The following is a 72,089-nucleotide window of genomic DNA, read 5'->3' on the forward strand; positions in this document are numbered from 1 at the left end:
ATTCTAGCTGAAGGTAGCCTTGTGAAGCAAAAGTACGAATTTGCATTTGAGATTTTTCTGTGGAAATCACTGATTTATCAGTCTCCCACAGATGTCAAAGCTTTTTTTACAGGTTTTACAAATTTTGTACATTTCCGCATATACTGGGCATTAAAGTCGACAATCAAAGCTGGCATACTGGCTGTGATATTCAATGACTGAAATAACCGGTAGGCAGAACTTTAGGCTGGTCTCGGCAGTGGACTCCTGCAGAGTGAGCCTATGAACGGGGGCCACCAGACAAGGCGATGAAGTCACCCACTGAAGGCGTTCTCCTCCTCCCTACGACCGAATGCAGCAAGTGCCAGTGCACTCACAGGGGCATAGACGTCAAAGGGAGGCTTGAGGAAAGGTGAGTGAGGAGGGAGACACCCTGGCATCGAGACCCAGAAACGCTTCAGAGAGAGAGAGATAAGGATGGAGAGGTTTGCGCGAGATGGAGACAGTGGCATAAGGACTCACTAGAGAGATCTGTGAATAAGGGAGAGAAAGAGCACAAACACACCTCCATTATCTTGCCTCCTAAACTGCCAGGTATCTTTAAATGATTGCAGTTTCTGCAGCTCGATGTGCTTTTCTTTTTCTATTTTGTCTAGGAAACATTATTCAACATTTTCACCTTTGTTTCAGCAGATTTCTTGTAGACATTTTTTTAAACTACATCTACAGATTTTCACATTTTCTGCAGATAGGGACTGGCTCTAGTCTTGTGCTATGAATGCATTTATAGACGTGGCAGGAGACAGTCCTTTGGCTGTGCTCAATGGAGAACATTAAAGCAAGAGGCGCGCTGCCCCCCCCCCCGTGGGGGCCTTTGTTACGCCCCCGAGGTCTTGGTGTACTCGTGCTTGTGGCGCGCAGCTCAAACTGGCCATTGTCATTCTGTTTGTGATAATCAGCCACAGACAGAATGACAATGGGCGGGAGGGGCTGCGTGGAGGAGTGTGAGGTGCCCCATCGAGGAGTTGAGGCCTCTGGCAGGGAACAGCTCTGCTCCCTGCAGGGCCCCTAATTACGGGCAAGAAGGGGCGCTCCAGGGGGAGGGGGGGGGGGTCAAGTGCCCCTCCTTGCCCCCCCCCCCCTGCGGACGCCCATGGCTACAGGCACAGTGCTGCCAGCAGCCACTCGCTCACAGAACTGCTGGGGCAGCTCTGCTGAACTTTAGTGACGGTCATTGGCACCCGCGAGGCACTTAATTCTCAGCATCAAGGCGAGTGGAGTAATATGGTGAGGCCGGCGCGGCTTGCCGCAACGTTACAGCTCGGACTAGAACCACCAGCTGGCCGGTGGCAATGAATAGAAATGCCCGGCCAATCATGATTCTGGGCGGCTGGTCATGGGTCCTCAGCTCTGGGCTCCAACTGCACCATACGCTTCTGTGATTCAGATTGGCCCCGCTGGAAGCCAAAACGTATTATAACTTCAGCTGCCACAGTGCGCACGCTCAGATTACTGAAACTCACACTATCTCTTTAGTGGCCGTTCATTGGCCGGGCACTGACTCCTGATGACATCACATGCCGCGGCGCACAGACGTGTCGGTTAAAAATTGAACAGTATTACATCGTAGCAGCAGCTACTGTGCGAGAAACCGAGCCAGCCCCCCCAAGCCCTCTGGGACCAGCGCGCAGCCTGGGCGACCATGCGCTGCCTGAATTCAGTCACTAAAGGTACACAACCGCTCCTGCTTTGACAACTGAGGAGACGCAAAAATGCGTGACTTTGCATTTCAGTGCGGTGATACAGACAACCACACTGAAATGCGTTAGTCTAACGCATGAGGCGTGATACTTGGCAGGACTGAACTCTACCAAATGCTGTGTTCCCCAGAACCTGGGTTATTTACACAATATCGGTTCTGATGGACAAAACTGATTTAAATTACAACTACTATAGTCTGTGTAACGGAAGTTAAAATACACTTTTTGAGGTTATGAAATCAAGACATATACACAAAACCCCCGAAACAGATGACACTCAGCCAAAAGAAGAGAAAATGAAGCCAGCACGCGCCGACCAATTAGGAGGCAGGAAATAAGAGCAACAATGAAGCCCCCGAACGCTAGGCAGTGGGTGGGCTGCAGACCCCTTGTTGTACTATATACAATATCTCTCACAATGAAGAGTGCACGCAGCACATGCACTGCTTCACGTGAGGTCTTAAAACACAAGACTAATCTGCCCGCCTGGGCCTACTCTCCGCGCCGACAGCAGAGTTATGAATGATGGAGGCGTGCAGCGACCCCAAGCCATCATGGCTTTCAAAGGCTGACGAGCGCTTCCTGCCCCCGACTCAACATGGATGCCGGCTTCCCAGTACCGTACGTCACATCGACTCCGCCTCCTTCATGACGTCAACAGAAAGCGCGCAGGACACGGAGACGCATGCGCAGACGCAGATCGTGGTTTGCTCAAGCCAGGGGACTCTGTTCGGGAGACGTACCCCCACTTTATCGGCCTGCAGGATTAGGGGCGCACCGGAGCAGGGGGGAGCAGACAGCGGCCGAGCGCCAGGAGCGTGCAGACCAGGCCCGGGGAGCCGAGGCAGCGCGGGTCTCCCTCTGAGAGAGAACCGCCGTCTGTAGAACCATGTCTCTGACCTGCTCCAGTGAGTACCACGTGACCTGCGCTAGAGGTGGAAGAAAGACTAAGGGGGGGGGGGCGCAGCCTGTCCACACCACACCTGTGGACTCAGGTTAAGGGCAGCCACTGGGCACATGCGGAGGAGCCCTGGTGGAAGGACTGCACCTATAGACGTGGGGTGGGGGAATAACACTGTGACACCCCCCCCCCCTGGGGTGCAGGGCCCCCGCTTACTGACTGTGACCACCCCCCGGGGGCAGAACCCCACGTGATACTCACTGTGACCCCCCCCCAGGAGGCAGAGCGTCACCTGTTACTCACTGTGATCTCCCCACCTCTTACTCACTGTGAGCCCCCCTCCACTTACTCGCCGTAACCCCCCAGGGGCAGAACACCACTTGTTACTCCCTGTGACCACCCCCCCCCATTGGCCAGAACGCCACCTATTACTCACTGTGACCCCGCCCCCCACTTTTTACACACTGTGATCCCCCAGGGGCAGAGCGCCACCTGTTACTCACTGTGACACGCACAGGGCCCCATCTCTTACCAAGCCCCCACCTCTTACTCCTTGTGACCCCCCCCCCCCACCCCCGTGGGCAGAGCTCCACCTCTTACTCACTATGGCCTCAGGAGAAGAGCCCATTTGTTCTTCACTGTGACCCCTCTCTTTATCTGTAAGACTGCAACCTGCCTCCTCCCTAGTGCACCCGGAGAGTAAAGAAAGCATTACCTCCTCGTCCCGTCTTCCTCGCCACAGTATTCACATATGAGCCTCCGGCTCCACACACAACTCCAAGTAAAATTAAAAGAGCAGCGCTCTAGTCTCCCCTCCCTCCTTCAATATGGCCCCCAGTGGCTTCAGCCAATCCCATAAAGGGATACATACCAACCATCTCGACCTGTTCTTTTTTTCTGCACTTCTCCGAGTGCTGTATGCCTGATGGTCAGGTGAGTGGGGCGGGGGTCCTGCTTGAGTAACCCCGTTTTGCCCCGGGGTATCAAGTTTGGGGGAAGTAGTTGTTTAACCATGGTTGTGTTTTCATTGTTCATTGAGTTATTGCTTGTGTTTTTTTCCCTGTCTTCTACTCTCGCGCCTCTGGTCCTGCTTTAGCGGACTTTAGTGGCGTTTTGTTTCAGTTCGAGACTCGTATTGGGAGTCCTGCTAACCTGTGTTTGAAATCGATTGGGGCTTCATTCCGGGTGTTTATTTCATTCCCGGCCGCGCGTCCTGCTGAGCGGACGTAGCGCGGCCGGGTGCGTTTGATGTGGGGGCCGGAGGCTCTCATTCGCATTCATTACCTGCTGAGATGTGCCGAGTTGTTGTGGTGGGGGCCGGAGGCTCCCGATCGCGTCATTCTGCTTCTATGATATGCGGATGACTGGAACATCACGCGTAGTCAGTCTATACGCAGGCGCTCGATTTCTCTTCCGGCATTTATGTTTTTTGTTGACTGACAGGGGCTGGCTTGTTCGGTTGCACAGCAACCACGGGGCCTTTTTAAACCGGGAGTGTTGTCTTGGTTGCCTGTGCTTAATTCACTCATCCATTTGTGTTTGTCTATGATGGAGTGTGGTTCTAAGGATGTTGATGCTCCTGATCCATTGGTGGTGGCTTCTGGTTCTGGTATACAGATCCCCTCTATGGACGTGTTGCAGCAGATGATCAATTCTGCTGTGGCTGCTGCTATGCAGGGTCAGGTGCCTGTTCCTCCTGCGAAGCGGGCTAAGGTTGATGGCGCTGCGGCTGCTGATTCTGAGAATGAGGAGGAGGTTGATGTCAAGGGTCGTTTTGTGCAGTGTGCCGACCTGAAGGAGGTGCTGGGTCACATTCGAGAGAACTTGGTATTTCCTGCTTCTGTGGTTCCTCTGGAGACCGATCTATTTGCGCAATATCAACGTCCTGAACCCGATTCTTTGCCTCTCCACTCTTCAGTCTTGAGGGTCATGGAGAATGAATGGAGGGATGTGGACAAGGGTTCCTTTCCGCGATTTTTGAATAAAAGGTACCCGCTGCAGGATTTTGATGTGAAATTCCCTTCCTCGGTGAAGGTTGATTCCTTGTTGGCCAGCATGGCGTCTCATGGGACTGTAGTTTCTGAGGATTCTTCTCCTGCTGACCCTGTTGACCGTAAAGTGGATGGTGCGGTGAAGCGCACCTTTGCGGCTGCAAATTTTCTATCAGGGCTGCTGCCTATGCTTCTTACACTATACAATCCTTGCTTAAGGATTTTCAGTCTCTGTCAGAATTGTTGGACCAGGGGGAGGATGTTTCTTCTACCCTGGCTATGATGGAGCAACAGGTTCGGTTGCTTTCGGATGTCTCCTTTGACTCTTTGGGTGCGGCGGCTTCCGCGGCTGGATCTTCGGTGGCTGCCAGACGCCAGTTGTGGCTTCGTTCATGGAAGGCTGATGCTGCGCAGAAAAATCTCCTGATGAAGATTGCTTTTTCTGGGGTTAAACTTTTTGGGTCGCCTCTGGATGACATGGTTAAGAAAACGGCGGAGGACCGTAAACTCCTGGCTCCTGAGAGGGCGAGTCACTTCCGTTCCTTTGGTTCTCAGAGGGCTTTTGGCCCTTCTCGGAGGGGTCGGGCTGGTCAGCCCTTTCGTGGAAGGGGGCGTGGCCGGGGTGCTCCTTCCTTTGGAAAATCCCGGTTCTCCGGTCCTTCTTCCTCCTCCACTTCTGCACCAAAGTCATGACTGGATCGCTCCTGGTATGGGTCCGGTTGGGGGTCGCCTCAGTTTCTTCCTGGAGTCTTGGAGAAAGACTATATCGGACAAATGGGTGCTGCAGGTGGTTTCGGAGGGATTGCGTATTGGATTTATCCAGACTCCCCCAGACTGTTTCAGGGCCACTCCTTGTCCCAGAGACCCTGTGAGGAGATTGGTGCTTTTGGGAGGCATTGAATCCCTGGTGGTCAAGGGTGCGGTGATTCCTGTTCCCGTCGATCAATTGGGGTTGGGTGTGTATTCCATCCTATTCCTGGTGTCAAAGCGCACTGGGGATCTTCGGCCTGTGATGGACCTGAAGTGGTTGAATACTTACATCCCTCACCAGAAGTTCAAGATGGTTTCCCTTCAGTTGATCCTTCCTCTGATATCTCGGGGCGACTTCCTTGCTTCAATAGACTTGCGGGATGCTTATCTACATATACCTGTTCATCCAGACTCTCAGAAATTTCTCCGGTTTTGCGTGATGGCTCGGCATTACCAGTTCCAGGTAATGCCCTTTGAGCTCTGCTCTGCTCCCAGGGTCTTTACTAAGGTTCTGGCTCCTCTTATTGGACATTTGCATGGGGTGGGCATTAGTGTTTTTCCTTATCTGGACGACATTTTGATTTCTGCTTCTTCTCTTCCTAAGGCGGAGTTGCATGTCCAGAGAGTGTGCCATGTCCTGAAGCATCATGGGTTCCTAGTAATTGTACCGAAGTCCTCCCTGGTTCCTGCGCAGGAATTGACTTTCATTGGGGCTCTGTTCAGGACTCGGTTGTGTATGGTGTTCCTGCCACCTCCCAGGATTCTGTCCCTGGTGTCTGCAGTTCGTGCCCTGTTGGTCGGGCATTCTCATCCTGTGAGCCTATGGTTGAGGGTTCAGGGTCTGATGTCGGCGTCATTGTTGACGGTGCCGTGGGCTCGACTCCACATGTACCCGGTGGTGTCCCACGTTTTGTCGCATTGGGACACCTGTTCCCTAGATATGACTGTTTTGGTTCCTATGTCGGAAGACGTTCGGGTGGTCCTGGGTTGGTGGTTGGACGAGGGTCATCTGTCCAGGGGCCGCCCCTTTCTGATTGTTCCCACCCGCGTGGTCACTACCGATGCCAGCCTGCTGGGGTGGGGTGCTACTCTGGAGGATTTGACGACTCGGGGGGGGTTTGGCCTCAGTCGGTGTTGTCATGTTCCTCCAACTACAAGGAGCTGAAGGCCGTACTTCTGGGTTGGTTGGCTTTCTCGGATCTTGTTCAGGGTCACCATGTACAGGTCCGAACGGACAATCAGGTTGTGATGTCGTATGTGAACCATCAAGGGGGGTGCAAGGTTCGCTCCCTCAGTTGCCTCAGCCGTCGGATTTGTTGTTAGGGACTCCAGATGCATCTCCGCCCATCTGCCATTTATCTACCTGGCGCGGAGAACACTGTGGCGGATTGTCTGAGCTGGGTGTTTCCTTCCATGGGTTCTTTGCCCCTGACACATGTGATGTTCAGGAGGTTGCGGCGGATGTTTGGTTACCCTATTGTCGACCTCTTTGCTTCCCAGGACAATTTCAAGATCCGTTGCTTTTGCACGATTATGCCTTGCCGGGATGCATGGAGGGTGGATGCCCTGTCGTTCCCTTGGCCGACGGGTCTCTTGTATGCCTTTCCCCCTGTTCCCCTGATTCCGGCGGTCTTGCAGAAGATCAAGAGGGAGGGGTCGTTTGTGCTACTGATTGCTCCTGGTTGGATGCGTCAACCTTGGTATCCCCTGCTATTGGAATTGGCTGTGTCTCCGGGGTGGGCCTTGCCATTCCTTCCTTATCCTCTGATGGGTCCTCTTCTTCCTCTGCCTGTGTTCCGTTCCTTGGGTCTGCGGGCCTGGCTCTTGAGAAGGGATTCATTGATGCGTACTGGCTGTTCATTGGCTGTGGCTGGGGTCATTCAGCAGTCCAGGAGACCTTCTACTCTTAAATCCTATGCGAAGCACTGGGATAATTTTGTTTCTTGGTGTCTGTGTCGCGATCTGTCGGTGGCTTCTTTGGACCCGGCTCGCATTTTGGATTTTTTGAATGATGGATTTGTGCTGGGCTTGGCCATTTCGACTCTTCGGGCTCAGTGGGCTGCGATTCAGGCGTTCCATGTCCTCCCTTTAATTTCTGTTTCGCCATTGGTTGCTAGACTTTTTAAATCTCTCTCTTTCCAACGCCCCCGTCCTATCATGTGTCCTCCACCTTGGGACCTGCCTTTGGTATTGCGCTCCTTGCAGTTGGCTCCTTTCGAGCCTTTGGAGACGGTGGGGTTGAAGTTTTTAACACTCAAGGTGGTGTTTCTTGTGGCGATTGCTTCTGCCAGACGTATGGGTGAGTTGGGTGCCTTCCTTCGTTCTGCTCCTTTTTTGTTGGTTTTGTCGGACCGGGTGGTGTTGCGCCCTCATCCTACGTTCATTCCGAAAGTGGATTCTTATTTTCACAGGTCTTCTGAGGTGGTGCTTCCATGTCTTTGTCCTGATCCTTCCTCGGATGAGGAATCCCTGTTGCACCTCTTGGATGTTCGTCGTGCTTTATTGATCTATTTATCGCGCACGTCTTCATTTTGCAAAGTGGATAACTTGTTTGTCAATTATGGTTTGTCGCGTCAGGGACTGAAACCCTCCCTCTCGACGATCAGTCGCTGGATTAAGGAGGCCATTTTGTTGGCGTATGCTTCGGTTTCTGAGGTTCCCTCCCTTCCTGTTCAGGGGCGTTCCACCCGCTCTGTTGCTGTGTCTTAGGCCTTCTTCAAAGGGGTGTCCATGGAGGATGTTTGCCGGGCTGCTACTTGGTCTTCGCCTCATACATTCATGTCCCATTACTGCCTCCAGGTTGGGGGTGGGGGTTCTGTTTCATTTGCATCTTCTGTTCTGACTGCGGGATGCCTTAAGAGGTTGTCTTTGATAGCTGTACCTCTGTATATTAAATTTTGTTTTTCACTGCACTTTTGGTGTGGTCTTTTCCTTACATGAAGCTGATTGCTTTGGTATCGGCTCATATGTGAATACTGTGGCGAGGAAGACGGGACGAGGAGGTAATGCCCCGGTTACTTACCGGTAATCTTCATTACTCCGAGTCCTAGTCTTCCTCGCCACAGTATAGTTTCCCTTCCCTCCCGGCCCTGGTGGTGGCTTCATGTCTGCGGCTTTTTTATCAGGTCGAGATGGTTGGTATGTATCCCTTTATGGTATTGGCTGAAGCCACTGGGGGCCATATTGGAGGAGGGAGGGGAGACTAGAGCGCTGCTCTTTTAATTTTACTTGGAGTTCTGTGTGGAGCCGGAGGCTCATATGTGAATACAGTGGCAAGGAAGACTAGGACTCGGAGTAATGAAGATTACCGGTAAGTTACCGGGGCAATATGCCCTACTTGATGCCCCTTCAGGGTGGGCGATGGCTACTGTCTTCATTACCTCAAGAGCACAGTTATCTAGGCCCCATTAAACCTGCCTAGCCAAACTCCTGGTTGTATTGCGTATACTAAACAAATGCACTCGTTTCAAGGGAAGATTTCAGATTTCTAGCACTCCTATAAACAATGGGGAATAAAAACACGTCAATCTCCTGTGGGAAAACCTATCTTTCCCATGCTCATCTCTGTTCTCTGGGAGAATGGAAGATGACAACAGTCAATTTAATAATGCAGGGCTGCTGGTGCACTTTCTTTTTGCGTGATTGTACATTTACATCACTTGCCCCATAATCCATCATCTGCTACAATGCACAGCTTTCAACAAAAATGTTTCTAGCTTAAATGGAGTTGAAAATTAATTTTAAAAAATCCAGCCAATCTTCATTTGTGACAAAATATCGAAATAATACTGCTACAAAACGTGCCGTTACGCCACCCAATTTGCATGATTTCTCATTACTGCCAGATAATTTGGCCACCCAGTTTTCATCATCTCAGTAGCCCTGGTTATGCTCCTATCATATCCTGCTTGTGGGACAATAGGCTGGCCCGGTGTCCTGTTTGCAAACACCTCGGAATGGCAGCGTTATGCTTCCGCTGGTAGAAAGATTTGCTGAATAGTACTGTACTACCTTTGTCAGAAGCTGGTTTGGTGGCACCACACTTGCACCTCCTGAAGTTGAGTGCTGTCCTGCAACCAGTCCCACTGTGGGTGGACTGGTTGCCAGGACAGCACTCAACTTCTTGTGGTTAAGATATCCGTACTCGAATTTTTGAATAAACTGGTAAGGTCGCATATAATTTAAAAATATAGTGTTTCACTTAATTTTCTCCAGCGAGTGGTGGTTTGATTTGAACATTTCTTGCAAGAACTGTTAAATTGATGCACCCTATTGGTGCATGACAATTTCTTCACCCCGTCTCCTGTTGGCATCTCATAATTTTTGACACATGTAGCTAAGAAAGTTTAAGCTTCCTGTCTAGGTTTTTTTTTTTTTCTTCTTGGCAGGGTGCTCGTAATAGAATTGAATTGATTGCTTTTGTATCTTTTCAGGAGAGAGATTTTATTCTCCTCATTGTCTATTTTTGAAGAGGGAATAAATGTGGAGGCTTCAACTCCTGGAACTCAGAAACATTTCTTGGCTGCGTTATCTCTTTAAGGAGAGATAACTGTAGTTGTCAGATTCTCGTATCGGCAGCCACACATCTTCTGGCACAAGGTATTGACTTTACTGCCCACTTTTGAAAGGACACATTTGATCTCTGACGTTTTCTTATATCTTCAGAACAAGAACTGCCTAGGCTGGCCTATCTCTTGTTGAACTGTGCATAATTTCCCCTCGCAGCTTCTGCTGAGGAACCCCTCATTTGTGATTTCCAAAACCCCTTCCCTTATCCGTGTTGTTTGGGGATGCCCCATGTTTAGTGCGACATCACAGTATTCCAATCTGTAAATTGATCCCTTCAAGGGGAGAGGACTGGTGTCAGCTGCAGGGTTTCCATTCATCAGTACTGTACGGCATTTGCAAATTTTGTCCTGGACGGTTGTTGATCAGCTGTACAGCAGCGCTCATTCATTGAGGTATGGGTGAAAGCTGTGTGTAAAATCAATAGTGCTAAAACGGAGTGTTTACCTGTTGCCTAAGCATGTCTTCTCTCCTCACTCAAATATGCTGTTATACCTACCTTTGTTGACCATGCAAAATATTTGGTATTCTTCTTTTAATTCAGATTCATGACGCATACAGCTAGGCAAGTCTTAAGCCTCCCTGTATCCACTACCACATTGAATCATTCCTCTTTTTCGTGCTTCTAGAGTTTTTAATCTGTAGTTTGCGCTCTTGCACTGTCCCTTCTGGATGCTGTGCCTTGGTGGCTAGCCTTCTTAAAAGTACATTGTTGCCTTTGTGGGGTGCCTTTAATTGCGAGTGCTAGAACATTTGATATGTTTAACTGTAATCCCTATCGCTTTGAAACAGTTACCACTTCGTTTCAGTGTTACTTTAAATTACGTTGTGTGGTTTTACTGAACTTAGTCTTTCTAAAAACATTGCATCTGGCAGCCAAATTGGAGAAAAAATATTTACAGTTTGTAATTTTTTTCCCACGAGTTCTCCTTTGTCTCCTCTGTGCTGCTTTTTAGACGGCAGCTGTAATTTGCAAATACTTTGTCTATTATGTACGTGTGTGATATTCCAAAGCATGACTCGGCTGTAGGTCACTGTACAGGGTTGTTACATTTTACGTAAGTTAGGTATTTCTTAAGAGCGCACGTCGAAGTGTCTTAAGTGCTAAACAATGCCTTGGCCGATCAGGGAAATAAAAAGACTTGGCCCTTGGGACAAAGAACCAGGTCTTCAGTGATTTTCTAAAACAGAACCTGTTCGATTGAGACCTGAGGGAGAAAGGCAAGGAATTCCATAGTTTACCCGCCAAGTAGGAGATACTTTTGCCACCCTACTTGGACATCCTCACCGTAGGGATTACCACCAACCGAGCATTATAAGATCTTAGAATACGTTGAGGAACATACCAAGCAAAGATTTTCTGGAAGCCCTGGGTCCGGTCCATGCGGTGTTTTCTGCACAATGCCTTGAATTTAACCCCGTCTTGACCGGGCAACCGATGGAGGTCCCTGATGCTGCTTGATCTGGAGTCAAATTTTGGGAATTTGAATAGACCAGTTGCTGCGTTCTGCAGAGCAGAGACTGAAGCTTTGGTTGAAGTCATTTGTCTATTCCTAAATGGAGAGCATTGCAATAGTCTATCTTGGATAAAATCAAAGCAACTATTACCGTTTTCTGCATATCAAATAGAATGAATGGACAAATCTTTTTTAGTATCATCAAAAGATAAAAGCATGAGGATATAATGTAGTTGATTTGTTCAGAGAAACAGCTGGTTGTCAAACACGACCAGGAGATTTTTCACTTTACAGACTGGGGCTGGGCATGGACCAGAATCAGCAGTTTCAAAAAAGTATCACTTCCATTTTCTCAGTGTCTAACTTTAAATAGTTCTCGTGCATTCAGCTAGCGATGTGCGCTAGACAGTTTTTACATTGTCTGGCCACATTATTTACATCACATGTAATTGACACAACTATGCATATCATCAGCGTAGGATATGGCAGTGAAACAATGAGATTGAATAAGTCTTGCCAAGGGGGTGACATAGATGTTAAAATATGTTGGGGATAATGACTATCCTTGAGGCACCCCATAAGGAAGAGAAAGCGGATTGCAGGTGTGCCCTCCGAACATCAGTTTACTTTCTGTGTGGTAGAAAAGAAGAGAGTAGGGTTAGGTCTGCACCATTTATTCCCACTGTCTTCCGCCAGTTGACTAACACATGACGATTAACCATATCAAAGGCGCCTGAGCGGTCCAGTAGGATTAGAGCAGCCCTCCTTCCCTTGTCCACCTGCATGCAGATCTCCGCAATAACCAAAGCATAATTCTATGCAGTACTGTGGCCTGAAACAGTGTTGAGATTGATCCAGAAGATCATTGGTCTCCGAAAACGCCATCAGGTCTTAATTTATTGCCTTTTCCAAGATCTTTGTGGGTAGCAGCAGACAAGATATGGGCCGATAATTCTTGACCTCAGCAGGGTCTTGGAAAGGCAGTTTTAAAATAGGTTGCACCAATGCTTTTTTCCATGCTGCTGGAAATTGCCCTGAGCGAAGCACATTATTTAAGAGTAAAACAAGATGGGCAGCAAGTGTATCAGGAACCATTTGCAATACAAAAGTCAGGCATGGATCTGTGGGGAACCCGATTTGATGGTTTCCAACAGTCTCATAACTCTTTCCTCCGTTAATGGAGGAAAACTATCCAAAGCAAAAGACACACAATTGATGGACGGAATGCAGAACAAATCAAAACAATCACCCCCAGTCAAGAGATCTGGGTTAAATCCATCATTCTTTTGCACACCATGCCACCCCAGTTTAGACCTGGCCATATGCAAATCAAGTCTTGACCCTGTGCCTCATGGGAACAGTCCAGCCCGAACTGCAAAGCCAGGTCCTCCCTGGACCGGAAACAAGCATCCTAGGACCGGTTTCGGGGTTTCAAATGATCAAACTATCCAATCCATTCAATGTGGTGTTAGGATTATCATCTGGTTTAGCAAAAGGATGAGAGGCCGTGTCAAACGTGTGATTAGCCTTCTGGTTGGCCGAGAATTCCTCATAAACAGTATTTACTTTTGATTGAAAAAACATCGCTATTTTATTGCAAAATACTTGGTCAGGAGTCAGGTGTTTACTACAGTCAAATTTGGAAAGAGCTGTGACCGTTTTGTAAAGTTCCCTAGTGGAGATTTTAACCAGACCAATTTTCACAGAAAAAAAATGTTTTTTTTGAAGCAATAATCGCAGCTTCGTATTCTGCAATCACTAGTTTGTATTTGTTATTCTCTTCTATTCTATAGTTTTTCCTCCATCTTTGTTCTTGCGCCCTGCATTTTATTTTCAGTTCTCTTAGTTTCGTTGAGTACCGTGGGGCTGTCAGACTTTTCCTGTAACATACTCTTGTTTTTACGGGGGCAATCGGAGTAACCGCGGGGTCAACACTCAGCTTGTGATCACATTAGCTAATGACGATGATGAGAGGAATGCAGCAAATTTTAAATCATGTCTCATGGACCTACCAACATGGATGCAGGCTGGCTGCTTGAAGCTAAATGCGGATTAAACAGAGGTTCTGGTGGTGGGGAAACAGCCCTCTCGGCATGGAGGCTTGCGGATCTGGGCCCTACCCCTAAACCTAAAGTGAAAAACCTAGGCATCCTCTTTGACACTCCGCTATCCTTTAAAAGTCAGATCAGGGCCACAGTGGGCACCTATTTCGGAGTGCTGAGACTGTTAAGAGAGTTTTTGAGGCTAATACCGGCCTCAGCTCAAAAACAGTAACACAGGCCCTGCTGGTGTCACAACTGGACTACTGTAATGTGCTTTATTTTGGGGACCTCTAGAGGCAGCCTGGCTTTGCTTCAAAGAGTACAAAACGCAGCAGCCCGGATGCTATTAAGATTTCCAAAATGGACCCCCCATTAGCTCCGGTTTGGATGAACTTCTCTGGCTCCCAGTTAAACACAGAATCTCTTTCAAAGCTCTGTCTTTCATGCATAGGATAATGTATCGGAGGGGTCCCAGGTATCTCTTCCCCCTGATCAAGGCCTACATCCCTTGCAGAGTACTTAGATCGGGAGAAGCAGCGCTGGCAGTGATTCCCAGAGTACGCCGTGCACAACTGGGGGTTGCTCCTTTGACCTTCGTGCAGCCAATCTCTGGAACTCTTTGGCACTCCATGTAAGACTCAACAGTCGAAGGCACGCTTCTGCAGAAATCTGAAGACCTGGCTCTTTAGACAGAGTTAAAAGCCCACCTGCTCTTGGCTTTCCTGACTCTGCTAGGATGCTATTGCTTGGCGCGGAGACCTTCTGTCTGAGTAACCAGGCGCTTTAAAAATCCCAAATTCATTCATTCATGCATTCAAATGCATTCCCTGGTAAGTTTTTAGAATGCCCACTAGAAGATATTAGCACACCAGACAGCTGTGCTGTAGGATAGGCTTCAACCTAAAAAGCAGGTTAGGCACTCCTCTAAATGTGGGTTGGGTATGGATTTTCATGCATCCTATTAAAGAGGTTCGGCTGCTTGATGCCGAGTAGGAATGCCTAACAGGCTAAACACTTTCCTACCCCTGATGATGCTTTGAAAAATGTTGTAAGAGAAACCCATGTTCAAACTGGATCCATTCGAAATTCTTTTAGTGTATTATTCAAAGTCCGGGTCCAACTATTACATTTGTTCTTGTGTGTATTTATTTATTACTATAAAGTAGATTTTATACAGCCCGACTAGCAATTTTATCTCTATATCAATATCAAATTATTTGTGTTTTTCGACCCATTGCTGGTTTAACAAACTAAAATCTAAAGTGGCCTGGGCTGTTGAGTGGGGGAGGCTGAAAAATCGTCTGAAGAGATTGCGTTGTTTGAGATCAAGCCACAGAAACAGCCTACCCAGAATATCCTAATTTCCATGACTGCTGCTGGAAGGAATTTTTTTGCCAATTATTTCCCTACTGGATACCACCGAGGGACCAGTGCGGTCACTAGCCAAAGCCGACAGTATGACTGAAAGCAAAACTGATTTTGATTTAAAGTTTGATCGATAGTGCCAAAGGCCACCTCTTTCATAGAGCCAAATGCTTAAATATTTGCATCCAGTCGTTCTGGTGATAGGTTCCCCATTGAATGTTCACCTACCTTGATGATTCATTTTTTTACCATAAAATGTTCACTTTTAAATCATCGACAGGTAATTCATATCGCATTTTACGGCAGTCTGTCCTGTGAAACCATACAGGAGCCTCTTCATCTTAGAGGATCCGCAAGGTCTGTTCGTCTAATCTTGGAAGGGGCATGATGTCCTTCATGAGGGCAGGACACAGGTCAGCAACATAGGTTAAAAGTAGGGGGCTAGCACGCAGCCCTGCTTTATTTTATCTGAGATGTAACTACTTTCCCCTAGTTTAACAGAAACTCATGATGTAATCCCTGAATAGCACAACGTAGTGCAGCTGGAATTTCCCAATTACCTTACTTGCTACAAAGCCTATTTGTGTTAATTCTAGAAATTCAGTTTGACAATCATCTACGACAGAAGCATGCAATGGAGTGCTGCTAGAAAAATGTAGGTTTCTGTCAGTATTGCTAAGGCTGAGACATTATCAGCCTGACACCCCACTCTCCCGTCATCCTGAAAGTCTGCCTGGTATCGTGGAAGTAGTTGTTTTTCATCATCATTTAACAACATAGAAATACACATTTTGCATATGTTTATTAGGGGTATCCTTCTATAAATTCAGTGGTCTGGCAAGGTCCATTGTTCTATAAGAGACCAATCCTCCGACTGGTCAAGGCCCTCACATACCCAGCGCCTTGAGGCTCCCCTGCATGTTCTCGCAAGTGCCTCCTCTAGGTCACTCTCTTTGTACTCGTGCCATTCTTTGCCTTTTGCCTTTCTTGCTTACCCTTCTTATCACCTTTTTCTTTTTTCTCTCACACTTTATCCTTCTTTGCATTTCTGCTTGTGTACTTTCTCACCCTTCTGTTGCCGTTTTGCTCTTTCCTTTACTCACCCATCTGTTGCCTGTATGCTCTTTTCGCACTCTTTCTCACCTTCTTCTGCATTTTGTGCCTCTGCTCTTTTCCTGCAATTTCTCACCCTTTTGTTGCCTTTGTGTTCCATTTTTCATCCTCTTGGGCCTTTTCTCCAGTCTCTGAATGCGGGGTGGTCATACACACATCTGCCACGCTGCTCCTCGCCACACCAAAGGAGCATTCACCTGCGTCCACTGCCACTTCACCTGCAACAAAACCCCCACACCACCCACTAACAGTTCACCTTCCACGCCTACCTAAAATGTGTCTTAAGACAAACTGTTATGCTTACGTCTCAGCAAACACTCCATGGAAATTTAGGACATCCTACAAAACAAAGCCCCTAAACTTCTTTTCCTTAGGGAAACATGTCGGACATGCAAGTCTGTACCCAACATCACCACAGCGATCCCAGCAGGATACAGACTCGCACATCGAGGCCGCGGCACAGACTATGAGGAAGAATCTGAATTACATTATAGGACTGCTTCAACTGCACTACAACCACAAAAGCCTCAACCCTCTACATGGAGCACCTGCACTTTGGCAACATACGCTCTATGCGGCACCCTGTTATATAGACCATTTGGACCTAAAACCACTTTCGCTGACATTGATGACCTCATAACCTTCTACATCATCGACTCCAGCGACTACATCCCACTAGGAGACTTCAACTTCCACCTAGAAGACAAGAGCATCTCCACCGCTATCAGAGTCCTCTTTAGATAAGTGGCACAAGAACAGAATAACGAAACAGCTGCTGAACGACTATGGAAATCTACACCCTCAGACGCCCACCTACATCACCTTAGAACATTAAGAAACTCATACAACAGAAAGATTCTTAAGACCAAGGCAGACTTTTTCAGATCCCAGCTGAACCAAGCAATCAACCGTCCAAAAAAACTATTCGAAATCGTCAAGCAACAAGCTCGCAACACGGCTAACTCTACAGATCTTAACGAACTAGCTACACCTTCCTGCGATGAACTTGCGATCTTCTTCCGTGAAAAGATACAGGCCATCGAGTTCGACATAAAATCTAAGAAGGTCCTCCCACAACCTGTGGCACAGGACGCTAAAGCATACTCAAAATTCAAGGCCCTTTCCAATACTCCAGGGGAAGTCACTAAAAACAATGCCACTTGGCACACCTTCGAGCCAATACCTGATGTAAAAATCTATAACATTCTTCTAGCAATCAATCCCTCCAATCACTTCTCTGACCCCCTTCCTCCTGCCCTATTCAAAATGATAAAAACATCCATCCTTCCTCTATGGGCAAAAATCGTAAACGCTTCTCTGAGGCAAGGCTCCATACCAGACTGTCTTAAAATTGGGCAGGTTACGCCTATACAAAAGAAATCGGATGCCATCCCATCAGATCTCAACAATTACCGCCCTATATCTAACATCCCCACCCTGGCCAAATTGTTGGAGAAATGTGTACAAATACAATAATGTAACCATATCGAGTGCTACAACCTCCTAGACAATCACCAATCTGGTTTCCGTCAAGGTCACAGTACAGAATCTGCACTCACACACATATTTGATGACATACTACTTATGCTTGACTGCAACGAATCTTGCCTATTGATACTGCTTGACCTATCCTCCGCCTTCGACACGGTTAAACATGACAACCTATTGTCCCTATTGGAAGGAAGGATGGGCCTCTCGGGCACAGTACTTCAATGGGTCTCCTCCTTCCTTAATAACAGGACACAAAGAATAAAGATGAAGAATACACTCTCTCAACCATCAGTGGTCGACATAGGCGTTCCTCAGGGCTCAGCCCTATCCCCTATTCTCTTTAACCTTCTAATGGAACCCCTAGCGAACGCACTGAAATCAGCGAATATCCTTTACCACCTATATGCGGATGACACCCAACTATATTTGAAAATCTCCACACCTGAAGACTTCATCTCCCTCAACTCCATTCTACAGAACACACAAAGCTGGCTCAGGAACAACCACCTCATGCTCAATACTAAAAAAACAGAATTCATTCTCATCTTCCCCACCTAATCACACCCCAAAGATAGAGCAGTGGATGAAACACCTATCCGTCTTTGAATGTGCTCCCCTCATCATCGATTCCGTGAAATCCCTGGGAGTCACCATAGACAAACACCTGGATATGAAGTCGCACATCAGCAAGGCCACCAAGGGAGCCAATCACCAGATGAGTTTGCTAAGGAAACTTAAACCCTTCCTCCCGCAGAGCGACTTAAAAATGGCAGTTCAAGCCTTAGTGTTATCAAGACTAGACTATGGAAACACCACTCTCTGTGGCCTCCCCAGATACAAGCTGGCCCCGTTGAGGGCTTCACTTAACGCTGCTGCAAGATTGGTATCAGGAGCTAAAAGAAATAGCCACATTTCCCCGACCCTGAAAACGCTGAACTGGCTGCCATATGAGGCAAGAATTCATCTAAAAGTTGCCTGCATGACCCATAAAGCACTACACAACAACACACCCAGCTACCTAGCTCAAAAACTAGAACGATCCGGAGGATGCAGACAATTACGAAGCGCGAGTTCTCTACTTCTGAAACCACAAACCTTTCATAAAAAGAGAATTGGTTGCAGAGCCTTCTCAGGGATCGCGCCAAAGATATGGAATTCCCTACCTCCATTGGTTCGGGGAATCTCTTCCCTTACAGCCTTCAAAAAAGAGGTAAAAATCCTCCTAATGAACAAACTTACGTCCTAAGTCCTGACCCTATACTGGCTTCGAGCCACCGATACGATCCGCATATTACTGGATACCCTGTGTGGATGGAAAGAGAACACTATTGGTCTGTTTATATCCCAATGCAGGCCTAAGGCCAAATAACCTTATTGTCTGCAATATGACGTTGCCCTCTGGGATCATGTTCTCGTCCACTGGTCTACTATGTCATCTTATACCTATGTTATCTTATACCTTTTGCCTCTACTGTAAGTAATGACGAATATCTAATGCGTGTATATTACTTTATCTTTTATGTCTCTTTAACTATATACATACTGTAAAGCGCTCTGATACCCTCGTGGGTCACGTTCGCGCTATATAAAACCTTATAAATAAATACTCTGAGCTATATAAAGGATTCAGTATCTCCTGTCGTACATTATAAGGATACTGCAAGGCACCAAGGATTTACATAACCATATTTGTAGAGGAACAAGGCTGAAGGTAGAGTTCCTTTATAATATTATGGAACTCTGAGTTGACTTGCAATATCCATATGTATGCCTTGGGGTACTTTATCCCATATAATACATGGACATACCCTCACCGTTCCCACCATTTAAAGCCTTGGTGTGTAGCTCTTCCAGATACGATAGAGAGCATGCTTGCAAACATGAAGAATAAAACCTCTAGTGCAAAATTTAACACATCAGAAACCTGTCCGATATCTTTTTCAAAAAGATATAAGAACCGGTTCAGTACAACGTCGGGTTTAAAATAAAACGCTACAGTAGCTCCAAATATTAGATATAATTAAGGAGTGTAAAAAATAAACACACTCTTTCTGCTTGCCGCTGTAAGCTCGAATAAAATGGTGCAGAAGAAAGAAAAGCAATGGTCCCCTTTTTGTTGCTTTAAACAGCTGCTCTTTGACCTGACCTGCCTTTAACCTTTGCTGCTGGCCCTGGCAGCAGGCATTGTGACATCAGAACTTGACTATAATAACTTATTACGGTTGAGTTCTGACGTCTTTTCATTATAATTTGCAATTGGTTGCATCATGAGTCGCCGATTATAAAGAAACTAGTGTCTGGCGTCTTTACAGAGGTTGCATTATCCCATGTATTATCGCTGAATTAGTTACTAAATAGGAAGGTTTTTAAATCTTTCGTAAAGGCTGACCAGGTGCTCTTTCACTTGACGTTTGAAGGCTGTGATTTCCGGATCCTCGTGCCTCTGATAGTTTTCATTCCTGTCCCATTACCAAGGTTTCTGACACTTAGCTGGAAGGTTGGTCGGGTCTTCCAGTTTCTTTGACCTCAGTAACCAAGCATTGGCAATGCCAACTAGTCTTGTTTACCATTACACCCAAGTGAGGCCGATTGGAATTGCCAAGATTGGTTTACAGTAATCTACAGTGCCTGGCAAGATTGATGTTGTATCGTCCACATTTTTGTTGCAGTCTTTCCCTGAAGTGCAGTAAATTTGGCTCTGTTTTCTTAGATGCTATACTGCATTGAGCCGGACGAATGATGAATCTACGGATGGTGACTCTAAAGACCCTTGTGGACGGGTCAAACACCCAAATGCAGGAAAGCCACAAATAAGAGCAAGACCACTGATATTGACTCGAAAACCACCCAATTTTGAGCAAGGGTTAGCTACGTGTGGTATACAATACTATCTGTGGACAGACAGTTGAAGCTGTTTGAAGCAAGACCGCAAAAACAGGGCTGCAACAATGTAATGGGAGCGTCTGGAAGCGCCTGTTCACAGCTCCTTGGCACTCCCTCTTGGCCAGGGACCTTGTTGCTCATGTCTTGCAGGGGAAAGTGTTTCGTTTTGAGCAGCCTCTTGTAGAATGAATAATAGTTTAAGTGCTCATCTACTTTAAAAAGGTACATGGAAGTGCTTTCTTCCCTTGTTGGATAATGTTTATCTTGACTGCTCCATTTCCTGTGGGACAACTGGATGAGTTGAAAGCCTCCCATTTCCTGTACAATGCACATTTGTTTTGGATGCCTTCTATCATGAAGGATAAAGATTTGCTGTGGGACCTTGAGCATTCTTCTGGGTTTTCCAGGACAATGTATTCTTCCTGCCCTCCATCTCTTAGAAGAGAGAGGATTTACTTGGTGGCATGTTTTCTTTTCAGTAAAGGTTATCTTGCCCATTTAGTCTCTGATAGAAGAAATGGTTGACTTCAAACGAAGGATCAACTTGAAGTCAGATGCTCTGATAGGCTAAGGACAGAATGCACTGTGTCTTTTAGCTGCAGCATATTTACCCTTCACTCATTTCGATCTATTGTTTCCTTTTCCTGCAGTTTCCAATGAGATCCCAGATCACCCCTGTGTCTCTCCTGTTTCCAATCATGTCTTTGAGCGGCGACTGATTGAGAAATACATTGCAGAGAATGGGACCGACCCGGTGAATAACCAGCCGCTTTCCGAAGAGCAACTCATCGATTTGAAGGGTGAGAATTGGTGGTTGGTTCACAGTTGAAGGAGGGGTGCTGATTGGAGGAGAGGCGAGCAATCGGATCATGCTATCATTAAAATTAAATGATATTTTCCATACCTCTCCTAACTTGTTCTCTCATTTCCTTCATGTTTTTCCATCTTTTTTCTCCCTTCCCTGGCGTCCAGTTGCTCATCCAATCCGCCCGAAGCCTCCATCCTCCACTAGCATTCCGGCAATCTTGAAGGCTTTGCAGGACGAATGGGTAGGTGTGTGCTATGGGTGTGTGTTGTGTGCAGATGTAGACTACTGTTAGTACATTTGACCAATATTCCTTTCTCTAGGATGCTGTGATGCTGCACAGCTTCACCCTTCGGCAGCAGCTGCAGACCACCCGTCAGGAGCTATCTCACGCCTTGTACCAGCATGATGCCGCTTGCAGAGTTATTGCTCGTCTTACAAAGGAAGTGACAGCTGCTAGAGAAGGTATGAGGGTAGAGGTATAGCTGATGGAGACGGTATGAGGTGCAGCTGATGTAGAAGGACAGTGGCTGAAGAGGGTATGAGGGACAGCTGCTGGAGACGGTATGAGGGTAGAGTGTCAGCTGCTAGAGACGGTATGAGGGGGTAGGGTCAGCAATCCAGACCCCTGTGTTTGCTCATGGCCATAGTCTACCTGCGCAGGTCAGGGTTGCCAACTTCAGTGTACTCTGAAGCCCAGTGAAATCTGATGGTTCCAGCATGTGTGTTAGGCACTGAACAAGGACTACCTGTATGACAGATGCTTGGCTTCAGAGAGAGCTGCAGTAGAGGGTACACAAGTTGTTAGAAATACGAGCTGTTTAAGGTCCTCCTAAAATTTTTCATTCTTTCACAAAAAAATTGGCACATCCTTGTGATCATTCAGTTTAAGTGCTAAAGTAAAGTATAAGAATAGTATTTCCATACTATTCTCCTACGCTTGTGGATGTGATGCTCTGCATACAAAGTGAATATTCATCTTGCGGCCATGCCCGGTTTTATTTTAATTACTTGGCATGAATAAAATCAAAACCTATAACAGAACTGAGATGACCCCTTCCCCTCAAAACCATAATGAAGGTTTTTTTTCTCACTAAGGAGTTTCCGGTAGATGTTTGAGTATTACCTTTGAAGGGGATAATACAGGCAGACACGATTAACCCGCCCTGTCATCTACTTGTATGTAGAATTTCATGAGAGGTTTTTATTTCAGCTTGTTGCAGAAAGGGAGATAAGACAATGGGTTATTTTTAGAAAGGAGATGTGGTTCTAAACATATCCTGAATGGTTCTTGTGGTTCCCACTAGTGTTGTTTCCTGGAAGAACCACCGAATTCTAGTTGTTAACTTCAGTACCTAGTGTAAGGTGATAGCCATCTTACCATGTTGTTTCTGGGGTTTATAGACTCTTATCAGACCACCTCATGTCGTCCTTAGTGCATCCCTTTTTATGACATTTAAAGTCCATGTCTGAGTTTCTGCCACACGAATTTAAAGGACCTTCCCTGGTACCTGACGAGCCGAGAGCACACTTAAGAGCCCCCTTTTTTTGTACCCGTGGATGCTTCGTACCAATCCCAGTTTGTATCCTGGGTGCGCAGCACTCCAGCTGGGATGGGACTAGTTGTATTCTCTGTTTCTTGAATAGAAACAGCCCAGTTTGTACGTGGTACCCATCTCTCCAGCATATTTTGCCCTATCTATGCAGTTTGAGCCCCATTACTGAGTTGGAGGCGGTCAGTCTTGCATCTTGGAGTTAAAACATTTCTGTGGGTGCAGTGGAGGGCCTCTAGGGGAGGGCGTGCTCCAGTGAAGACACCAGAATGGAGACTTGTAAAGTGAAGACCTCACAGGACAGCTTCTCCACTACAGTCAAACCTCTGTAGCTTGTGGGCGTTCTCTGATGTGTGTTGTCTGTGCTGCTCATGCCCTTAACCTGTGTATCTTACCTTTCTCATTGCAGCTTTGGCTACTCTGAAGCCCCAGGCCGGCCTCATCATCCCGCAGGCGGCACCCGCTGCACAGCCTGCTGCTGCTGTGAGTATGGAGAGACAAGTACCTTTCGGTGGCTCCTCTCCCTCCGTCTCATATTCCTTATGCTTCACCCCATTACTCCTCACTCTATTGTGGATGTGTCTCCGGCTGTTAGACTGGATGTCAGTCTCTGAGTTATTCTTTTATCTCTCTCTGCAGGGAGCTGGTGAACCCATGGACCTGGGAGAGTTGGTGGGAATGACTCCAGAAATCGTCCAAAAGGTAAAACGCATCTTCAGGTTCATGTAGGGCATTTAGTGCCGGACGGGAGGGCAAGCTACAGTTCACTGCTTTACCCAATACTAGCCGTGGGTTTGGATCCTCCATGAAGTTTTCCAAACTAAGCATTGATGCGCTCTGCAGGCCACTGGTGCTCTCAAGCACTGATCCGGCAGGCAAAATGGCATATGATGGTATTGTTTACTAGAAGTTACTGCCTCTAGATATACGTTTGTAAGTTCTGAGTAATGTGATGAGTTCCTCCCCTAAAATATTTGTGATATTGGACAGATCACATTGACTCCCTGCCTCTTGCAGTTTATTCATCTATCTGCTTATCCCTGTGCTGCTCGTTTTTTCATAGCAGTGTTAGCTCCATTCGACATGTCAGCTGTGCACGTTTAGCATCAGGCTCCCAGTGTCATCAGACTAGAGTGACTGCTGACTCATTCTAAGGCTGCAAACCTGGCAAGAGCAGCACAGTAGTGTGGTGGTTGCAGCTGCGCCGGGCGGGGGTGTTTAGGTAAGAGTCGTCACCGGTCTCTTCGTGCTGCAGATAGATTGAGGCCAGCATTGTGCCATAGCAAGAGGGAGAGCTTGTGGACTGCATCTCGGGGATGCAGGCTATAGGAGTACAACATTAGAGCTTGTGGCAGGTCGCGAGAGTCCTTGGAGACCAGCATTGTGCCATAGCAGGAGGGAGAGCTTGTGGACTGCATCTCTGGGATGCAGGCTATAGGAGTACAACATTAGAGCTTGTGGCAGGTCGCGAGAGTCCTTGGAGGCCAGCATTGTGCCATAGCAGGAGGGAGAGCTTATGGAGTGCATCTCGGGGATGCAGGCTATAGGAGTACAACATTAGAGCTTGTGGCAGGTCGCGAGAGTCCTTGGAGGCCAGCATTGTGCCATAGCAGGAGGGAGCGCTTGTGGACTGCATCTCGGGGATGCAGGCTATAGGAGTACAACATTAGAGCTTGTGGCAGGTCGCGAGAGTCCTTGGAGGCCAGCATTGTGCCATAGCAGGAGGGAGCGCTTGTGGACTGCATTTCGGGGATGCAGGCTATAGGAGTACAACATTAGAGCTTGTGGCAGGTCGCGAGAGTCCTTGGAGGCCAGCATTGTGCCATAGCAGGAGGGAGAGCTTGTGGAGTGCATCTCGGGGATGCAGGCTATAGGAGTACAACATTAGAGCTTGCGGCAGGTCGCAAGAGTCCTTGGAGGCCAGCATTATGCCATAGCAGGAGGGAGAGCTTGTGGACTGCATCTCGGGGATGCAGGCTATAGGAGTACAACATTAGAGCTTGTGGCAGGTCGTGAGAGTCCTTGGAGGCCAGCATTGTGCCATAGCAGGAGGGAGAGCTTGTGGAGTGCATCTCAGGGATGCAGGCTATAGGAGTACAACATTAGAGCTTGTGGCAGGTCGCGAGAGTCCTTGGAGGCCAGCATTGTGCCTAGCAGGAGGGAGAGCTTGTGGAGTGCATCTCAGGGATGCAGGCTATAGGAGTACAACATTAGAGCTTGTGGCAGGTCGCGAGAGTCCTTGGAGGCCAGCATTGTGCCATAGCAGGAGGGAGAGCTTGTGGACTGCATCTCGGGAATGCAGGCTATAGGAGTACAACATTAGAGCTTGTGGCAGGTCGCGAGAGTCTTTGGAGGCCAGCATTGTGTGCCACAGTTAAAGTAAGTATAGTAAAACCGAACGCAGGAGAATGGCAGCAAAAACTGAAGAAGTGATGGGAACTAGTGTTGTGAAACCTAGTTAATATGCAGCTCCTGCGCGCACTCATTGAGTCAATAGCTTGCTGCTGAGATTGCTTTGGAACTTGTAGTAACGGCATTGAACCCAAACAGCCTTTTTGATAGTTGTGCTTACGAGGGCAGTAAGTCCATTCAGACTGCTGTAATCCATTTCCTAATGTGCTGTGAAATGAGAGCTCTGTAATGCCGTGCGTATAGTATAAGTAAATAATTCGCCATACCAGTGAGCACAGTTATAAACTGATTCCTGCTACAACGGAGCAGTGTGCAGGATACAAACATACTTAAACCCCTGCTAACTGTGTGTAACATGGCTGAAAGCGATGTATCAACTGCTGGTCGTTTCTGTGCTTCTGACTGTTGTTTATTGTCACATTTCAGCTTCAAGACAAAGCAACGGTGCTCACTACAGAGAGAAAGAAGGTAGGTGGTTTAAATGGAGCATACTAGGGGTGAGAGTCAAGGTGCAACATCAAATGGGTCATGTGGCAAGAGGAGTGCGCTTACACCTGCTGTTTATTTTGTCTCCACTAGAGGGGAAAGACCGTTCCAGAGGACCTGGTGAAGCCGGAGGAGCTCAGCAAGTATCACCAGGTGTCGTCCCACGTGGTGAGTACTTGCTAGGGGTGTCCGTGTGATTGTGCCCCTTGATCCGGGCGGGTCACAGCTTTGTTTAGTACAGTCACAGAAGGTGGCGCAGTCATCTAATTTCACGGCCAAACTAAGGTTTCTGATGCTTGGATGGTTCTGGTTTCATCTTCTGACATTAACTCGTTTTGTGGTCGTAGTATTCCGAATGGTAGCCACGTCTGCTCACATGCCACGTGATCTCTTACTGAGATTCGTACGGTTGAGTGAGATAGATTATATGAGGCAATCCAGGAGGATGGTGACGCCATCTCCTTTGCGTCTAGATGGAGTGGAGACGTGATGTGGATGAGCTATAGTACAGTCCTCTAATCTATGGCCCTACCGTTGCTGCACACCAGTATCAAGTGTGTGTATATATATATATGTGTGTGTGTGTGTGTGTGCTTTGAGTGCCGAAATGCTGTACTTTATGAATGGATTGCGTCCCCCCACGTTTCTTCCAGTTGTTTATCAAAAGGGGCCATCAAAGTAGTGCCGGGGAGTCCACAGAAACGAGGGGTGTCCTCAAGGTACTTAAAGGACAAGAGACGAAGTGCATATTGGATTTGTAAGCAATGAACTGCTATATCAAATCTTTTCAAGACGGTTATAATACAAGACGTCACCCCACTTCCAGCGGGGGGATTACGTGGCGATAGTTAAACCAAAAGATGCATATTATTACATCCCAAGATATCCGATGCATCAACAGTACCTGCGTTTGTTGTTAATGGAACATTTCAGTTCTAAGTCCTAATGTTTAGAGCAACTGCTACTTGCAACAAAATGTCTAGCAGTAATGGCTGGCAGCGCACTTAAGGGACAAATTCGTGTTTTCCCGTATTGACTGGTAAAAAGGCCTAGTCATGCTCAGCAAGTTCTGCTCCTTCTCCACCTGTTGGGCTTCACAGTCCTTGCAGAAAAATATATCGCCATGTCCAAGCCCGACCGTGTTTACTTACAGGAAAGTCTATCCCAGCAGTGTATAGTGATGGGATTTCAAAGGCCGCTTTCCATTCACCAGATGGTAATGAAACTATTAAGAATGACGACGTCATGTATGGTACTAGTCCTGAACACAGGATCACACACGCGTCTGCTTCAGCAGTGCTTAGCCCGACAGTGGCCAAAAGCAGCTGGGAAGTGGAGGGGGTGAAGGGGGGGGAGTTAGTGTTTGTGGAGCCCAGTGTTCAGCACAAATTGCAATGGTGGAACAAGAAAAACTTGTTAATAGTTTCTTGGATCTCCACCCCAGGAGGAAGTCCTCTTCAATACGAACACATTTGTGACATATTGGGGTATACACATGGGCCCCCTTATTATACAGAGCCAATGTCTGCACAAAATCAACTCCTCATCAGTGTGCTGCAGCATAAGGCGCTGCATGTATTTGGGCTTTTCAAATAACAATTTGGTTTCAAGTTAAAGAGGAAATGTAAGTCAAATCTACTATGTAGAATAAGAAGGGGGCCTGCACTAGCTGCAACTCTCCAAGACATTACAAACAATTTGGCTTTGGGCTTTACACTGGCTAAGTAACTGCCGGCAGAACAGCTACCGGGCTAGACAAGGCTTTTGCCGATCTGTTTAGGAGAAAACATGAGCACACATGCTTGAGAGATCAACTCTCGGGCATTCAAACGGTACTTCCAATGTCTGGGGATGCCAACGGTAGACCTGTTTGCCACACGTAAAAAAAACTTTGCATGCATCAACTAGTGAGGCATATCTGTTTACATTGTTTCCTCTCAGTTATCACATATTCAATTTGTAGTTCGGAAACTGCACCTCAAACCTGTTTTGCTAATTCTCATTGCCCCAACTTGGCCATACCGAATCTTACTCCATACCCGCAGAGATCTGTTCACCCGCTCATCAAACTACACCTCTACCAAAACCACCTCAGTCAAAATCCAGAGATGCTACTCCATCCCAAGCTCAGATTGCGCAACCTTGAGTTTTGACTCCTGAAATATTGAACTTGGAATGTGGGTATTTGCAACTACCACAAACATGCATGCAAGTTTAAGAGAAACCAGAAGCCACTATGTTGGCATGTTATGTTGTAAAATAGAAACATTTAGTGATGTTTTCTTCAACTGTTTGTAGCAAGAGTCCCAAAAATGTCCTGTTGCATGTTCTAATTTCGAAAGTTGGGCTAGCCTGTACTTTCGTACAAGTGCACTTGACCGCAATCCATGGCTGCCTACCGTACAGGGAACATGGGTCGGTATCCAAAATCCATGCAATTAACGCTTGTACGAAGGGTCTCGAATTAATATTCTCAAATGGACACCTGCTCCTGCATTGCGTCTTCACATTATTCCCACCAGACTTCCGGCCGCGCCCTTTGAGCCTCCCCATTCATGCTCGCTGCAGTTCCTATCTTTGAATTTACTCCACGCTGGGTCGGTTGAGGGACCATTTATATAGGTTCATAAAGACCAAGCTGTGTTGAGTTCTCGTGCTCTGTTTTGGCGTAGCGTTGTATTGCCTTTTCATGTCAATCAGGATCTAGTATTACCTTCCTGTCCCCCTTGGCTTCAATCACTGATCGTAAAACAATTGCACACGTCAATGGTCCGACGTCCATCGTGTGCTGCGATGGCTGTAAGAGTTCCATTAGGAAAATAAAGCACCTTCTTGTTGCGTTTCCACAGCCACCTCTCTGCAACCCTCTCTCAAAGGTAGAGGTTGGCAGGTAGGAGGGAAAACGGTTACATATTATATCAATTAATTAAATGTGCTTAAAGCTGGCTTAGATCTATCCCCAACAACTTTTATTCATGGTTTCCTGGTCAGGATTATAAATACTACACCGGACTGTGATAATGTGTGACTATAGGGAGATGCTCCGGCTCGCACACCAATTTCAGAGGCTCATTAGATGAAACTGTACTTCTGCAGTGTGATTTTTATGGTAACAGACCAGATTGGGTCAGACCTCAGTCTACTGAAAAATACAGGTAGGAGAATAGGGGCTCTATGGGATCTGTAGTCGTGACGAAAGGCTGATCGACCCTTATGTGCAACAGAAGACGTCTGAAACATGTTGACAGTTTTGCTGATGGGAGAGATGCACGGATATTAACTTTCCATATCTTGACCGTCCTGTGTAGAATTTAACCCGGACCAGGAAATCTATGAATAAACGGTGTTGTGGATATTCCTGAACCAGTTTTAAACGCCTTTAGTTTAGTTTCTCCATATTAGGATCCCTCAGACTTTTATGTTTGTATTGTCGTTCTCTCCCTTATGCTTCATCCCAGGCATTGGTCTACGTAGGTATGTTGTTAGCAAGCACAATGATGAAGCATGCCACTATCGGTGGGTGAGGGCACTTATGACGCAATTTGCAGTTTAGTTTGCGCCGCACTCATTCATAGATGCTTTTCTTTCCTCCAATTCATTTTTGTGTGTGTAAGGCAACACTAGTTCTCATCAGACTGGGATTAGAGATATGTATCTGGTTTTCCTACCCATATTTATCACCCTCTTGTCTGAAGTGAAAGTCTGTTCTGTTGTGGAATGTATTTTTTAATTTGCAAAATGGTGATTCACCCCCTCCCCCAACTATCTGAAAGATCTAGAGCCTCCTTTAAATCTTCATTGCTTTGCACAGTTTGGGGATCTGCCCACTTTCTGTTCAGTCTGCGTGAATGGAGTGGCGCAGATCCGAGTGAGTCGCTGCAGGCAGACTCTGACAAACTGTCCTCTTTGTGGCCGGCTTGGCACTCTGGCAACACTTGTTAGAGCTGCAGTGAACACCGAAGACCATGAAAGAACCATAGCTCTGTTGCACAAGGAGCTGCCGCTTTACCCCTAAGAGTCGGCTGTGCAATCTTGACAGGCCGCCTGGTGACCCAAGGGCGGGGCACTGCAAAGGGCACTCATTACAGACCCAGTGCAGGTATTCATGGAATCACATTGGTGTGTCTCCTGGAAAGACATTTAAGGGGGGAAACTCCTGCTGCAGTGATGATCTGGGACAGTTTTAATCGCCATCATTGGAGTTGAAATTGATCTGTGTGACCTGAAGCTGAAGACCAGACTGTAGAAACACTGGTTGGAATTAGTCCAACCTTTTAAATTCATTGAAATCTGATCTTGTTTGTATGCTCTCTGCCTCCTGAAGCTTTGTACTTGTGCTCTTTTCATTATGTTTCTTGTGTTTGAGCGCTTTTTTTTTCTTCCACCGTCAGGGGCTACACAGTGCCAGTGTGCCAGGAATCCTGGCCCTCGACCTCTGCCCTTCCGACACCAACAAGACACTCACAGGTGAGTTTTCAAACCCCCAGAAGAAATGCCATAGGATGCTTGCAGTCTGAGGGCTCTATTTATTCTGCTGTGTTGCGTCCTCAGTCTGTTTGCTGAGTAACCTGGAATGAAATTCTACAGATTGCATCTCGAGCATGTAATATGTGTCATTTGTACAGCCAAACAGTTAGCGATTCTGTATTCTTATCACTGGAGTCTTTAACGTTATTGTAATTGGAGGAATTTCTGTGCTAACTTGAGATTTTAGGATTGATGAGACCAGAAAGTAAGTTATACTTTCTGGTTTCTTCTACATAGGCCATCCTGCCCACACTCTGCATGCCTTTCTGTGTGTCCATAAACGCCTTCCCATACCCCCTACCTTTACACCCACTTATCTAAGTAAGTAAAGTATTTATAGAGCGCACAAATGCCAAGGCATCTTGGCGCTGAGTGTAGCATGTGGCGTGTGCTGTTTCAAGGGACAATGGCAGTTCACCTGAGCGGAATAGCCATGTCTTGATCATTTTCCTGAACAGTAGTCTATTACGTTGTAACCTAATAGTGGCCAGCTACTTGTTCCAGAGTTTGACCACCCGATAGGATGAGCTTCTCACCCCCACCTGGCCCTTCGAATTAAGGAGACCTGAACTAGTCCTATGTTAGCTGATCTAAGGTCCCGTCGCGGAGAGTACCATAGAAAGAGTTTCTGCATGTCGAATGCTCCCCCCACTATACAGTGCTTTGTGTACCAGGCAGAGAGCTTTGAATTCTACACGTCGCTGGACCGGAAGCCAATGAAGCAGTCTGATGCTGTTAGAGAGAGAGTGGTATTTGGGAATATTAAGCAACACTGGAGCTGTGGCGTTCTTTAGAGACTAAAGTTTTACTCATTTGTCCCCACGCCAAACGCACCTTTTGCGCCAGTTCTTTTTGTAACGCTGCTCCCTGTACTCAGTCACCCCAACCCTGCACCTCTGCTGCCTCCTATTCTTTCATCTCCAGTTATTCTCTCCCCGCCTTTCTCCATCGGTTCGCCTCCTTTACATTTTCTCTCCGTGCCAGTGCACTTACCTCTAGTTCAACACTCCCTCTGCTGTACCCCTCCACCCCTCACTTTCTTGTCTTTTGTTGCCTGTTCACCTCCTCCTTCATTGTCATATCTGCTTTCTCCAACATTTACGTGTTCTTTTCCCTCCAGGTGGGATTGAACGCACCTCTTATCACCTTTCTCTCCTCTCCCCTTTCTCTCATCCTGTCCTTTCTTGCCCCTGCCTGACCTCCTCACATCATCTCTTCACTCCCACCCCATTTCTCATTTCCCATTCTCCCTCCACACTTAGTAAAGGCCTCTCCCCACTTTCTCGTTTCTCCTCTCCACGCACTTCCTCACCTTTTCATCTTCTTCACCTACTTTCCCCCTCACTCTTTCTTGTTATCCTCCACTCGCCAGGGCCAGCTCCATTCTCGTTTTGCTTCACAACCCCTGTACCATACAACTCAGACCACTTCCAAACCACCTACTTCAAGCTCTTACAACAGGACATACCAACACTTTTCACTGCCCTTTGACCGATCAAACAACAACGGTTAAACCTTCCATGCCACCCTTCCTTGTAGTGTTTACACCTTCAATAAAAGGTCCTTCCAGGGGCATGAGCTAGGGAAAGCTGACTTTCAAGGACACAAGCACAGAAATTCCCAGATCAAAAGCCCTTGAACAAAGGAAGGACGCCCATTTAAATATTATAAAATGTTTGGTTGCGGAGAAATCTGCATGTATGCAAGGAAACAAAGGGAAGAGACTAAACATCAGTGACCCTTATGGGTTCAGCCTACCTGCTCTGAGGTCCTGCCTAAACCATGCCCGGCAAGTAACTGGTTAGCAAAAATACTGGGTATGCCTGCTCTTTCTACCTAGTAGGACAGTATAAAACATGAGTATTTGGTCGTAATGACCGAAGTAAAGTTACATTTGTCTTGAGTATAAAACATGAGCATTCCTTCCGGTCACACAGAGCTTGCCTAGACCCCATAGATTTAAACAGAAGGCACAACCTTTGGAGACTGGTTACATTGAGGACTGAAAGCTGTGAACCTCACAGTGCAAATCCCCTCCAAGACATCAGATTACAATTACATCTAAAGGATAAACACAAATGAGGGTGGAAGGTTACAGCACTACAGTTGGAACTAACCTCACATTAAACCAGGTTAGCCTAATTCACTCGGGTCAGGAGACAGTCGCCCCAGACTAACTCTTCTCATGGAGATCCCATATGCAAACTAAATAACATGGTGTGAAGGAGACTTAGATTGTCTAAGGAATATACCTGTGAGACATATGTGCCCATGTTCTCTTCTGGAGCCCCATGAATGGCTTGTTTTGTGAGTCTTCCATGTTGTCTCACTCGGTGCATCTTTCTCCCTCTCAGGTGGGGCGGATAAGAATGTGGTCGTCTTTGACAAGAGCTCTGAACAGATCCTTGCAACTCTCAAAGGTCACACAAAGAAGGTCACCAGCGTGGTCTTCCATCCTTCACAGGTAATGCCGTGGTGTCCCATCGATTCTGGTCTATCAGTGTGTTTCCTTTCAGGTCAAGTCTGTGGCTCTCCTTGTCTTATTTCCAACTGGGTTTTGTGCTACTATCAGTTGTTTGTTACGCTTCATGAAAACAGTCTTACTTGCTGTTTGCACAAGATCGTGCCTTCTTCCTTTCTTGCTTGTTCGTTTGACATGCATAGTAGTGCAGGCAGTAAGGGGGTTGCTTTTCTTTTGGGATGACCTTCACACTACTGTCGCCCCTGGCATTGACTGACCACCTTGTGATGAAGATAATGGTTGTTTCCCCTTCTAACATCTTCTTTCTGAAACTGACTTTATTCTCTTATATTAAGAATAATCCGGACCCAGAACCACCCCTCTGTTCCAAGATTGATCACTTTCCATGCCGTTGTCTGATTTATCCCACAGGAGCTGGTATTCTCAGCCTCACCCGATGCAACCATTCGGATCTGGTCTGTTCCAAACACGTCTTGCGTACAGGTCCTGCGGGCCCATGAGAGTGCGGTTACTGGCCTGAGTCTTCACGCCACTGGAGACTATCTGCTCAGCTCGTCCGATGACCAGGTACCTGGAGCTGGTTAAAAGACTTAACTGCTACGCCCGTGCTTGTTCAACAAGGAGATTCATCTGGGCATGGGAGAGGCAGGCATAAGCTTTCTGTCCAGCAGGGAAACGTGCTGTCTGTGAATGATTGTGAACTGAGGTATTAAAATGTGCTTGGGAGGTTGAGAGTTGTGGATAATTTTATGTTTGCAGTGGTACAGGAGTAGGTAACTGAAGAGCAGTGTGTGCTAAACCTTACTTTACTAAAGCATAAAACGTTCCAGTATATATCACTGTTGTCATAAGATAGTACTGAGCAGCAGTAAACAGAACTGTGGTCTCCAAGCATGTGCACATAAGTCAAGGCCTCTGTGCACATGCTGTGACCTTCAATCATGCACATGCAAGCTTCAAGGAACCCAATTTCCAGATGTAGTCTGTTGTATCTGATCAACTTCCTAAATTATAGTATTGCATCCGCTCCTTGGTGTAAACACAAAATTATTTTGGGTAATGCAGCAGCAAAAGCAGTATTTCTAACATGCAGGATGTTTGTCATTGGTTTGCTGCTTCTCTTCTTTAAATGGACCGTAAGTGAGCACTTTGCACTGTTGTCAATTTTTCTGTTTTTCAGTACTGGGCGTTCTCAGATATCCACATGGGACGTGTTCTCACCAAGGTGACAGATGAGGCGTCTGGATGTGGTAAGGTTCATTCAACCCAGAGAATCCTCCTCCATAGAATCGCAAAGAATCTAGACCCTTCTTAAGAACGTACACATCCTGCACATTGGTTTTTAAAACCTGCAGATTTTTACATCGACGTAGAATCCTTCCACCATCCTTTTCACTTTCCTCCCAGCGCTTTTTCTGCTACTCCTCTTCGGTTCCATGCACGGCTTCTGTAATTGTAAGCGCTGAATGTCTCTTAGGCTCTGTATAGCTCTTGTACCTGATTCGACACCCTCACCAGCATTTTAATTGAAGAACAACCAGGATCTGCAGTTGAGTAAAATAGTTGATGATGGACTCAATGATAACGAGTCATCACTTTTCCTGATAGAGTAGCTGTGCTAGGGCACAGGATTTATGGTGAGTGTTGAATGTGCTGGCTAAACTAGGTGTTCTACCCCCACACCATCCTCAAGAGTGAGCCTCGACCGCTCAACCCCACTTTGGCCTAAAAGTCTGTCTTAAAGGTCAAACCCGGAAACTGTTGCCCTTGCAATTTCATTGAGCTTTCTGTAGTGTCGGATTTTTTGCATTTTCATTGAGCTATGCGAGAGTCCTATAGGCCCAGGAGAACAGCCCGAGAGCCGTCCACAGATTTCGAAAGGTCTCCACTCGTGGCCACCAGAGGTAGAATGCATCTGCCTGATGTAGGACCAAGATCCACCCTCCAGTTGATAGAATTTTCATTCTAAGAAATTGTAATATTTGCTTTCGAGTTTCTTTGAACAAAATCTGTTTGTTTTCTTCCCTGGTTTATTTTCACCCCCAGGGATGGTTGAATTTCCCTTCAAAACCTTATCATACTGTCCAGCTCCCCACCATCTTTGCTTCGCCTTCACGTGGCTGGCCCCTCCTGGCCATTGACACCGTTCAGTTCCCATGACACTAAGCCACCCTACTCCTTGACGCCATTAATTCGGTCTCCCACCATTTTGGCACTCTTCTTTCTCTTCCTTTGTCCACTCCTTTCTGCCTGATGCTTCCCATCGAACACTGCTCCAGCTCATTTAGTTTCTAGTCCACTTTGCCGGCATTGATCCGATCTTCTCTTGTCTCCCCCCAGCCCTGACTTGTGCGCAGTTTCATCCTGATGGTCTCATTTTCGGAACAGGCACCATGGACTCTCAAATCAAGATTTGGGATTTGAAGGTACGTGAAGACTGCTACCCCAAGATGGACATTTACTAATCACTCAATGCATAACTTTATCAGTGGGTCTGCAGACTTGTGTGGTGGGCACTTCCAATCCAGAGGTAACTGTGCGCAGGTTTTTCATTATGCAGTGTGTTAAGTGGTCACTTCTAATGAGATCTTCGCATGCATGCAGCAGTGGCTGGTACCACTGGCCCTCTAGCAGATTTACTCAGACCTGGCTGCACAAAGCAATCTCTGGGGGCAGGGCTTCCTCAACACATGCACAGCTCACATTGCCGTTTCCTCCACACATGCACAGCTCACATTACCGCTTCCTCTACACATGCACAGCTCACATTGCCGCTTCCTCTACACATGCACAGCTCACATTACCGCTTCCTCTACACATGCACAGCTCACATTGCCGCTTCCTCTACACATGCACAGCTCACATTGCCGCTTCCTCTGTATCAGCTGGTCTCGGCCTACCGTTAGTCAATGAGTTTGTGCCGATGAATAGCGCCTGTAAGCAGCATGGTTTTACGCATGCTCTTCTGCAGCTTCAGGAGTGATGATATCAGTGCTTCAAGTATAGAGATACCGGGGTTCAGAGGTAAGAGGGCTCGACTGTACCCAGATCATGCTCTCTACTTGCATTAGGGTCCATGGCACCCTTGCTATGCTGCTGTGCTGTCTCCTCTGTCTGCATGTGCACTGTGAGCACTTTACATGCTAGTGCTAAGAAGGTAAAAGGATGTATTTGTGGATACTGGCCTGGAGGGAGTAAGGTACATAATGGGGTATTGGGGCTTTACAGGTACAGACCTGGAGATAGGAAATTACATACTGGGCTATCCCAGATACTGCCAGAGATAGTGCTGTACATCCTCGGGCATTGCAGATACTGGCGTAGAGATGGTGCTTTATGTCCACACTAGTACGTTGCTGATACTGGCGTAGAAATGGTGCTTTACATCCACACTAGTACGTTGCTGATACTGGCCCAGAGAGGCTGCTTTACCTCCTGGGGCATTGCAGATACTGGCATAGAGATGGTGCTTTACATCCTGGGCATTGCAGATACTGGCGTAGAAATGGTGCTTTACATCCACACTAGTACGTTGCTGATACTGGCGAGAGATGGTGCTTCACATCCTGGGGCATTGCAGATACTGGCCCAGAGATGCTGCTTCACATCCTGGGGCATTGCAGATACTGGCGTAGAGATGGTGCTTTACATCCACACTAGTATGTTGCTTATACTGGCGTAGAAATGGGACTTTACATCCATACTAATACGTTGCTGATACTGGCCCAGAGATGCTGCTTTACATCCAGGGGCATTGAAGATGGGAGGAAGGGCCTTTGGCACAGCAGCATCACGTCTCTGGAATGAGCTACCCCAAAACATCAGACAAGCGAACTCCCTGCTAGGCTTCAGAAATACCTAAAGACCTGGCTATTTGCCAGGAATGAGAAGTAATGCTTCCTTGTTAATAGTCAGGCCCGTTTCTGCTGATCCTATCTACCTTGGTCTCAAAGCGCCAGGATACCTGTGGGGTGATCGTTGCGCTATATAAGAATGCCATACAATACAATACAATACAATACAATACTAATACATCAGAAAAACAAGTTACTTACATTCCATAATGACTCTGTCTGGTAGTTCCTCTAACAGCGTATTCCTCACCACCCTCTGTTGTGTAGACTGGTCTTCCAGGTTTTAATAAAGTTCCGTGTCCACCTACCCGAGTGGAAATGGTTTGCACTGTAGAAAAGCGCAAATGGGCTGCAAGAAGTGGCTGAATACAGACGTGAAAATCTTTGCATACTGTGTTTAATTCTTTCTGGGTCTTTTCTGGGTTGTAATATGTATCACTCCTCCCTCCGTAGGAGCGTACAAACGTGGCTAACTTCCCGGGTCACTCTGGCCCAATCACTAGCATCGCTTTCTCTGAGAACGGATACTATCTTGCCACTGCTGCAGATGATTCATCGGTCAAACTATGGGATTTGCGCAAACTGAAGAATTTCAAGACCCTTCAACTGGATGACAACTTTGAGGTGCGTGGCTCTCTGATTTCCAGGCACACTTCTGGTCTCTTCGGTGGCTTTGTTGTCAGATATTGGACCCAATTTTAACTTTTTTTTTTTTTTTGTCCCCAGGTGAAGTCCCTGATGTTTGACCAGAGTGGAACATACCTTGCACTGGGTGGAACCGATGTTCAGATTTATATTTGTAAGCAGTGGACGGAAGTGCTGCATTTCACAGGTATACCTCGGACTGCTCATTTATTTGTGCATTCTATTGGGTCTGCAGCCTCAATCCGGGTGCTCACCTTGTCTTTTTCTCTTCCACTTCCCATTCACAAGCCTCCCATATTGCCTTCCTTCTCTCTCACTTTATATGGAGTTTTAATGTGTGTTCTTAAAACCTCTTTTTCTCTCGTCTTTGCCTGGTTAGTTTTTCTTCTACCTTTTCCTTGTTGGCGCTTCTCCTAGTCCTTTTTTCTCCATTTTTTGCTTCCAGTTATATCGTCTCCACTTTTTCTTTTTTTCTTTTTTTTGGTTGAGCTTTCTAGACTTGTATATATTTTGTATATACTTCTTCGTGGGCGGGCTTACAGCGCACCCACTGCCTTTTATTTGTTTGTTTCAGTGTCCTTGTTCTTCTCTTTTTATACTTCTACTTTCTTGGGTCAGTTTGCTATTTGCCTCTTCCTCCTTTGCTTTTTGCATACTTCAACCCCCCTTCTTGATCATTTTTGTTACAAGTTCCTGATCAGTTTTGTGATGAGTCACTAAAATAATTCACATACCCATTCTTTCTTTACAGAGCACAGCAACCTCACCACCGGGGTGGCCTTTGGACAGCACGCCAAGTTCATTGCGTCCACAGGAATGGACCGAACCTTGCGCTTCTACAGCCTGTAGAGTTCGCCACCCTGCCCGGGGCAGCCCCGTTCTTCCTCTCTGGCGTGACTATAGTGCCCCCTCCTACTGTTCCTCCAGCAGGGCAGGGTGTTTGCTGGGGTGATCGCGGTTTTGTCTAGTGATTGATTTTGCCGTGATTCATGGATGCTCCTTTTCCCCCGAGACACAGGAACGTGAACGACAGACTTTAATGTTTTTCCTTTCTGTCCCCCTAAAAAAACGTGACGGGACAGTGTCATCGAGCCATCCATTGGAGCAGGTATGCTGCAACTTCTACCATGGTCTCTCTAATGTTGCTGCAGACATTCTTGATCTGTTCCTTTTCTCACCGCTGTGATTCTCTCACTTGACAAAGGTGGGAAATAGGGACAGATGGAGAAGTCCTACTCTTTCCCCTAAAGTGCCTCTTCCCCACTGGGTTCCTCCTTGAACCTATTCAGCTATCACAAGTTGACATTTGGCACTTGAAGCATAGCGCACTCCCAACAATGATCAGACCTCCTGGAGACGAGTATGCACAACCCAGATGCAGCTGCTGTAGAAGTCCTGACATAAGCTGATCCTGGGACAGAATTCAGATGTTCTCTGGACCTTACACAAGACTTACCCTCATCCATTCACATTTCCAGTATCTGCTGTGGGCATTGTTATAGAGTGATATCAGTCTTTGTGGTACTAGGCGAAAGGAGTCCGACCATGAAAAGATCTGCTGTCCCAGGCGTACATAGTCCCCACTTAGTAGAAATGATAGCCCAGATTTTTAGACCACCATCATGAAAATGCAAGTTTGTGGCCCCTTGTATATAAACCTACTCAGAGCCCAGTCCTGGTGGTTCCTGTTCTACAAACCCCATTATCAGATTCTCCTCTGCTTCCTGTACATAATCATACGTGTTGGATATCCCGTTGACTCTATGGCCCCACTATAGAAACTCCATCCGGGAGTTGTAGCCTTCACACCATGTCTTCTATTAAAATGCCCCTTCGGATCCAGTCTACCTGTCACCTGCCCGAGAAGCCTCAGTCTGGGATTGTGGCTACTGCTCAGCCTGCTACTGACCCTCTGCTGCATCCATATATGTGCACACGTCACTCTCTTGTGTGACCTCCTTTGTATGACCAACTGAAATCATTTTCGTTTTTGTTGCAGTTCCTGCAACATTGCCTCTTCTGAGTTTAATCCAGGCTCTGTTACGGCTTCAGCTATGCAAATCCTGCCTAAGCCCTTACCCCAGGTGCACATGTACTTCTTTCCAGCCTTCTGTGACTTGTCACAAAAGCTACATGACTTTTCTGCAAGATCACCTAATCCCTGCTTCTTCCCCATAAAATTATTGAGAGCTTAGAGTAACTTCTGCTGCTCCTGCTATATAAATCTCACAATCTTGTCTGTGACCTTGTTAAACACACACCAGCCTGCAAACAAGATAGTGTTTTCGTTTTGTACGCATACTCCACGTGCCCTCACCAGACTCCAGTTTCTGCTGACGCTACTGCATATGTGTGTGTGTGTGTGTATAGGGAGCCCAGCTTCTTCTGTGACTTCTATCCAAGCCTCCCCTGGCAAGGGTTGTTTTCTCTCCAGCTTCCACTCTACATATCCAATTCCTCTCTCATCATGAGGTTCAGGTCCTTTCTGCTGATATTCAGTACATACAAACCCTCCTGCGGTCCTGCAGTGGTTTCATCATCTAGTTTCCTCACAATACAAACCTCCAGTGTTCAAGTAAAATACCAGTTGTTGCTGCTGCCACCTCTGCATTCTTCGAGCTTGTGCTAATGCTTTTCAGTAATTGCAGTCTCTGTTCTGACCCCAGCTGTACAAACTTCACTTTGAGCACATTCTTCTACATGGATAATTAAGAGGGCTACCTTTTTATTTTTTGATGGATTTTATTCTGAAATCGAAGTTTGAAAGAGTTGCATTTTGTAAGGCAGTACGTACATAGTTGAATAATAAAAAAATGATAACTTGAATGTTGTCTCTGTGGTTAAGTATTGTCTTGCTCTTTATATTTTTGGACCTTGTTCATACTGAGGACAAGTCGAGGCCATTTAGAAGCAGTGCAGGTTTTGTTTAGAATTGGCATGGCAGATACCTTTTGGGGAAGGCGTAAACATTCTGATTGGAATTGGAAAATGCTTCAAGTGTTTCTGGAGAGAGGTTCATAAGGTAAGTCCATCTACTAAGATTACAGGAGAGTTCCATATAAAAATGCTGGGTATGGTTTGAAGGATTCAAAGGGGGAAAGATGGAAAACAGTCAACAGCACAGCATAAAGAACTAGGAGAAATTAAAACACTAGTGTACAATTAAAAGTAATAATAAATATTATTTTCTTCTTGGCAACCTATACCAAGGGAAGCAAAACTCTGCAAAACAAGACTACAATATTACCTCATAGTAGGGATTCCGTTGCCGTTTGGCTAGGCTCACGCTATAGAAATTCTATATCCATACCTGCTTACATATAAGAATGAAATTGTGCCTCACTCGGAAACTAAGAGGGAGGCAGACCAGCGATTTATCATTGCAAAAGGGCCCCCCCCTTTTTATTTTGCAATGTACACAAGATATATAAAATCCTGCTGATTCTTGGGGCCCCAGTAGGAATCCATTTTCTAATCACCTGGGACTACTGGGGTCAGAAATGGAAAAATGGTCGACAGACTGTAGCCTGAGTGTGACACTCAACATTTTCTAGTGCTTGTGCTCCTTATTCGGTACCGCTACATAAAAGCTATTCCTTGCAACTATCAAAATATCCCATATACAGCACTTGCCGGAGTGTCTGTAGATTTACCATTTTTACTGCACTGCTTAAAAGGATATGCTGCTGCCAATCGGAGGCTCAGAACCTCTTGACATGTCTATGTCAACCATCTCAGTACAACACCTCTTTGGAATACAAAACAAGAGCGTATGTTCTAATAAGATACATTTTCGAAATATTGCATGGGGTTTTCTTGAGGGTGATCTTTAAGAGGTGTTTGCAATATGGAGCTCATAAGCTATAATGAAATTTTTCTTAGAACTCACTGAAAAATACAGATGTTGAAAATCGGGTCCTCGCATTCGTATTTCAAGTATAAACTGACTATCCGTAACAATTGTGGTTCCTAGTTGTGCTTACTTTGCTGCAGTGATGCTGAAATATCAAGAATGAATGGCTTTCTAATGCAGATCGAGACGGCTACAGTCCTTTTGGAGTACAAAACCTGGAGGATGAATCTAGTTCCTAGCATATTTGACGGTAGATCCACATGATCTGCCTACTTCTGGCATCGAGTGTTGGACTTGGATGTTTGTAACTTGTTTTTCTGCGGAGAAGTCTTTCAAGTCATGAGGTATGTTGTGATGCCTCCCTTTTTTTTGCTTCTTGAATCTTTTAGGATTCACACACTTTACATTCCACCATCTAGCGGTTGGGGCTGAAACTGTCCCTATTTTCTCTTCCCTTTTTAGGTCTCGCCTAGCGTTGCTGCGCACATGCGCAGCTCGCTCGGCGAGATTTATTGCAGATGAGTTTTAGAAAAGGGCTTGAAGCCCCGCCCCCTATTTACATTGGCTTGCGTCACCGTTTATGTTAAACGGTGGCCTGCCATTGGAAATAAGGTTTCTAGGGTGCCTCCTTTTGGCTTTTTGTCCGGCCCATCCGGACTGGAGCGCCTGCTTCACGGCTGTCGTGAAGCAGTTTCTTATCGAAGAGGCGTGTTATGTAAACAAGCCCTGCGATCCAGTCCGGATGGGCTGGACAAAAAAGGAGGCATGGCGCCACGTGTTTATTTTTGCATCACGCTTTCACTTTAAAGTGAAAGTGCGATGCAAAAATAAACGTTGGGAATGGCAAGCGCTTGGTTTTATTGTTTTTCTCGGCGTGTGCTCGAGTGTCTTATGGGGCCCTAGACTTTGGATTGTCAGAGTGCATTTCTGTGGGCTTCTCAGTGTGTGTGAGCTTGTGCGTGCAGGAGTTGCACCATCTGTTTCCTCCATCTTCAGGTGCGTGCAGCACTGCTGCTGTTATTCCATAAAATAATAAACCATAACCGGACTTGATGGTTCTCTGAATGACGCCTCCCAACACACACAACGGACCCGGACGCCTTGATCTTTTGTGCGCGTGTACTTTGTCAAATCTAATTTGACCCGACCGCAGTAATGTGCTAAGAAGAATGTATGTTGGTCACCCACAAAGTTCTTAATTTAGTCATGAAAATGAAAACGATGCTTCCAAAACAGTGCTGGTGAACCAGTTTGTTGCGACTCTACAATGTTCAGTAAAGATTTCTGAAACCGGATGTGCCTTCAGTTAAAAAAGTAACAGATTGCCCCCACTCCATCTCCGTTTTGGGGTAAAAGACCAGCTTCCATACGTTGATTAAGTTTGCTTAACCCTGTGGAGGGGAGGGTGAGGAGGGCTGATCCTTCACCTCAGTACAAAGGGGCCTGGAAGTCCATTTTCCGCTTAACTGCGCTATAATAGCGCCATGTGGGCCACCACTGACCCCTCCCTGCTCTTGCTGCTGGTAGCGGAGAGCGAGCTTGCTTTGGAAGTCACTGCACCCCTACCACCACACTCCGCGTCCCTAGAAAGCACGCATCCCAATCCCATCACAGGCGGTAATTTCTTGTGTAAAAACATACGATGGTTCCGAAAGCCTCTCCTATTGACAGCTGGATGAGGAAGGGAGTTGGGTGCGGGGCGCCACTACCGAGTAATTTCGTGATTACATAGGCTATATTGGCAATAGTGCATTTTCACACTGACACTTCAGGACCACATCTGTTTCACCAGTGCAATAGTGAACCAATGTTTGCAGAGTAGATAAAGTGCACAGGGGAAATTTAGTACAACTATTTATGGCTTGCAATGATTGCATAGGCGCAATTTTGCATGTATAGTTGTCCATCACACAGATTGATGTTTGGACAGATATTTCCAAATTGCCCTGACCGCACTCGTGTTAATACAGTTTTGTACTGACCTTTGCACTAGCAACAACAGCGACCAGCCAGGAAAAATGTAATGTTGCCGCTGCCCAGTTCTTAAGCTTGGCGGGCCCTGAATATGTTCGCTCGGACTGCACCAGCCAAGAGCAGCCGCCTCTAAGGATGCTATTTTGCGCAGCAGATCACACTGCGAATCTAATTAACGACTGGGGAACCCAACCACCCACTCCCGTTTACTGGGCACTCCAGGGGTGAATTTACCCCTTTGGTGAAACTGAATTCGCAGAATTTGAAAAACACCTGTTCATGGTCAGATTGCACTGCAAACCTGGTTAACACGCGGTAAATATACCGCCGGCCCCTGCTTCCCGGGCTTTCGCTGGTTAATTCAGATCTTAGCAGACTCTGTTATAGGAATCCCTGGCAGTATCCCGCGTCCTGCAGTGGTCATTAGCGCCAGGTAAATGCACACTTGTTCCCCCTCAGCAAGCAGGGACTTCAGGTGGAGCAAGGTTTAACTTCGTGACAAATTGAAGAAAAAAAATGCTCACGTTTTTCCTTGCCTCGCCCTGTGTGTATACTTTTAGTTCTCTCGTGGGGCGGGTATTATGGGTTTCAAAATTTGTATATTGCAGTAATAGCACAGGGAACACATGTAAAAAAATAACCGAACATTCAAGGCTCCGCCTCAGACAACTGAGTGTGCACGTGACATTATTAGGATATAAAATATTAAATCGACGTTGGCTCCAATTTCAGAGCAGCACATTTCCTAATACACGGTTATTACTAAACAACGTTCGCATTACAGCCCAGTTTATCCGAAAGCACCTGGATTCCATGTCACCCTTTAATTCAAAGCCCGAAAGATGCTCTGATGTGAGCTCTTTTGGGAACTGGGGCCTTGCATAGCTCTAGCATACCTACCATATGTCGTTTCAATTTTTCGTATCTATTTATCTCTTAAATTTCGTTTTTTATTAAATATTTGAATGTCTGATTTTTTTTTTTTTTTTGGGTACATGGACAACACACAGTCTGATGGTGCCTTCCAGGCGTTTTTTAAAAATAGTTATCACCCTACCTCTATCGAAATGGCAAATTTCAGGGCACGCACTTGGTCCCCACATATGACTTGTACTATATTTAATTTTTTTTTAAAATAGAAAATGTTAATGTCTTGAAGAAAAACAAACGACCATGTAATGCAGTGAAAAAACGAAGTGCAGAAACATAAGGAACAAATATATACGTTTCCTACCTTTTTAATTCTTTTTGCTGCACGAGCCGTCTGGTAAAGTAATATAATAAATTACGGTAAATTGTAATGTACACTAATAAGACAAAACATACAAAAATACAATATATAATCATACAAAATGTTTCCGATCGCAGCCCATAGATCGTGTACTCCTAATTCAACCGAATAAAAATTATAGATTTCATATTTGTGTTAACAGCATCTTTCACATATTAATTGTCTTGAGGAGCGGCCTGGTGGCAAGTTTTTAGTTAAACTCTGTTTTAACAAGCATTTGCAATGCAATAGGTCTCACATTTAAGCGAGTTTAAGCTATAGTAAATGGCAATGCCTTTTATTTATGTTTTAAAAACGAAAACCAAAAAAAGGCATTATTTGCAAAGTCAATAGCTCAAACTTGCGTAAAAGCGAGACCTATTGCATTGAAAATGCTTGTTTATTTAGGAGTGTGCATTTTCGACCTTTTGAAGGTCTATCCCTCATCTATGACGCCAGACATATTCACCGGAAGATCCATTGTATGGTTGCCATCTTCAAATTCTTTTTCCTGCCGTTGAGTCTAAATGCAGTAGAGCGATCTCCGAGACAGATTGGAGAAATGTCTTTGTACTAAAAAGCAGGAAAACACCTTTCCAACACGGGAAAATGGAGGAATATCGATGGGAATCCCCAAGGACATCTGGGTTGGATAAGGCTTCAAAAACGCACGGTCTCAACAGCAGCGTGCGGAGAATGCATGGGGGATGTGAAGCATATGCTGTTCAGGTTCTGCCCTAAATGTTACCACAAGCTGGCACAGAAGGCTACTCCTCTAGTCTTCAACTTGTGGCTGTGTCGGTGATCATGCGTCCAGGGGCTGCGACACCTTCAACAAGTTTCAGCCAAAGACATTTAAAGTAAGACAGTAGAGGTGGGCACACTATGCCAAGGCGCAGACGCAGAAAACCCGAAGACGGAGGTGACCTACTGCAACGAAAATGCTGAAATGGTGCAATGGCAGGACTCTGGACATTCAGGCGATTGACGCCGAGAAGTGCAAGACGCGAGGAAACCATTGCCTGCAGAAAGCACAAGGGACAGGGGAGATGGAGAAAGAGTCAGACTCCAGACAAAGAAGTCTTCCTCGACTTCGAAAGCCCCAGGGGCCAAATAATTGCCCAAGAAAACCAAAGATCTCTTTGGGTCTCACACCGAAGCTACGATAAGAGGCAAGTCCTCAGAACTGGCCTCCACTTCGAAAAGCGACCACGAGCATGGGAGGCAGAAGCTGACCTGAGATGGGGAAAGTTTTGTGTCGTAAAAGAGGGCCCCAGTGGCTGACCGTGAAAAGAAAGCGCATGAAGTTGAGAGATAGACTCTTCGAGGCAGAAATGAAGGAACTTAGAAGAAAGAAGGAAAGATTACAGGAGTATTCAGCATTTGAATGAAACAGTGGGGATCGGCGCAGAAGCAGAGCAACCAGAACAATCACAGATGGCTTTGCCGGCATAACCCAAACCAGTGGAAGAGGATGATCGAGCCAAGAGGATGATCGAGCCTTTGAATTCGATGACTAATTAGACGTTGGCCAGTACCAGCATAGTATCTTTGTGGCAGAACCACCGGAGGACTGACAGAAAATCGAAGTCGAGTCCCAAAGGAGGTTGTGGACACACATCCCTTGGTTCCCTCACTGCCAGATGACATCTTGGTGTAAAATGCGGAGGTGAAATGCGCAGCAGACCCGTGTCAAGTGGAGAGGAACAAGGGGAATCCTGTTTTTTTGCTTGAGACCCTGCCTACCTTCTCAATGAAAAAGCCATTTCCTCACAATATTGGCAAGTGTGCTGGACCAGAGAAGGAAGGCTTTTAGAGAACCATCCATGTCAAAGGCTGTTACTCCACAGGTAGAGAAAAAAATACGGGCACTTAAGAATGAACTCAGCGTACATCAGGGGTCATAGACTGCAGACTCCATTGTATCCTCAGCTTGGAAGAGAGCCTGGAATTTACCAGCATCTATGGGTCCGTGAACCAACAGAGAAAGCAAATGGGTGGACATTGTGGGCAGGTAATGGAGCACTCGGCTGCTGTCCATGGGAGACCCTGAAATTCCAACTCATTCCTAAACCGGTAGGTCCACCAACAATGGGAATAGATGGAGACTTCTCCAGCACCTCCTTGAACAATATCAGAGGAAGGGTAAGGCGTTAGTACAGCAGGGGAAAACAAGCAGCACCTTGAATGCTGCAGACACCGAAAGCAGACTGGTGCAAAGGAGGCATGCCTGGCTTAGTGAACGGTTTCAAGCACGGGGTGCATGCAACTGTGGTTAATGTGCCCTACTCAGGAGAGTCTCTGTTTGGAACCGCAGTAGTGGACGCCCTCCAGAGAAGGAAAAATGGTAGTGTCAGTGTCACAGTGAGATCGATGGGCACCCTACAGTTGAGGGTAATTCAGGGAGAAGCCGCCCCTCAACCAACAATGCTGCATGCAGCCTCCGCTGTACATAAACCAAGCCACAGCACTAGAGCATCATGGCATGGCACAGATCAAAGGCAGCTATTTCATGGCAGTGCACGCTGAAGAGGAGCAGCACAGAAAGGGGCTACGCACACCACCCTTGATATTCAACACCAGTTGGGGGCAGAATTGGAGGATTCCTCAGAGAATGGATTATCAACATCATCCGAAACGCCAAAGCAATATGGACCCCTTGCACTTCGAAGAAGTGGCGCATCTGACACAAAAGAAGACTATAGAAAGAGTACCAATTTCAGGAAGAGAACAAGGAGTTTACGGAATACTTCCTGGCACCCAAGGCAGATTTCTCATTGACCCATCCTATATCTGGGGGCCCTCAACAGGTACATCAAACTCAGGGATACATCCCCACACGTGCCAATTAACCAAAGGTAAGAAGTTCCTAAGATTTGTAATATACATGCCCCACAGTACCTCCTTCTGGGAATCTGCATAGTCGGTCTTCATGCAATGCCCATCGTACCAGCCCACCTGCAACGAAGGAGGATCCCCTTGTGCACCTATCTGGATGACTGGCTTATAAGAGTCATAGCAGTGCAAGGAAAACAGACACAGCAATACAAACATTGCACGAACCTGGATTCTCGATCAACGTAGAAAAGTCATCCACAAAACTAGACACACAAAGTCTTGGGAGCCATCGTGCACTCGTGATGGTAAAAAGCCTTCCCAGTACAGAAGAGTGCAGGCAATGACGAATCAAGTTCGCCTCTACCAGACGGGACGAGCTCAGACGGTGGGGACAGTGGGGAGAATCAGGAGGATGATGGCATCATGCATACCATTGGTACCGATGCCAGGCTCCACATGAGACCTCCACGAGCGGCTGCAGATGTACTGGTCACAAGCAACAGGCAGGTAGGAAGATCTAGTGGTTGTAACAGGGAAACTACACGAGGAAATCCAATGGTGGAACACCAACATCCTCACCGTGCGCAGACCTTTCAGGCAACCAACTCCCTCTGACCGTTGCAATATATTGATACCACACATGGTGGAAGTGCACATGAACAAAATTGATCACCAAGTGCCTGTGGAGCAATCCAACACATAAATATCCTGGAACTTCTAACAGCGTTTCTAGCCCTCCAAGCCTTCCCCTTAAATCAGAGGGAAGGTGGTACAGATACAAACGGACTACACTACAACCATGTTCTAGCTCAACAAACGCAAGATCACACAAACTATTCATCCCAGCACAGTAGATATGGATATGGGCATTGCAGGGAAACGTAACACGAGTGGAAATCCACCTGCCGTGAGCAAAGAACACAGAGGCAGACAGGCTAAGCAGAAAAAATAACACTTCAATGAGGGGACCCTGAATCAGCAAGTGCTACTGCAGAGCTTCCAATAAAGAGGAACCGCATAGGTGGCTTTGTTCGTAACACAAGAGAATGCTAGATGCAAAGATGTCTCGTCCCCAAGTCGCTAATCACCGGAGATGCCCTATCAATAGAGTGGTAAGGAAAACGTGCGCATACTTTTGCACTAATTCCCCTTATCCTGCTTGTAATAGAGACGTTCAAACCCTCATCCACATGGCATTGCAACGGGCCAGACAAACGTGGTTCTCCTACCTAGTTGAACCCACACTGGGAAACATGGTGCTGCTACTTACACGGCAGGACATTGTATCCACATGTGGGGGTGGGCAGGGTTAAGCGTAGTGTTCCACCCCGAATCAGTCACTCACCTTGGCAGCAGGACACCGCCAGCTGCCAAAAAAAACCTTGAAGGTGCTCGCAGACGCAAAAAAGACCGACAAGTCAGAAGTGTATTGAAAATACTGCACCAAAGACCACATTGGAGGACACCACAGTCTTCAAATAAATCTCACACCTATTGTATGAAGGTTTCTAACACCACACCAAAGGTACACCTGAAGGCCATTGTTGAACACACAATGGGCTTGATGGGAGTTTCCTTCAGACACCAGTGAGCAAAAGGTTTCTGGAAGGAGCAGAGAGATTAGCACTGCCCAGAGCAGCACCAACCACCCTTTGCCCCCACACACCGTACTTGTCTACAATCCCTTTCTTTAAAGATCGCCTTCTGAGTGGCCATACCAATACTACGCAGAGGGAGCGAACTTCAGGCATTAACCGTGTAGGAACCATACATTCAAATTCACAGGGACGGGATATTAAAGAGAACTAACACTAAATTCCTGTCCAGAGCGGTCTCACACTTCCATGTCAACTAAACAATACAACTACCTGCTTTCTTTCATGACCCCAAGTCACAAGCAGAAATGAAAGCAAGCAGGAAGAGCAACGCGTTACCAGTGGCAAAGCAAACTATAGCAAGCGGGATAGTCCAGACAATACAAAAGGGTCGCACTGCAGCAAGAGCGATGCAAGAGAAAAGGACATGGGGGCACTCCACGAAGAAAAGAGGTGCAGGGCTGGCCGCCGTGGGGAATGTCTCAATCAACGACATCTGCATGGCGGCCGCATGGCGCTCCATGCATAACTCATTGAAAAACGAGTGTATCGAAATCCAAGTAAGCAGAAAAGCATAGGTTAGACTGAAAATTCTCCCCCAATATACACCTATTGGCAAACACACACACATTCTCTATTCAACCCCCCACAGGACAGCACGTGAATCCAGAAAGATTAACTTTGCAACAGAAAATAGTTATTTTCTGGTGGTAGTTTTGCAGCTTGAAGACTTTGGGGATTCGCGTGTAATGCAAGTGATATTTATAAAACGCAAGAGCTGCTGGTTTCCAGGATCCTCATGAAAGAAAGAAGCAAGAGATACCTAAAATACGCACGGGGTGACTACATGTAGGGTTGCTTGAAAAGCCAAGTTTTAAGGTCCTTCAAGAAACGGGTGCAACTGATGTCACCCGTGGTTGAAGGGGTAATTTGCTCCATGGTTTGGGTCCTAGAACTGCAGCTGCGCTTCCTCCCATCTTTACCGTATGACATTTAGGAGGGCGGATGGAAAAGGAATTTGCTGGTCTTCGATATCTTGAAGGTACGTAACGCCTAAACAAGTTCTGAAGGCTCGGCGGGCCAGACCAATAGAAGGGGGGTGTGAGCATGCATCCGGGTTTCAAATGGCATCTTTTTGGCGATGGGCAGCCAGCATCGATCTATTCGCTTAGCTGAGATTGAGCTGTGCCTGGGGAGGTTCAGTAGTGGCCTGGAATCCGACTTTTGATTCATCTGGAGTATTCGGCTTGATTTGTCCAGGAGCCCAGTGAATTGGGGTAATCCAGCTGGAATTAATTGGCGCATGAATCCTACATTTCTTTGCTGAAATGTGCAAGAGGAACGTTTTTCAAAGTTGAGAATCAAACTTTACACCCAAATTTGGGACCAGTTTCACATATGGCTCTCCTGCTGGAAAATGAATGTGGACTTTTGCTAAGGGCGAGACAGGACAGCTTATAACAACACAAAGGAAACTATGCACACAAGGAATTCGGACAAAAAGATTCAGAAGAAAGCAAACATGCAGTGGTTCTCCCGGGGCATACATCTGCCGTCATACAGGAGAGACAGACCACCAAATTGTCCACACCAAATGGTAGACAACAACACCCACTTACAAAAAACAAGCATTGGAAATGCAATAGGTCTCGCATTTGTTTGTTAGAGCTATTGATGTTGTAGATGACAATGTTATGTTTTGGTTTTTCAAACATAAATAAAAGGCACTGTCATTTACAATGCCAATAGCGTAAACTCTCGCAAATGCGAGACCTATTGCATTGCAAATGCTTGATTTTTGTTTTCTTTCTATCATACTGCACAGCAGCCGTGCTGCTGCACAAGATGACTGAAAACATTGACAAACTCAAGAGCTGCGTCGTAGGTGAGACCTATTGCTCATAGGAATGTACGGTGAGTATCCAAACAGCCAACGAGACTCGGACAGTTTTTCAGAGATATGCACCACCCTGTGCCTTAAATCAGCCCCTCCACCTTTGTGTGCACATGCTTACAAGGGGCATGATCATGCATGCAGCATGTTCCCCCAGCTGTGTGTAGTAAGACTCGGATGACACCATAACATAGAACACTATCACACACACCCCACCCCACAACAAGGCAGGAGCCAAAACAGGATACAATTGGGTGATTCTTGGTCTGACCTCCCAGTCTTCCAACCATTCCTTCCATCCCACTCAAGACTTCACCGACCCAAAATACAGACACTAGGGACGGGAAGCTGCCACCTCAAAAGCCAAAGGCAGGCACGGACAGCTTGAAAACTATCCAAGGGTATTTTGACCTCCCTGGAGAACTTGATTTTCCTCTCAGTCACATCCAGTGAAGTTTTGTTTGTGAAGCTGACCTCTAAAAAGCAAAGTCTACACGCTGCAGAGGCCTCAGGTCTCCTTTAGTTGGGCAGGGAACAGAGGCAAGGGCACTGCATTACTGGCACATACTAACTCGCTGGTATAGTGCCCTTTGTTGTATGGCGTCTCCTTACTGCAGTAAAGTGCAGGAGCGTGTTTACTTCTTGAGTGCTCGGACGGTGAGGCAATCTGTTCCACCTTTACTTTTAGGGGTACAGCTCATCATCCGCTAAAAGGTTTAGGGGGCTTCTCCACGCACAGGGCTGAAGCCAGTCCCGTTCCTGGCCTTGGGCCACAACACTATGCATAGAGTTAACATAGGGGTAAAAAACGTGTTCACCCACAAGTCAGTGCTAATGCTGGTAGAAAATGTTCAAGCAGGATAACTACCACATGGAAAGAGAATGGCAAAAATAAAAGGGGCATAGAACTAAATTAAATTAGGCAGGAAAGGAGAAAGGCAGGCTTAATCCAAGAAATGAAATAAATTGAGATTGGGAAAAGAAATTAGAAGGGCCAGTGATGTTTGAGAGGAGAAAAATCTATAAGGCGTCCGCACAGAAAACGAATCGCGAGCAGAAAAGAGGAAATAAGGGTAAAAAAGCGGAAACATGGGAAAAGTGCTGTCAAAAGAATTGCAAAGAAAGACAGTAGGTGCAGGAGAGAGTAAGCCGCGTGAGGGGGATTGAGCAAGTAAGAGCGATTGGGGGGGGGGGGGGGGTGTCTAGGCACTGATTAAATATACCGATAACAGCAGCCGTACAGCCAGCCCCTCCAATCATTGGCAGAAATATATTCCACTCAGGCCGAGGCTCCCGGGATGTGGCGAATGGACTCTGGATGTTGATTCCGTCCTGGAGTGGTGATACCATGTGGTTTCTAATCCCGGCATCTATACACCACCTAGCTTATATGATCTTGGACAAATAACTTCGTTTCCCTCTGCCTTTGTGCCCTCATCTGCCCAAGACAGGAACTTTTAGAAGCAGGTTGGACTTCGATATCCTCTCTCACTAATTTTCCACGGCACAGGCATGTTTTACTCCTCAGATGAGTACCACACCTCAAAGTAATAGAGGACCATGGTGAGGAAGACCAGGATCGCACAATGTATTTGTTTGTAAAAGAAAAAACACAGAGCGGGAGACAGGGTGCCAGGTTGCATGGATTCATGGGAGGACCCATCGTTCGTTCCCTGCCCTGGGCTTTTAACGAAAGTATAAAGGCAGGAGCTTAGTTTAGTAGCCGAATTGCAGGCTTGGATACAAACAAGCCCCAGTTTTGAATCCCAAACACTGGACTTTTCCACATTGTGTGACTCCAGGCACATCACATTTTCTCCCTATTCATTGGTTCCAATATTTTACAAAAAGTCGTAATGCCTAAAACCAAATAACAAATTGTGCTATTTAAGAAATGTAATTATTTCTATAAACTTGTTTACCAAGTCGTCCAGTAGCCCGAGCTGCACAGAGCGTTGTACAATAAATTACATTATTGTCCTGTATCTTTTAGACATGGTTACGGCATCGGGGCAGGACTCCATATGCGTATCTATGGTATATATGGCAATCACGAGATTGAATGAATAAAATAATTAATACATGCCATAGTTTGCAGAGCGCAGTGTGTGGCCGATGGAAGTGAGGGGTGTGGAAAGCCAGAGGAGACGAGCTCCCACAGCGCTTGTCACTATCGTCTGACTTTTCAGATTCACGGGTTCGTGCATTTTCCCGCGCGTCAGTGCACTGCCAGTGTGTGGGCTTGTTCTGCTTCCGTGTTCACCCAGCACCGTGAGGTTGAGAGCTTCTGGGTCAGATCTCTTTGTGGAGCTATCGTGCTGTTTACTTTCTGGTTCCATCTACCGAAGGGACTGGCGCCATGCTTAATTTGGAATCCTGCTCACTATCGAGTTCTTAAAATACCATGTTTGATGGAAGTGTAGCTAATCCGTAAGGAAGGCACACTGGTGTAAATGCCTGCTTTTGCCCCGGGAGGGGGGGGGGAGGGGACCATAGACTACGTGCTAGTACAGGAGCGCACTAGTCGGTCCCTCCTTGTGCCCCGGGGCACTGTAAACTCGCCATTGTCCCACCTCAATAAAGAACAAGTGGTGAGGGCACACACTCTGCCGGGGACACTGTAGTCTCCTGTCCTGAACGTGCTGAAGTTGTTGTTCCTTCAGGACTGGAACACGGAGAAGTCAGAAGAAGGAGGAAGGAGAGCTACTCTGACTGTGCCGAGCGCCCAGACACAGTGGTAAAAAAAAAATTTGCTTACCCAGTAAATAAGACACTGTGTAACACTGCAGGTAAAAGATCCAGTCCGGGTGGGTGTGGCCAAAAGACAGGGCAATAACAAGGAGGGACTAAGAAGCCTCCTTTACAATGAAAAGCCACCATGTACCATGAACTATGACGCAAGCCAATAGGAATGAGGGGCGGGACTTCAAGTCCCATTCTCAAAGTGTATCGATGACAATAAGCCTTGCAGAGCGAGAAGCGCATGCGCGCTCCAGCGCTAGGTCTGCAAGACCTAAAAAAAAGAGAAGAAGAAAATAGACAATTTTGGACCCAGCCACTAGATAGCAGAATAATGCACCGTATGTGAATCCAGAAAGTCTTCAAGCTGTAAAACTACTTCTACAGGTAAGTAACCATTTGTTTAGCAATGCTCATGGGAACCAGCTTTATTGATGTATTCCGCCTTAGATGACTCCCAGGCTTGACGGATTTGGCATTGAATGTTGTCGGTCCAGGACTCGTTCCTCTCCACCTCGGTCACAGAGAAGGTTTCTCCATTGACAGTCATCCCTTTCCTCTTTTCCCTCAGAATACTTCAAAGACAGTCACTGAATATCAGGTTGCTCAATCCTCAGTTGGCCTGACCTCCGGGACCCGCTACTTTCTGTACCGACTCCAGAGGTCCACTGGATGCTCTTGAGGAAATGCCCTCTGTGCCATGCAAAATACACCTGGTCCTCCCTCCATAGTGTCTGCAACCTCTGCCTCTTCCTAGACCACAACACCTCTTGCACCTTCTGTTTGGCTTTTAGGTGCAAGAACATCCATCCTTCATTGGAGAAGCAGACAGTGGGTCCACACCAAGAAGCATTGATTGACAGAGTAGTGTTTTCAGGCCCTCCAGCACCTCAGCCCACCCGTGATTGGCTCTGATTCTTCTGAGCTGGAGAAGGAGGAAAAAGAGGTGATGTACGAAGGTGCTCCGTTCACCTGAGTTGACACAGGTCCATGTACCATCCATGTCCTAGCAGAGAGTAGCAAGTACAATTGACACTCAAGCACACAAAACACTCAAGAGGCTGAGCACTGCCTCCAAGCACCAAGTCCATCGCATAAACCACCACATCAAGACTCTCAAGCATACTTGCGGTGCCTCCCCTGTCCACTATGGGGGTTACGAACACTTCTAGAGGCCTATTCTCGAGAAGCTTCAGTGGGAGCTCTTTGATCGTCATCCACCTCAGCACCGGCAAGATGCCTGCTACCCCCAGACAGACTTTACTCAGGAAGAGTCGACTTGCCTTCAAACACACGTCACAATCTGATGGCCCTACTCATCCTTAGCCTCGTTCTTGAGCCCTTTAATGGGCAATCAGCCTCCCAACTCCTCCTACACCCACTCCACCACCTACACAGCCTCCAATCCCTAGTGGCTCCCCACAGGAGTCACCGCATTCTTATTCAGACCAGGCAGCTCTAGCTTCTATTTCCCAATAGAGGACGTTAAAGCCCCTCTGTACTCCATGGGAGGACTGACGTGGAACCCCAGAGGGGCTCAGAACGTGCTCATTTCTCTAGTTGGGCCCCCCTAGCTGACATCTCTGCATACCGTGGGGTCATTCAGCGTCAGCTGCCTAACCTAAGGTTCTGCTTGAGGATGTCTACTTCCTGGTGGAGACGCTATCCAGGACAGAGCCTTGCCTCCAGCTTCTCCCACTGCTAAAGCACATGATCAATACCGACCTGGACTCCTTTTGGAGCAAGTAAAATACAGAATTGTAACTCCCAGGATGTCGAACAAACTAAAATGTTCTCCCTCTGACATCTTGTACATGAGAGGACACGTACCCTCGGACTCCTTGGTGGTCTCTACTGTTTGTAAGTGAACTGGGGCCCAAGCTAGAGGCGATGCCCCCATTCCTGACATTCTGAGAGACTCCTGCCTGGCTATGACAGGGCCTAGTGGGAGGAGATGGATGCCTCACTGCAGCATCTCCCGGAACAGCCCTGAAACATCATAGTGGAAAGAAGAGTTTGCCTTCCAACAGTCTCCATAAGGAGACACATGCCACAAGCTGTCTTCTCTGAGGAGGAGGAAATAGACCCTGTTAGCTGCTCACACCCACCTGGTCCCCGGACGAAGACTTTGCGCATGAGTATGGTTGGCAGAGACACACTTATGGCTTTCAAAAAGGCCTTGAGTCAAGACAGAGCACCATTCCGAGGGACTGGACATCAACTCCACCGGATAAGACTCAGCCCTCCGGGCCACCCCCACCTTCAGGCTCTAGTCATCCCTGACCAAAAATGTCATTGCCACGCATGCTTTGACAACTGAGTCCTCAGCTGGAATTCCGGTGAAAGAGCCTGACTTCTACTCGGTTGGTTCGGGGAGTTTACTCACAGTCGCATGTAGTCGGTCTTACTAACTCGTTCTCACTCAGTTTCGTTCACTTATTCTCATTCACACTTGCACTCACTTTTACTTACTCTGACTTGCTCAGTCTCACTGACTCACACAGTCTCACTCATTCTGACCCACATAGTCTCACTTACTATCACTTGGTTTTTCCATTCCCTATGATTCACTCTCTCACTTTGACTCACTCCATTTCACTGTGACTCAGTCATTCTCACTCCGTTTCGATAAGTCTCACTGATCAATCTGTTTCCTTCTAAGTCATTCTTGCCTCCTGATTCACCTGCTCCTACCCATTCTGATTCATTCAATCTCTCTCACTCATTTTGACTCACTCCTTCTCACCCTGACTCACTCAGTGTCACTCATTCACAGTCCGTATCAGTCATTTTCTCTCAGCCTCGCTCTTACTTTCATTCCCACTGATTTACTCCGTCTCACTCATTATTATTCACTCAATGCCACTCTTACTCATTCACACTTGTTCTGACTCAATCTGACTCTGCATCCTCACAGTCTCACTCAATCTCACTCTGACTCACCTAGTCTCACTCACTCCTTCACTGACGTTCTCTTTTTCAGATATACACACACACACACACACACACAAACACACACCCTCTCCCAGACACACACTCACGCATTTGCACACAACATTTAAAAGCTTTTTTACTTACCCTGCTGCCTGCACTGGTTCCATTTGGGCCCCTGATCCTTTCTGCTTCCAGAAAAGAGTTTAATGAAAATGAAACCTCAAACCTATACAGTCAAAGACTCGCAGAACACTCACTCAGGCGCCCCCACGGACCCCTGCTCACCGCACATCTACCACAGAGCCGCCACCGCCCCGAACTAGGACGGACCATCAACACCTCCTTCGAATCTGGCATTTTCCCAGATGACTAGAAACGGGCGGAGGTCAAACCCCTCCTCAAGAAACCCACGGCCGACCCGTCGGACCTGAAAAACTACCGGCCCATCTCTCTCCTCCCCATCGCTGCCAAAGTCACCGAGAGACTAGTAAACGCTCAGCTGACCGCCTTCATCGAAGAGAACTCCATCCTAGACCCCTTTCCAGTCCAGATTTCGCAGCAACCACAGCACCGAGACCGCTCTCCTCACCGCCACTGATGACATTCGCTGGCTACTCGACCAGGGCCACACTGCAGCCCTCATCCTACTAGACCTCTCCGCAGCCTTCAACATAGTCTCACATCGCATTCTCGCAGCCAGACTCCACGACGCTGGGATTTGAGGAACCGCCCTCCACTGGATCCAATCCTTTCTCTCCGGCAGAACCCAGAGGATCAGACTCCCTCCCTTCCTCTCCCAACCCACACAGATCAACTGCGGAGTACCCCAAGAATCATCGCTCAGCCCCACGCTCCTCAACATCTACATGGCCCCCCTCACCTCATTTGTCCGTCAACATGGGCTCAGCATCGTATCCTATGCAGACGACACCCAGCTCATCCACTCGCTCACGAAGAACCCCAAAGGCACCAGACTCTGCTTCCAAGATGGAATGAAGGACGTTGCAGACTGGATGAAGAAAAGCTGCCTGAAGCTCAGCTCGGAGAAGACTAAGGTCCTCACCCTCGGACCCTCCACCTCTGCCTGGCACAACACCTGGTGGCCCGCCGCCATTGTGAGTCCACCCACCCCTACAGACCACGCACGGAACCTTGGCATCATCCTTGACTCCTCCCTCACCATGACCCGCCAGATCAACTCCGTTGCCTCCACCAGCTTCAACTGCCTTTGGATCCTCCGCAAGACCTTCAAATAGTTCCCCACCGACTGCAGAAAGACCGTCACCCACACACTCATAACCAGCAGACTGGACTACGGCAATGCCCTCTACACCGGAATCTAAAGAACTCTTCTACACAAGCTCCAGACCTTCAAGAAGACCGCAGCCAAACTAGTCCTCGGGACTCCGCAACACAAACACAAGACCCAACACCTAAGAGACCTGCACTGGCTCCCTGTCGAGAAAAGCATAACCTTCAAACTCCTCACCCACTCCTACAAATCCCTCCACAACATCGGACCCAAATACCTCAACGGGAGAGCCTACTTCCATGCACCCAAAAGGAACCTCCACTCCGCCGACCTCGCCCCAGCAGAGACCCCCTCGCATCCGCAGAAACCGAGCTGGCGGAAGAGCCTTCTCCTATGTCACAGCCAAAGCCTGGAACGAGCTCCCTGTTAACATCAGACGCTCCCCCACCCGCCACACCTTGAGGAAGAACCTCAAGACCTGGCTCTTCGAATGAACCGGAGCTGCACTCCACTCCCCCTCCCCACACCCCAGCTCCTTGAGACCCTGATGGGTGAGTAGTACGCTTTACAAAACCTTGATTGATTGATTGATTGATTGATTGATTGAAGGTTTCAGTCTGTGCTGTTTGCTCTTTCACCCCACCCTTTCCCTACTCTGTGACAAGTTGGGGGAGGGTGTGGCGACCGGCTGAATGGCATGTAGCCACAGACCATAGCTCCCAGAACATTGGAACCATGCACACACATTCCACGAGGAGTGCAGGTGCAGGCTGGAACCCATCAGACAACCTAGAAGGATGCTATGTGTTACATGGATGTCAACCCTGGGGCGGGCAGGGGGCCAGATGCAAAACCTGCACCATTTGAGAAAGGAGAGCTGGTGGGAAGCTCTAATAGCACCCCCGCATACATAGCCATTTTAACGGGTCCAGAGCAGGTGCGGCTGGCACCAATTGGAGGTAGGGGGACAGGGGGCAAATGAGAGGATGTGTGAGGTATGGGGGAAGATGAGGAAGGGGGAGGATGCGGGGAAAGTGGCTAAGAAAAAATGTAATTAAAAACTTACCTTTTCGCCACTTCCTTGTCTGTCTCTCCTCTGTAGTCCTCCCTCGGTCACAGGAACCACACCCAGGCTCTCAGTCAGCCAATCACAACACCACCTTAGCAGCATTGTGATTGGTCTGAGCGCTGTATTTCGGCGCTCAAACGCTGACTGAAGGCCTGGGCATGTCCCCCACATAGGCTGCGATGCAGCTTGCATTGGACGACATGCGAAGTTCGCAAGACTGTTTTGGGCGGCCCGAGAGTGCCGTCATTGCACACTTTAGGAAGCATCAAGAAGCAAGAGCACCAGCCGCTTCTGGGAGTGAGTCAGATGGGCTTGGAAGGGAGGGCAAGAGCTCTGGGAACTGGCATTTCTACCAGTAGAGTTACTGCTCATCATTGTGCAGCGCTGGCAGACTCGAAATGCCCATTGTTTCAAGTGTACTGGCGAACCCTGGCCTGGCAGAAAAGGAATCCTGTCTGGTGGTGACATGAAGACTCCAGGACAGGTCAATAGAGGAGGCTGCGTTGCGCAATGAATGTACTGAAGGTGAAGTTGGAGCAGCGATTCTTGGCCAGAAGCAAAATACGGCCTGGCCCTGATGGCGTCCCATCTGATGTGTATTGATCCGATCTCACAGCTTGAGCACTTGTATTAGTGTCTGCCTATAATGCACTTTGTCTGCAGGAGATGGTTCTGGCCTCGTGGAAAGCAGCCATTTGTGTTCCGTTCCACTCCACAAGAAAGGACCGGGGATGCTGCCTCCAATTATCGACCAATCTCCCTACTGGATTCAACCGATGATCCATGCGAGCAGGGTTCAGAAAACGCCAAGACACAATAGACCAAGCCCTGCGGCTTTACAACATCGGCCGGAAGTACGCCTGCTTCAAAAGTCAAGGCTCTACATGACTTTATCGACCTCAAAATGGCCTTTGACGCTGCCACCCATGAGTCGCTATTGCAGGTGATGCTTTCATTGGGCTGCCCTGAAATACTGGTATCGGCGATCAAACTCTATATTGACAATACGCTCTCAGTTAGATATGGCCCACGAGGGGAAGTAGCTAACAGTGTTGGACTCAAAATCCGGGTCAGGCAGGGTGGCGTCGTGGCCCCAGCCTCCTTTAACATCTTCATCAATGATGTTGAGGGCTGTTTGAAGGCCCTAACCCTTGAGGTACCAGTTTGTGGGGGACTAAAAATGTAGCTCCTGCTGTTCGCTGATGACGCGGTGCTTCCGTCACGCACTGAGATCTCAATGCAGAAACTCCCTACGGCGCTCGAGGATTATTGTAACTTCAAGAAGCTCTGGATCAAAGGGTCCAACAAAGTATATGACCGCAAAGAGCTGCACCAAACTGAGGAACACTTTCAAAAAGCATGGAAGTGCAAGCGCCTGGATACCCGTAGGGTGGCAGCCTGCGCTATATAAGAACCTAATACAATACAATACAATACGAGCGTGGGGCCTGCTACCATTACCTGGGGTAAAGCGACGCAAAGCTGGTCTGGGGCGCCCATCAACTGGAAAGCGAGGCCACTCTGAGCCAGTGTGCTAGTGGAGAGCTTGGCTTTGCTAAATGTTAGGGCCGAAGATTGATAGGCCCTCCCTAGAGGACAAGGCTTGGCAGCAGGGGGCAGAGGTGTGGGGCTATAGAAGGGCCAAGGCCCTGGCAAGAGCAGGGAACCTTCATCGCGGCCCAGGGTGGGGTCCCTGGGCCGTGATGGATGCATTGAGGCTTGGGTGGGACCTCAAATCTGGGGAAGCGTACAGGGCTGCGACCGCTCCTATATTGGACAGGGATTTGAACAAAACCTGAGAAGGGGAACTATTTGGATATCATGCAGGAACTTTAGTCCCATGCAAAGTCAGCCACACTCCCTCGGCACAATCCTTCGGCAGTGACACTGAGCACCGTCGGCTGCCCAGAGGTCTGCAGCCGTCCTGAGAGCCGGACTATGGCTAGTGAAGAGAGGTGCGGGGTTACCATCCCAGCCACCTGAGGGGGAGAGGGTTCGCCATCTTCAAGTTTTCAAACCTTTCCCCACATTTGAACCGTACTGGGATGCGCTGTCTCCAGAACCGGGAAGGGCTCTTTACATATGATTTGCAGAAGCATGCTACCAGTGAAACCTTTTACCAGCACCTGGAAAACCGCAACAGTCGCCCGCCCACCTGGGGGTGTGAGTTTAGGGGGGGCGGAATCTGTCACGCATTCTATGCTGCTGTGCTCTTTTACTCTGAAGGCTGGAAGATGTTACCCCCCCTCCCTTTCATCACTCACTTCAGACATTGTACGGACGCTTGGGTCTATGCGTGAGCACAGAATCCGAACAAATCTTCCGACCGGTTTCTTCTTTACATGGAGCAGCATGGGGGGTCACTAGACCGCTAGCCACCGACTGTGGTGGGCTTTTGGGCACAGGATTGAGTTCCTGCATTGTTCAAGTTCCTACAGGCAGGTGTCATTATTCTCATGTTTACATTTTGATGCACTGACTGCCCGCGGAGGGATATTCTTAATGAGTGCGCGTCCAGTGCTTTTACAACTTGTCTTGACTATTGCACCTCACCAGCATCGCAGTCCCTATGTCCTTGCCAGACGTAGCACTTTAAATGTCTTTTTACTTGTGGCTAGTAAGCAGGGCCGGACTGGGAACTGAAACCAGCCCTGGCAAATTTTGCCAGACCAGCCCCCGTCTGGCGCGCAGCGAGCATACGCAGCGAGCAAGCCCGACTGCTACTAGGAGGGTTTGGGGGGTTCTCCCACCCCCAACAAAAGTTTTTCAAAGTCAGACCAAAATGGTGAATTTTACAGCACATTTTTCATTATATATTCAATTGTATCAACGTTCAAAGCACAGTAAATAGTAGATGATGACCTTAAAGAGCACCATGTTACCCACCCAGTCATATGTACCCATAGACATTCTTACAGAGAGCACCAAAAATAGACACGAGTAGTGAATCAGAGAGAACAAAGTAAAAGTGAGACCAGCCCCACATGGTGTGTAGAGAACAAGTGCAACAGTTAGCAACCACTACTAGGGCTTGCACTAGTGGTGACATCCTGGTGACATATGTAGTAAAAGGGAATATTTTTAGGCCTGGCAAAAGGTTCTAATTGGCAGGTCAAAATGGCAGTTTTAGAACTGCACATGCAGACTCTACAATGACAGGCCCTGACCTTGACACATGTTTAAATAGGCTACTTACGTGGGTGGCACAATAAGTGTTGCATGCCCACTAGCAGCATTTAATTTACAGTCCCTGGGTACATGTAGAACCACATTTTTAGGTACTTACAAGTAAATTAAATGTGCCAATTTTACCATGTTTAAAGGAAAGAGCGCAAGCACTTTAGCACTGGTTAGCGGTAGTAAAGTGCACTGAGCCCTAAGGGCCAACACAAATGGCTTTTGATGTAATAAAGCAGATCAAACCTGCATTTAATTTGGAGAAATCTTAGGCCGACAAGGACTTATCTAACCATGTCTCAGCAGTCAGTATGAACAATATGTATCTAAAAAACACTTCACAAGGGAGGCCTGTGGAAGACTAGTGCTACAGCTCACCATCCTTGAAGAGAATCTCCCCATGACGTCCCAGTATAATTTTGAACATTTAACACAGGAGAGAGTTTACGGATGCATATTCTTTAAAGTTCTTTTCAAGTATTCTGAGTGTTATGTGAAGCAGATTAGCAGATCCGTAGGTCCATTTACTTTGAAGATTTAATGATTGGCATATCCCACTGCCATAGTATCATCAGCAAATAGTTACAGACCCCACCAACCATTTAGCCAAACCGTGAACATGAAGCATAGGTTGTCCTCAAGGGCACGCCACTTATGTGACAGTTCACTTGTGTGACAACTTGTTGGACACTTTATGACAGGGATTGTGCATCGCATGTGTGCAGCCTTTTGAATCTCAAAAGAACCTGGAGGGGACTACAGAGCGTAATCCCATTTAAATGGATGGATATATGGATGGATGGATAGATGGATGAGCTTTGATGAGAGGACAAAGATGCATGCGAAGAACATTGTAAGAGTTTGGCCCAACAGCTTTATCACAGTATATCCAAGATAAAGCCCTCGCAGGTTCAAAATACAAACAGTGCACCATCATATATTATAATCGCACGGCCTATGCACACATTTGTTCCAAGCAAGGAAAATCCTCCATGTTCATCACACCATCAGTGAGCTCATTATCAGACGTGGAAAGGGCGCGCATTGAGTTCGCACTGTGAGGGTTTCGAACTGGGGCCATGCAAAACCCCAACTAACCAGAGACCATTAAACCAACCAATGGTAGAACAGGTCTGGTTGGCAAGAGGGGATTGCTTTGTTTACAGTCTAGGAAAAAACATGTCCTCCATTGTGCTCCTTGTGAAGATGATGACTGGTTTCCAAGGATATCAGAAAAAGCTATGGGCTCGGTAGAAACGTGGACAGGCTTCCAACACCACAGGCACATCTGTGTTTCTTATTTAAGTCTGGCCTAGAGACAGCTTTAATTGACTCTGTGTTAAGCTATGGAAAGAGGCGCATCAAGGACAGGCAAGAATGCATTTGCACAGGCAGTAGGCTGAGATGGCCTTGGGTAACCACACAGGTCATGTACAACTGTACAGTCAGCAAGCTACGATGAATGCTAGTAAGTAGTGGGGTAAACCAAACAGCAGGCATGCTGCAGGTCGGAAGGAACTCATGCTATATTACAGGTATGATACAGTAGAGACTGCTTCTATTTGGTAGAGAATATGCACAGGCAGTACCAAGTGAGGTAAATCTGGTGCATGCATTGTGAAGAAAGAGGTATTGTAGTAAATGCTGGGCAAGAAAAACACTTAACGAATAAATAAAACAGAATAAACCGTCCTAACAAGATACATTGATATTTTTAATTTGGAACACAATATGTGATAAATAGATGGAAATAAGAACTTTTCCAAAATGAGAGAAAGAGCCCTGAGAAAGCGGTTTTACACTTTTGCGAAACATGTGTTGGCTGTTGTCTTAAATGTCATATGCTTGTACAATGAGATGTTAAAAAAAAAACTATGGTCGCAACTTCAGTGTGGATAACACTTGTCGAACTGAACTAAAATTAAAAAGAAAAATGAGGAGGAGCCTAGCGCTTGACCAAGATGGCCGCGTGAGCTTCGAGCTCCCGAGACCCTCGTGCCCTCCGTCGTCTATCCTGTATCTAATCCTGTTTGTATGCATGGCATCGTGTAGATGACTTGTCAGGGAGGCGATTGATGCCACCCGAGGTCGAATCGCCCACCGGGAACCGGAGTTATGCATGGCGGAAGATTGAGGCCTATCTCCGAGGGATGCCAGAGGCTCGAGTTGGCAGGATGCCCGACCTCTAATTGAACAACAGCGGCCAGGCGAGGTGTGAACTGCCGGACGGAGGTCCCTATCCTTTCACTTTCACTTTCTCGCCCTTTGTCTGCCCAGCCCAGGGAGTGCTCACGGCTGCTTTATTATCATTTGGACGCTCTGCATGCCACACTGGCGACCCATCGCAAGACGGAGCACTCCTGATCCCTCTCGATGAGAGAGGGCAGTCCTGTTTGAACCGACTTGCTTGAGCCAACCATGTCGGGCAAAGCAGAGGTGGACCGGCCGAAGCCTAAGGCCACCAGGCGGGGAGCCTATACTCAAGCCAATAACATGGACCGCTATGCCCAGCAGAAGGGGTCACCGGGTGCACCGAGCCAGTCCCCGGACACACAGAAGACGGCCTCACCCTTGGCCCCGGAGCTCTCACTGCAGGATGTCATGGGCGCGCTCGACGGGCTGCAGACTTCGATTGGGAGACAGTTTGATGCCCTGGCGCACAAAGTGGATACCATCTTGGTGGATGTTAATCTGATCCGCGCGGATTTGGGCAAAACAAATGAACGGGTCAAATCCCTGGACATCAAGACCACGGGCCTCGCTGATGATGTCTTGGACCTGCAGACCGAGGTCCGTAAGTTGCGGACCGAGAGTGATCTCGCCGCCCGTCGGCTGGAGGACTTCGAGAGCCGGGCCAGGCGCAACAACGTGCGCGTTATCGGGGTCCCGGAGTCCTCGGACGAGACTTCCGTGGACCTGCTCGTGGAGGCCTTGGTGCTCAACCATCTGCAGCCTAAGGGTCTTGGGAAGTACTTCGCAGTTGAGAGGGCCCATAGAGTGCCGGGTGGGAGGCCCAAGGTGGGAGCCCCACCGAGGCCGATTGTCGCCCGGCTCTTTCATTTTCGAGACCGGGACGCTATCCTGCAGGCCTCGAGGGTAACGGGCCCGGTCCCCTTCCAGAACGCGTCGGTGAATTTCTATCCTGACTTCACCCAGCAGGTGCAGAGGCAGCGGCAGGGCTTCCTGGGGGTGAAGAGGAGGCTTCGGGAGAGGGAACTGAAATACGCCATGCTCTTCCCTGCCAGACTACGTGTGGTGTATGAAGACCGAACATTCTTCTTTGAGTCGCCTGCCATGGCGGATGAATGGCTGGAGGCTCTGCCTCGACGACGCACGGAAGAGGACACTGCCGCAGACGGGGACAGTGGCCGGGATGAACAAGGTTGATCTCTTCGGAACCGGACTGACTCGGACTGACTCTAGATAATGACTTGCAGTAAATACGGAGGTTGTGGGAGCTCTTTCCTCCCTTAGGGTACTTTTTGTAGATTTTGGATTTGGTAGGGCGACAGGCACACTGCAAGTTGGGGGGGCTTTGTAAGCTGCAGCAGGGGTGCAGGGTGGGGGGGATATCCGGGATTTTGGGTTTGTTGTTGGGGGGTTTGTTTCCGCAAGGCATAGTGATTATTTCCAGGACTGTTCCATGGTGGCTCTTCGGGTGTGGGGTGGGCCTCTTCACGTTTGGGGATGGGGGGTAGGGGTTTAAGTGTTATAAGCTGGAATGTTAATGGTTTGGGGGATCGCATTAAGCGTGGGATTGTTTTGCAATTCTTGAAACGGTCATTGCCGGCTGTCGCCCTGCTGCAGGAGACGCATCTTATAGGTAATACGTGCTATGCTTTGAATAGGAAGGGTTATAAATTCATAGCTCATTCGGGATTCTCCTCTGGGTCCAGGGGTGTGGGCATCCTAGTCAGAGCCTCGCTACCATTTGAGGTGGACTCCACCATTGTTGATGATAGGGGGAGGTTTGTGGCGGTGGCGGGGCGGTGGGAAGGAAGAACTTTGGTTTTAGTTTCGGTTTATGTCCCGCCGGCCCTGCAGGCCTCCACGTTCACAGATCTGGGTAGGGCCTTGCTGGATCTCCCGGGGGGTATGCTTGTGGTGGGAGGTGATTTCAACGCTGTTGGCTCCGGTCTGCTGGATAGATACCTGCCCAGAGACACAGGGGGGGCTCAGAAGTGGCTCCCAGACTTTCTAGACACGCTTGGCCTGATAGACTGCTGGAGGCTCCGGCACCCCACACAGAGCCAATACACTTTCCACTCTGGGGCGCATGGTAGCCTTTCTAGGATTGATTACCTACTCACTCTGGCTGCGCATGCCTCCTTGGTGTCCGAGGCCAGGCACATGGCGCGTGGTATATCTGACCATTCGCCAGTGTGGGTCAGGCTGGATCTGGGTCGGGAGGGAGGGGGAAGGGTGGCCCCTATCAACCCTTGGTACTTCCGAGACCCCAAGATGCGCAGCGCGCTGGTAAAGACAGTAGATAATTTTTTCAAGGACAATCAGGGATCAGTGGACTCGGCAGTGTCGCTGTGGGAAGCATTTAAGACCGTGCTGCGAGGGGAAGCCCTCTCCCTTGTAGTGGCTGCCAAGCGGCGGAGAGATGGCGAGGTTTTGCAGGTTGAGGAGGAGATCGCGGCTTTGGAGGGAGCGCTGGAGGAGGAGGTCACACAGGCCTCACTGCATGAGCTGTGCTTGAAGCAATCTGAGTATAAGGACCTGGTGACGAATGCCGCTAAGACCCTCAGTAGGGAACAGCAGGGCCGTCTGTATGATATTGGGGACAAGGCCGGGAAACTCCTGGCTTGGCTGGACAAAAAAGAACGGGTTAATAGAGTAGTGCCGGAGTTGACGGGCGAGGGGGGAGAGGTGATTGTGGAACCTGAGAGGATTGTACAGTGTTTCTCGGACTATTTCCGTATGGTTTATGCCTCAGTGTCGGACAGGCCGCCCGAGGACTCGCGTGACCTCCTGCGTGATATTGCATTGCCCTGTCTCTCCGATGTAGATAGGGACGATCTGGATGGTGACATAACGGTCGATGAGGTGGCGGGGGCTATCCGCGCGTTGAACTCGGGCAAGGCCTCGGGTCCGAACGGCTTGCCGATCGACCTGTACAAGCTGTTTCCGGATAGGGTCGCCCCTCACCTGCGTGCCATGTTCGTGGAGGCGCGGGGGAGTGGGGCCCTCCCGTTGGATCAACGACTTGCGACGATTGTGGTTATACACAAGGAGGGCAAACCCCAAGATAAGTGCGCCTCATATAGGCCTATCTCACTCCTTAACGCAGAGCCGAAGATTCTGGCTAAAATCCTGGCGGCCCGATTGATCAGGGTACTCGGTGACTTGGTCCACCCGGATCAATCCGGATTCATCCCGCACCGTAACACTGCGTTAAATCTTCGGCGCCTTCATGGTGTAATCGCCAGGGCGGGCATGCTGCGTGAACCAGCTATTGTGGCGTCTCTTGATGCCTCGATGGCCTTTGACACGGTGGAATGGGCATATTTGTGGGCTGTGTTGACCAAGTTCGGCTTTGGCCACGGTTTTGTGAGCTGGGTGAGGTTGCTGTATGAGGGACCTCTTGCGAGTGTGGTGGTAAATGGCCGGGCGTCGTCTCCGTTTCAGCTTGGGAGGGGTACTCGGCAAGGTTGTCCCCTGTCGCCATTGTTGTTCGCCCTCGCCCTTGAGCCGCTGGCTGCGTGGATACGCTGGCACCCGGATATACGGGGACTTAGATGGTCGCCTGAACACGAGGACCGTATTTCGCTCTATGCTGATGACATCCTGTTGTATCTTGCCTCACCCAAGAAATCACTTATAGTGGTCTGTGACGTACTCACATCTTTCGGTAGGAACTCGGGTCTCGTTATCAACTGGAGTAAATCGTATTTATATGTTCTTAGTGGCGAGGTTCCACCGATCCCTCGAACTTGTTCGATCCAGGTCGCTCAGCAGGGCTTCGTGTATCTGGGGATCTTTATCTCCATGGACTCTGCTGTGCAATATGAGAGGAACCTGCTCCCCCCCCTAGCGCGCCTGAGGCGGGATGTGGAGGGCTGGCGGAGGCTGCCGCTCTCCCTCGTTGGGCGCGCGGCCCTGTTCAAAATGATGTCTCTTCCCCGGTTCCTCTACGCACTGCAGAATACTTTGGATTGGGTACCGGCCAACTACTTTCGGGAGGTCGAAAGCCTCCAACGAACGTTGCTGTGGGATGGGCGGCCGCGAATAGCTATTGCAAAGTTGACGCTTCCATGGTACGACGGGGGTATTGCGCTTCCAGACATCCGACGTTACTATTGGGCCACCCAGCTGAGTGCGATTAATCATGGGTTTTATGGCCCTGCCCTCAGCCCTGGGTATGCCATGGACAGGTGGTTGCTGCGTGGTGGTAACTATTACAGGGCGTTGTACTCGCGGTCCCTGGACTCGTCCCTCACGGGGCCCACTGGTGTGGCGGTGCGTGTGTGGAAGATGGCAACTGACTCGCTGGGCTGGAAGGATAGGCTCACCCTCGCTACCCCGCTGTTTGAATCTGAGAGACTGGGTAGGCTTTGGCACACAAAAGGCTTTGACAAATGGGACTTGATCGGCATCTCCAGGGTCGGAGATGTGCTGATTAAGGGGAGGGTGAAGTCCTTTGAAGAGTTGCAGAAGGAGTATGAGCTGGGGCCATCCGAGTTTTTCCGCTATATTCAGGTGCGTCACGCCCTCCGATCAGTCATCATAGAGGGTGAGAAGGTGCCTGAGTCCTCTCCTTTGGAGGACAGGGTCCTTGATGGCCATATGCCCGAGAGCACGATCTCGCTCATCTATAAGAAACTGATCAACGTCCGGGCGGATATGCTTCTGGGGCTGAGGGACCAGTGGACTAGAGATGGCCTCGAGTTGGATGACGAGGATTGGCAGTCTGCTGTTTCCTCTCCCAAGGAGGTTGCGATCCCGTCGCGTCTGAGGCTGGTGCAGCTTAAAATACTGCATCGAGTGTATGTGACGGGGCCAAGGCTGGTTCACATGGGATTCTCGGAGGACGGCCTATGCAGGAGGGGATGTGGTATGGTGGGTACTTTACTGCATATCATTTGGGAATGTGGTGTCATTACGGAATTCTGGAGGAGAGTCCATGCAGTGATGGGGGAGGTGACGGGCATTGCTATGCAGCCGGAAGCGCGGTGTTGCCTCCTAAATGTCTGGGGGCCCACTGACCACGATGAGGCACAGACCCAATGGGTGACTCTGGGCAACATGGTCGCTAAGAGAGATATCGCGCGATTGTGGGGCTCCGCGGGGCCCCCCACATTGACCGCGTGGAAAGAAAATATGGACTGGAGTATGCTCAGGGAGAAGACGGTATATTGCGCTAGAGGCCGCCCTCGGAAGTGGCACGCCATCTGGGGGCGGTGGAATCAATACAGGGGGGGAATATGTCTTGCCCCTGATTTGGCTCCCCCCGAGGAACAGCTTTCCTCCTAACCTTCTTTCCAGCTCAGTATGGTTAATGGACTTCTTTGGCCTCTGCTGTCCCCCTTCTTCCTCTTTTCACAGTACTGTAATTGGTAGATGATTGGGGTCCTGCCTCCCCCTGGGGGGCTATCACCATGGGCATTCAGTGTTCTTGCCTTGCTTGGGGTTGTTGTGTGTTTTGTGTTTATTTAAAAATGGAATCTTTGCACTCCTCCTTCACTGTATTGTGGACGCGTCTCTGTTCCTCTTTATCGAAGCTGCCGAACCTCCGGGTTGTCGGCTGAATAGCTGTGTCCAGACTTTTGAAAATAAAGGTTCTTATAAAAAAAAATACAAAAATAAAAAAATAAAAATGAATTTCATAGTATGAATTTGACATTTTATGAACAATTTCATTACCATTATTCTGATTACCATTATTCTGATTGCATGCGTTAGAAAGTATACATCTTATTTCCTGTTTGCATTTGAATAAATACACTGGGGGTGGCATCTAGTGTCTCACTGAGTAGCACCAGTTACAACAAGACCACTATCTCCCTAAACTGCAACTGCAAGTTTAGCTCAGATATAATAGGATGTTCTGACTCCACTACTTTTGCTATTAAACACATTTCCTATCTATGAGCTGTCCCTGGCTTCTTCACATTCACTCCTGTTCAAGTACTTTCAGCCAGATTCAATAATCTTCATCTAGCTGTTTATCATGCTTTTTTAAAAACTTGTTCTTTCCCAGAAACGGCATTCTTCCAGTTACCTTTCTTTCCCTTGCTACTCTTTTTCCTAATCCTGCCTTCTACGCTTTTTACTCAGATGTCAAATTCTCCATTCTTAAACCTTTTTTGCCATTTGATTTTCCTCTCTTATTCCTCTGCTCTCTTATCCTTTCAGTTCTTATCCTCCTTGTCTCTCCTTTTTTCTAACCCATGTTCTAAATATAATCTCCCCTCTCATTCCATTGTGTTCCTTTCTTTTCCCTTTCACTCTTCCCTGCCAAGTCTCCATGATCACCTACGATTCTTTACTCAATTCCTATCCTGGTTAATGCTCTCTCATTCCTTTCTCCCTCCCTTATCCTTGTTCCTCCTTCCTTTCACCCCATTACTTGATTCCATTCCTTCTCTCACTTCTCTCACTTATTTCTCTTGTTTCCTCTTCCTTCGACTCTCTTTCCCATCTTCAATGACCCACTGTTGTAGGGTAGACTGCGGCACAACTGAATTCAGGCAGAACATGAAAATGTTCGCGGCCGTCAGCGTAAACTTAGCCATCACCCCCTCTGAGGTCCAGGACCGGACCGGACCGGGCTGATTCCCGGGCCGGGCCTAGGCCCTTGCCCCTTAGGCCCCTTTTGCTTTTCCAGGTTCAGTAATTCAGGAGGACAGGTCATAAAACGAGGAGTGCCACATCTGTGTGCAACTTGTTTCTAGTAAAAGGGATGGAGGCAAAATGGAGGCGTTGATTAAAAACTTTGCTTAGATCGAGATTGTGGGCTGGGCCTGACAAACGTGTCCACTCTCCCACAGTGGAAGTGCTCAGTGGAAGAACTGAAGGCAGAATGCTGAACCAAACGAATCATGTTTTGGCATTTAATCAGTCAGCTTTAATTCATCTATTTTGGAGATTTTTTAAAATAGTAATTTAGGTTTTCCAGAACTGTCTAACACAAAGTCCACACTCCACAGACGTTTAACCACAGTGCACTGTAATTTCAGAGGCTGGTCTCTCCGTCCCCCCCCCCCCCCTCAACACCCCCAGCCACCAACACAATTTTTCTGCTGTTGCAGGCGGAATCAAGAAGGAACACCCCCAGGCACATTGAAATACACCCCCAGGCACATTGAAATACACCCCCAGGCACATTGAAATACACCCCCAGGCACATTGAAATACCTCCCCAGGCACATTGAAATACCTATCACCTGTACGCCGATTAGTATGTAAGTCATGTGCAAAAGAGCGTCATTACACTACAGCAAGGTCAAGAGGAACAGCAATTTTCAATGTTAGCGTGCCTATGTCAAGTGCAAGTGCTGCTGGAAGACAGGGATAATTCTATGTGATGGCGAGGTGGTCCTGCCAACATAATCCGCTCCTTCTGCCGAAGCTCCAATCCTTACCTCTAAACAAAGGCAATACCAGCTGGACAAAAAGGTGACCTCCCCCTCATCAATAAAGAATCAGTAGTATGATGCAGTTTTATCTGAGAATAGAGAAAAGCTCCTTTTGTTGAGGTCACAGACGAGCTCCCAGCCTGCTGTATATAAGGACTGTAGTCCCAGATCACACCGGCATCCGTTTCTATAGAGCAGCCAACATCGGGAAGTTAAGAGCACATTTTCATTATCAATATTTGACGCCAAAACCAGCCCGCCTTTAATGTATATGTTGTCAACGCGGTGGGTGGAAGTATCCATAAAAGTTGTTTTCAGTATTTGCAGAATGCTACTGATGGTACATTAGGTTCTGAAACCGAGTTACTAGCGCAGAGGAGCCTAGTATTTCAATGAGCATTTATCACGAGTAGCAAACGAGTTATGAAGCTATCACCTGATGTGGCTTCTGCTAATCCACGCATCATTTATATGTTTAGATTTTAAATGTTGAATATGGAGGAGTTAAAATTGTTGGGCGTAGGAGACGACAAATGTACAGCCCTGCTTATTGTATGCATTCAATACTGAGGAGTTAATTAACAGTTAATAGAGCTCGACAACTGGTACACAATTCACTCTCTTTAAACCCCTCCAATCTCGCACGTCACAATGCCCTGGGCCTGCTCAAAACCGAGCCAGCGCGCGGTGTTTCAATAATATGAGCACGCAGCCATGATAATTCAACTTCTGGCCGGCCCGCCCTGGTCCCGACAGACAGCGCCACCGTGGCATTAGCAACCACTGTCGCCTGGTTGCGACTCTCAAGTTCAACAGACAGTGCCACGTGACGGAACATGCGACCAGGC

General features: G+C 47.7%; 1 protein-coding gene across 1 annotated transcript; it reads left to right on the forward strand.

The window, feature by feature from the left end:
• Positions 1 to 2,392: 2,392 nt before the first annotated feature.
• On the forward strand, positions 2,393 to 39,888 carry PRPF19 (pre-mRNA processing factor 19). The gene is made up of 16 exons (XM_085651466.1): positions 2,393 to 2,647; positions 20,949 to 21,098; positions 21,271 to 21,347; positions 21,427 to 21,568; positions 23,066 to 23,139; positions 23,296 to 23,358; positions 25,495 to 25,536; positions 25,648 to 25,722; positions 29,946 to 30,021; positions 32,436 to 32,545; positions 32,975 to 33,130; positions 33,744 to 33,813; positions 34,904 to 34,989; positions 36,871 to 37,041; positions 37,144 to 37,249; positions 37,814 to 39,888. The coding sequence occupies exons 1-16, from the start codon at positions 2,629 to 2,631 to the stop codon at positions 37,909 to 37,911; spliced, it is 1,515 nt and encodes a 504-aa protein (XP_085507592.1). The 5' UTR covers positions 2,393 to 2,628; the 3' UTR covers positions 37,912 to 39,888.
• The last annotated feature ends 32,201 nt before the right edge of the window (positions 39,889 to 72,089 follow it).

Source organism: Triturus cristatus, chromosome 4_1 (assembly GCF_964204655.1).
Source record: "Triturus cristatus chromosome 4_1, aTriCri1.1, whole genome shotgun sequence".
Classification (NCBI taxonomy): domain Eukaryota; kingdom Metazoa; phylum Chordata; class Amphibia; order Caudata; family Salamandridae; genus Triturus; species Triturus cristatus.

Coding starts and splice junctions, on each gene's coding strand:
- PRPF19 (XM_085651466.1), top strand. Junction 23,140..23,295: donor CTGCACAGCCTGCTGCTGCT/GTGAGTATGGAG, acceptor CTCTCTCTGCAG/GGAGCTGGTGAACCCATGGA. Junction 32,546..32,974: donor TGGTCTTCCATCCTTCACAG/GTAATGCCGTGG, acceptor TTTATCCCACAG/GAGCTGGTATTCTCAGCCTC.